Here is a 72,089-nt window from a genome sequence, read left to right on the forward strand (position 1 = left end):
TCTGGAATTTATAGGTAATACTACTTTAATATTTTTCAAGTGCCTATTACTGTTTTAACCAGAGCAAAGTCAAGTTTTCTTCTTGTTACATTGAACTATTCCTAAGAATAATAATACAATATGAAAAAAACCCCAGAATTTGAATACCCTGGATTTCTTAATGAACATGGCAGTTTAAAAAAAAAAAAAAATCAGTAATTTAAACATATAAAGCTTAACATTTCTTAATAATAAAAAAGCTGCTGAAGCACAGCACACGTATAGTTTAGCAGAGCTCATGGTTTTTGTTGAAACTCTTTCTAAACACAGTCTAGAGCCCCMATAAAAAGTCTCTGCCACATGCTGATGTGGAAATCAACAACCACAAGCCCAAATCGGGGAGAAACTATGAGCACAAACCACTGCATCTATATAAACTCTTCTACATAAGGAATTAAAGAAGCTAATGTAAAATATCAAAATATCAAAAGTGCACAGGTTTAACAATCAGATAAAAAAATGAGCATCTGCAATGAAATAAACTCCCCCATCTGAACATTTTTGTAGATCATAAATGAATATGGTGATCATTACTTTTGAAGTAGGTTTCTTCAGCACTTGTAAGGTTTCTTACTGCAGCAGCACTTATAAGTAAAGCTTGGTTGGTTTATAGCTTGAGACATACAGGAGAGTTACAGGTAGTAGAGAGGAAAAGGAGTTTGTTTTTTTTTAAGGTTAGGTAAGGTCAGGTCAGATCCATTCTCTGTGCAACGGGCTACCACTTTTAGCCACAGTGAGAGGCTAAGAATGCTGTTGCACTGTTGGAAAGGCCTTCTCCAGGGACTACTCTACAGCTGAAAATGGAAAAATAAAATAACATTAGAAAAAAAAACAGTACTTATTTCTAAATTAAAAAACTGACAACTGAATACAAGGTGCTGCAAAAGCTCCATAGCAGGTTAGTTGGCTGTTAGGRCAGGAGCGGCCGTTTGAGCCTGCGGATGCCTCCCAAGCCGACGAAACGGCGCTTGGCCGGGAAGCGAGAGCTCTGCAGGAAGAAGGTTTCTTACAAGTACTGAATAAAGCTTTGCTGTTCAAGCACAGGGCAACAGCAGTGAATGTGCAAGAGACTCAGTGAAGCTTTAGGGTCTTCCGAAACATGCAGGTCAATGTATCATGCAGGCCAATGCAGAGAACAGAAGCACTGGAAGAGCCTGCTGGCAGAGGTAGGCGACGGCTTAAGTTTCCCATGCGACATCCCAACCGCTGGAAGTGCAAAGAAAGACTTGCACCAAACACATGTTTCCAGAAAGTGTTAATCGGGAATTGCAAGCCTCAATCTTAGATATAGTCATTATCTAAACATACAAACAGCAGGACCAGGTCACCGTTGCTCGTTTCTTTCTATAACATTGTACTCAAAGAAGTCAAACTGTAATCTGGACAAGTCCAAAAAGCAGCCAGGCTTCTGTTTTTGTTTGTTTTTCTTTTAAGATCCACAGAAATGAAGATGGAAATGATTACTAAACCTGTTGTGCTAATAGCAAAATTGTTCATATTTGGAACTGAACAGGTGAGACTGGACTGAAAGTAACAGTCACTCTTCGATGACACTGAAATCTTTCTATAAAATTCCAGTTAATTCGAACAAAATCCTAACAATGAATTCAAATTCTTGAATTTACCTTTCTACCATTAGTATTTTGTGACAATACTGCTATCAGAGATATAGAAGTGGTGAAAATTGCATTAAAGCTCCCTGCCACAGCGGAAGCAAGATGGTAACTGTTTGTGTTGGCGCAAAAAAGGCTGCTTTTACAAGGTATTTCCGAATCACGCACGAAGCAGGAACGACAAGAATAAAGGCCTTTCGGAAGATTGTGCAGCAAACAAGAAAAAAGCAGGATTGAAAACTCTTAAAAGATGCCTTGTTTCTAAAACATCRAGCCTGCTACTCAGCAATATTAAAGCTCAAATTCAAGAAATTCAATGCCTTTTTTTAAATAATAATAATAATGGATGCCCAGAACCTAGCTGCTAAGGCCAGAGTTGTTTGTTGAACCCTCTCTCGCAGAGGCGTTTGGGCAATGTATCAGATTTAAATCACTGGGGTATTTTCCCCCTTCAATGCTGGGAAACGCAGGCCTGGCATTGGAGGGGCTCTGCCGCATTCCCAGCCCTGGAGTAAGGTCTCCACGATTCCATCAGTTTTCCTTCACGTCTCCGTGCGTGAATTTCTGGACTCCCGCCAACACCTGGGCGGCCAGAGCCCCGGGCGGGTTCCCTGCCAGGGCAAAGGGGCTGTGCTCCTTGCTGCCTCACGTCAGCCTCGGGAGAGCTCCCAGCTACGCGAGGATGTAGGGATTGCTGCTGGGAAGCTCTCCGGGCTCTCTCTGTTCCTGCAGGAAGGGGCAGCGAGGAGAGGCAGAGCTGCTGGCCGGGCAGCGCCGGCACCAGGCAGAGAACTGCGCGGCTCGCACTGCTCCCGGCGAGGCTGCGGGCAAACACAAGCGCTTGGCAGGGGCAAGTGAGCAGGGCTTTAACGGGAACCAAGCTTGAGGCCAGGCACTTGAAAACGGGTAACGGAAAAAAATAAATAAAAAAAACCGTGCCTTATTGTGCTCCACAAATTCTCCACAATTTTAGAAGCGGCGTTTTTCAATCCTGTGTGTTTATCACGTATATAGGCACCAATTATGAAGTACACTTTTGTATTATTGAATATATTGATATTAAGTGGCTAAAAAGGCCCCTAAAATTCAGTAGCAGAAAAAGGGTTGTTTGCTTGTTTTTAAAGATTAATACGTATACTAAGCTACTCCAGAAGTATTTATAAGCAGGATGATCTGGTTAAATTTCGTGTGCCTATAAGGTAGAGCCCTGCAAAACATGTGCTTGCATAAGCAATGCAATATCTTCTGTATATTAAAAAAAGAAAAATCAGAGCTCTTAAATACTAGCCTATAAAGATTAACACTGAAAGCGGAGAAAAACTGTTTTGTAGCTGACAATACTAGTCCATAGTGGCATTAATTCTACACAGATATGTTGTGTGGCTACAGTAATAAATGAAAAAGATTATTTTTGAAGTATTATGCTGTAAGGAGCAACAGAAATCATGAAGATCCTTTCAGAACATGATATTTTTCTMCAGCATAACTTCTCGAAGTGGAACTGTCTACCAGGTAGGATCCCAGTTCTCAAAAAATTAAGTTTTATATCAGATGGGGTAAATATTGCATATTTTTTAATATAAATGTGCAAGTTTTTTTCAGGCAAACCCCCTGAAAAGAGGAAAGCAGAGTGTAAATAATGTATCCTACCATGTTTTTCCAGCTTTTATAGTTTATAAAAGCTTTAGGACTTTGGTCAGTGGTGGTATGACGGCAAAATTTTAATATCTGCCGCAACAGGCAAATTAATTTTGGTTCCAGTTTTGAAATGCTCTGCATTTCTAAGACATACCTCTAATCTTAACATTTGCTTTTCACCACTTCTTAAGCCACACTAACAAGGGAGGTTTTCTGTTTGATTCTGCCTGTGAAAGCATTTATTGAAGTATGCCGCAACCCTGCAGAAAGGATCACATTTGTGCTATACAAACTACAGTTAGTAACACCAGATATAGCATGTCAGGTATACACCTTTAACACTTACCATAAATAGCTAAACCCATACACGTTAATTGTGGAAAAAGCTAATTCCTTTCCACTATTAACTTGTTAATAGCATCCCCGTACTTACGAATTAGTTACAGTTAAGACCACCATAATACAATTCGTATTACCTGGTTTAACAACATACTAATACAAGTCAACTCACCGCGACGTTAGATAGTGGGGATCTGCGCTGACCGTTACAGCATAAAATAAGATGCATAATACGTTTCTTCTACACACCTCTCCTAGTCACAGTAAATTTTATATTTCTCGCTACAAAACACCTGGTTATTAAGGACAGCACCTTCAGACCTGTCTCCACAGGACCGAATATGACTTACACTAGGGTTACTGCTCTTGGCTTTGGAGGCAGATTTTGTGCGCACCCGTTTGGACTGCTCGTGGTCCAGCTCCAGGTGCTCCAGGCGCTGGGTGAGGGCCAGTTTCTGCTGGATGGCCATGCGCAGCAGCGAGTTCAGCGTCTTCTTCTCGTCCTCGGCCGCCGCCAGCTGCCGCTGCATTTCATCCAGCTGCGTGACGTACTCGTCACACCTGCAACGACACGCGGCAGTCGTGAGCGATCCCGTGCCCGGCTCTCAGACAGGAAACCCTGTGTCTGGTGGGACGAGCACAGACAGTCCCACAGGTCTGCAGTTGTTGGCATATGCACCGTTGTAAGAAGGGACTTTGGCCAAACCTAGAGAAAAGCACAGTTAATTTGCACGAGGGCTCTTGCACCGGCACACTCAGCGCCGAGGTTCACACCTTTCCCATGTACACGATCAACAGCAGCCCTGGAAAATGAAGGTATGGAGGCTGGTATAAAAGTCCTCATGTCTAAAAAATAACACTATCCTCTAAAGCCGCCCGAGAACATCAGCTCCAAGCCCTAGGCTGAAAATGGAGCCAGAGAGGAGCTGTAGGAAGATCTGCAAAAGGACCCTTACTAACATGACCGYCATCTAAACTTCATACATTGTTATTTCAGACAGTCTCCAGTAAAAGATTTCCAGTGGTGACTAAACAGCCTTTTTAAAGGGAGGTGCCTTCATAATTTCACTTTAACCTACTCTGATTCCTTATAAGAAGTTATAATTAGTATTTTATTACTGTTTTGTCTACAGTAAGTGGCCATTATATAATTGTTTTCACTGTACAATTTAATTTTGAAACAATTAACAAAGGAATGGCGTGTCACGGAGCCTGTGGGGATGGTATGGCTGCCTGCAAGCTGCTTTATCTCCAGCCCTTTCCACAGAGCTTGGAAGCTACTTAACTTGCATAGTGCATCATGAGCTATTTTAAAAACTAAGATCTTGTGTAAATGCAAGTTTACTGTACATGAACATACTACACTTATAGGTAGAGAAATAAATTCTGATTGACACCTACAGATCTTTACAATGGCTGCATCTAATATCTGTAAAAATACAATGTAAAGCAAAAACAGAAGTCCCTTTTAATGTGAAACTGGAAAAGCCCCTGACTTTAAGGGAGATTTATCAGCATTAATCAGCATAAAACAGACTTGGGGATAGAGGTGGGACACAAAACTACATTCACAAGCAGATTCACCAGCTCTGCTGATAGGACCGGATATCAAAATTTGCTCCCCTGACTTCCAGTAGCAGAACTAGGTCTTCATCCTAATTATATCTGTTTGTGAGAGGAACACCTGTATATATATTTCTTTGAGATTATACAGCCCAGAAATATYCATATAAAGTCTGCATGGACTACATCTGCAGTGTAGCTTGGCACAGCATGTGGATTTGGGGGGTTTGGATTTGGGGCCACTATCGAGTAAATGCTTTCAGGTTTCTTTTGTTTTGCTTGGGACAGAGGAGAAGCTCCCAGGCCAGACGAACAGGGAACGAGCGGCCCTCACGGCCCTGCCCGCCCCGGCCAGCGCGAGGGAATCTGCCGCCCCACGAGGCCGTTCCTGGCCTTGTCCTGCATGGGATGAGGCGGGAAGAGAACAAGGCCAYGCACGGACTTCCCACGCAGTCATGTTCATGTTCCTAGTCCTCCTTGCTCAGCGTTTCTGCGATGAATCAAACACCTTTTGATCAAAGACAGTCACTTAACACCAAATCCGAGTGCTGGCTGCTAACACACTCAAATGCTTGTCAGCACCTAGCGGGCAATAAAGGACTTTGCAAGGGAGCTAAGCTATAATTAAAGGCCTAATCTTCACTCCAAAAGGTTATTGTAAAAGTCATTACCTCATCAAGCTCTCTGCCAGCATAAAGGCTTAAAACATCATATGACTCCCCTTAAAAATGACAAGGTATTCACCATTTTAAATATCTAAATTAGCATTTCCCATTTATGCTTCTTCCATTACAGCTCCAGCACAGGGAGTTTTTCCTTCCTCTTCAAGGATCCTTTGTTACCAGTAGCATTCCCACAGTAGCCACTTTTATTGCACCTCAATAACTATTTTCTCATCTGTATAACGGGAATGGGTTAAAATAAGAAGCATTACCTAGTGTGAACGCAGAGGGTGCACCCTGAACCTGCTTTCCGGGACTTTAAGTCACAGGAAAAGATACAGAAAACAACCAACCAACCCCCCCTTCCCCTGGCAGAGGGGCCCAGGARCGCTGCAGGCTGCAGAGCAGCATTTCACCCACACAGCAGTGCTCCCAGCTCCCAGGGATTCTCCCGGGAGCAGACACAGGCTGGGATTTGCCCCGCTTGCCTCCTGCTGTTGTCCAGCTCCCAATTCCATTTGCTCRAATAGAAAGGGCAGCCTCCCCGAGCACTGTGAGCAAGCACAGCCCCCGGAACCACCACGTCACCTCGACGCGTTACTGCGGGCGGCCCCAGCAGCTCGCTTGGGCTGACGTGTATTTCGCTGCTCTGCAGATGCAATGACACAACATCCTTCATTCTTATAATGCAGAGAAAATTCCCACCTGTATGTTACATGCAAAAGCATTAGAAAGGCAGAATACAAAATGTCTTTGTTTTAAAAACACCTTTGATACAAAAATAATCGAGTTTTTATGCCTTAAAAAACAGCATTAAGTTAGCATAAGTTTGCTGTGCATTTACACATTTATGTTTCTAAGTGGATACTGAACAGAAAGCTTTGATGTTGCTTCTTTCCTAATCACTGGTTATTAACAGCAACAAAAATAGGGGTTTACGTAAACATCAGCTAGATTAAAAGACAATACCAAAAAGCCACCAACAAGTACCTACACAGAGTGAAAAATACATCTGTGTGTGTKTGTGTGCGYATGTGTGTGCATGTAATATATATATCTCCTGTATGTTGATTATAATTATGAGAAATTAAAATGCCATCTGGAGCCAAGTAATCCTTTAAAACATGACAATGGGGTTATCTCCTTTTCCATAGCTGCAGACCACTACTTCCTACAGAAGTCTGTAYTGCCTTACTTCTGCATACTTCTTTTAAGCTTTAATGTGCAATATACTTTATAATAGCTACAGCTGAATTCACTATTGAACAAAGACTTGCACTAGAAATAAAAATGATGTGACCAATTGCACCTGGATATAACACTACTTCCTACCTCCTCTGTGATCTTCACATCTTGGTAATAAAGCTGCAGCTTCAGCCTGATGAACACRTGCTGCCTGGTCAAGCCTTTCCCCTCTGCCCCCCCGTTTACATTTAGCAGCACCCAAGCTGCCTATTAGTAAGTGCAAACCTGCTTGACAAAGTAGAACAAAAACAAATGTTCATTTTCTCTTGGCATTTTACAGGCAGAAGTGATTGCATCTTTCTGCTAGTGCAGAGAGAATTTACTAATGGAACACCAAAGCCCTGGACTGTAACACACTGGTACATAAATAGCTACTAGAGCCTAATTAAGCAGATAAATTCCACTTTCAGATTTTAATCTGGCCCAAGTGCTCTCGTCTGTTTGTATGTACAAGAGCAACATTCATGCGTTGACAAAGAAAAGCTGGACTTGAACAGCACAGTTAGTGCCTGCACTTCTCTGCAGTGTGCATGTAATGCAGCACTTGTCTTGGGAAGTTTTGATTTATTCCTTTGTCTCACAGCTTAATTTCAAGCTCAATGCTGTGAAAAACAATGCAACAGCCTCAACAGCACCCTATTACTGGGGGCTATGATCTGTGGTTTGCAAGCCTGCCTTTGTCTCCAGGCTCAGGTCCTGCAGTATTTTCATTCCTTATTAAGGATAGCTGAGAGTATTGTCAAATTAGTAGGATTAACCTACTTTAAGAAGGAAATTAGGTCAGTTACTATTTCCATGGCCAGCCTGTATTGTTACAACTTCTCTCGCATCCTACAAAACGGGAGGTTTCCTATGGAAAATACAGATCTGTATGCAACAGTGGGCTGCCTCCCAGAGCAGCACACATCAGCAGAGCAGGGTGAACACCCAGAGCACGTGTCTCTGCTGACACAAACCTGCTGGCCACAGAAGAAATCAGACTTGCTATRGGCTGTTATAAGGTGCTCCTTTATCAGGTTGTTTACAATGATTACTAAATAATTTGGGCTGTTAAATACTGATATTTGACTAGAACCTAAAAACCAGGCTGCTTGTAATTTCCAAGGATCTCCTCAGTGAACCCKAAGAACTTCCCAGTCTACCTTACCAAAGCAACGAATACTTGGAGGAAAGAGCTGCTGACAGCAGGGAGATGCATTCTGCCTGCAGCCAAGCTGCGAACCTTCCCTGACCAGAGAAGAAGTACGGATTTATCTGCAGAAATAACCTCACAGACAAACACACGAGCAACAACCCTGGGAACTGCACCCTCCCACCCACACCGACACAGGCAGCCCTGCTGCTGGCACAGGAGATCCTGCTCTTCCCACCCACGCGCCAGGAAGGATGCACTCTGCAGAGACCCTTCTCAGGGCCGGACAGTTGTTACCTTGTAGCAAACATTGCTCTCAGGGAAGAGAAGGTCGCAGCGTCTTCCTTGAGAGCCTTCAGCTCGTTGCGCAGCTTCATCATCGTCTCCGTCACCATGGCCTTCTCGTTCTCATACTTGCTTTTCAGGTTGGCAAGGGCGACCTCTGCAGTCTGGGGATCACCGGGGTGGAAAGGTGGAAAGGTCCCTGTTAGCGCAGCCCTTCGCACACCGAGCGCTCGGCTAAGGCATTTCCCGTGGCCATGCCCGTAAGGAAACGCTCACTTAGCCCCGGAATGCTGCACTTCTGCCCAATTGCTTGTGCAGATTAAATAAAAGGGCATTTTGAATACTGGAAAGAGATCAGATATACAGGGTTCCTACTCGCATTAACCAAGGAAATGACAGCAGTATTTACGGAGTTACAGAAAACACATTTAGTGGCACTTATCTCCAACTATTAGACACTTCATAATTCAACCCATAACATAAAAAAAAATCTGTTTACTAGCTCTATATTGATACATAATCAACAAAAGCTTTGACAGCTCTCTAGCCTTCAAAGAGCATTTTGTATACCTTCTATTTTGGAAAACTTTTATATGAAAATATGAGCAAAAAACCTCAAGTATCTAATTATTTCTTTTTCCTCTTCTCAAGACAGTTTCAGCTTGCATTACCTTCCRAGGAGACATCACGTAGCCACATGATGTTCTCATGACAGTTATTTAATCTACTGCATTGCTAACAGGTACTGAGTGGCACTGTCCAACCTCTGAGGAAAGATTTACTTTTGTTGCCTCTTCTATTAACCGTATTCTTATATCACACCCTCCTCTTGAGAAGGTTTATTTTAGTAAGCAATTTGAGAGAGGAGAGGATATACATTTAGGAACTACTTTAAGGGAAATTGTCAGAATTCTTTCAAGTAGGAAACAATCACTAGCTCTTCATTCTAGGTTTACTGCATTCAATATAATTTAAATAGATCCTAGACTGAAGCTAATATTAAACTCAAACAAAAAAATAATATGTGATAAACCAAAGCTAGCCAAAACCCTGGCATTCTGCTTCACAGTAGCACACCTCAGCTTCTCAGTCTTTTCAGATACCAGCAACAAAAAGCCTACTGAGTTCAGGGAATGGCAGTACATCCTCAAGGATAAGCTCTCACGACCTTCTTTCCTGTGACCGTAACTTTTATGCCTGTAGGACCCTGCTTACCTGTTTGTTGGCCTTTAGCACAGTCCTTAGAGTCGCTATCTGTTCTCTCTTGGTGCTTAGCAGGGACTTCAGCTTCAGAATTTCTTCCATGAGAGCTTCCTTGTCCTTGTCTACTACTGGTCCAAGTTCTTGGGTGGCAACGCGCTGTCTGGACAGCTCGGTTGTTCTGTCCACAGCAGCCTGTAGGTGTTTGATCTGGTCGCGTATTATAGCAATCAAGTTATAAATGTTCATTGGCTCCTTCCGAGGATCTGACACAGGAGATGGCAGAGATGACACTGGAGACGGGCTGGTGTCGCCGCTTCCACTCTCTGGCTTTCCTAGCTCTATAGATAACAGCCCCTTAGAAAGAAGAATAGGAGATTTTCTTCCCTTAGCTTCTGGGCTGCTGCGTCCTCCTTTACCTTCCTTGTAGTAATCCAGCATCACTCTGTTYGGAGTTTCATTGTTGCACATGCAGACGTGGTGATACAGATTGGCCAGTTCTTCACTGAAGGTGACCAGCTCATCTTGGGCCACACTGAGGCTGCCCTGTGTTTCTCCAGCAACATCACTGACTTTCTTCAGCTCCTTCTCCAGCCTGGCCACCTGTTCTCTGTCATGCCTACTGGATTTTTCTAAGGAGGTGATCTTCTCAGTGAGAGCTTGGCTGTCAGTCTCATATCTGCTCTTCTCCTCCTCATACTTAGACTCACACTCCTTGTATTTGGCCTTAAGGCTTTTAAGTTCTTCCTTCAGGTCAGTAATCTCTGCCACAGCCACTTTGTATTTGCACTCTAAGATCTCCGGCCCATTGATGTCAACTTCATAGTAGTCTCCATCTTCATGGCTGTCTCGATCCTTCTCGTTGTCAAGGGCAGAYTGGCGTTCCTTGCTGACCTGGAGCTTCTTCATGGCATTCAGGTTTTCTGTGAGCCTGCCAACTTTCTCATGCTGCTCTGAGAGGGCTCCGCGCGTATTCTCCAGCTGCTTCTGAGACTCCTGGAGTGTAGTTAACAAGTTCATCTTTTCTCTTTCCATCTGAAATGCACGAAAACAGACATCTATTTACAGGAAACAGTATTACATAATTGCCTTTATTTTATTGCAAGAAAAGCAAGCTAGCCACAGCCAAAATCCTTGTGGTTACAGAAACCTGATGATTTGCACATTATACAAAAAGATATTTTATTTACTCCCAAGCTATCTCAAACATAGTGTTCTTCCCCAAATCTGTCATTTCCATTCCCAAAATCATAGAATAACAGAATCCTTACGGTTGGAGGGGACCTTTAGAGATCAATTAATCCACAAAAGCTTTTACTTAAAAAGCTCATTTCTKTAATTATTGACAAGGTAATTTTAAAAGATTTCTAGGCAACATAACTATGCGCTTTCCTTCAAACTCTCGAACCTGCCAAAAACTTGTATATAACACAGAAATGCTTTACATTAAGAATGCATATTATTCAATTACTGAAAACAGATATTACATATCTATGATATATTTTCTCAGATACCATATGTGAAGAGGTTTAATTTCACTAAATAGGCTGCTCAACATAGAGTTAATTGTATGAACTACATTACTGCAGGAGCTTTCATCCCGCACAAGGTCTTCCATGGGTTTACAAAAAGAAACATTTTTGGAAGATGAAGATGTCTTGAATGGTTAGCATTTATGGAGAAAATACTTCAGCCATTGGTTGTGCTTCTTGCTGCCAATCACCTGATACRTAGGCACAACACTTACTGCAGAGAAAATGCCTTCTGACACTCCTCCAAATATAGGGCATGACTGACTTGTGTCTTCTTTGGATCAAGAGAGGTATGGATTTCCACTGACAAGAATTTAACATCCTCAAATTCTCTCAGAGAAATCCAGAGGTTCTACAAATATAGTTCAAACTGTACAGTGACCACATAAGGTGAGAAGCCTGAAATTCAGTCAGCTAGTTACTGCTTAGAAGCACCTAATTATTTTGGAAACACTTTTACCTGTACAAGCTGTTGTTTCAGTTTCTGGATTTCAGAAATATTTAATTCGCTCAGAAGATCTGAAACCAGACTTGGAGCTGGAGGGAAGCTTTCATTTTTCTTGGGGGTGGATGTATTATTCTTGCCGTTGCTAAGTTTGCTGAGGCAGTTCTGTTCGAATCCATTCATAATTTCATCATTATTGGGCTCTGTGACTTCATCGCTGAATTTCAGTCCATCCAAAGAGATGTTCAGGTGGCTGTTGTACATGGAGTCATTGATGTTCATGTAATGGGAGAGCTCCTTGCGAAGGTTGTTCTTCTGCTCGCGCTCCGTCTTCAGCGTCTCCAGGGCCTCCTCGAGCTGCCGTTCAGAGATCTCCTTCAGCCGTATGGCATCTTCCAGCTGGCTGTTGAGGAACTCTGTCTCCTCCTCGAGCCTTTTGATTTCATGTTTCAGACCTTCAAACTCCACCTGGGGATATACAAAGGGGAGAAAACTTGTAATGGAAATGTCTGCCTGCAAGGTACCAGTAATTATATTTTTTGTGTACATTTCCCCTAGCATGGCAAGAAGGACATTTTATTTTATTCGGTTCAAGAGCCTAATTTCTGTACTATGACTGTACACACTGCCTGCTTAATCCACTTTCAGAAAGAACAGGAACAAAATTTCTCAGGGAACTGGTAAATGAGATGATGTACTCCAGCTTAATTAAGGTAAATTGTGAGATGCAGTGTGTGATACAGAGGCACCACGAAACAGGCTTCCCAGCACATTATGCAAACTCCTTCTATGTTTGATTAACAAATCCCCTGACAAACCTTCCCACAAACTCAATCTCAGCATTTTCAAACCCTGGGATCCCAAAGCTATGCACTACTAGACTGCTATTAGAATATGCCARTGGGCTTAGAACTGTTGGGAGGCACTCAGAGGTAAAATCCTGCTTTTACACATTCAAAATAGAACTTTTCATTACTTTTGTTGCTATCATTTCATCTTGAAAAGGATGGAAATCAGATTTCATGCTGCAGGACCACGAGGCTGACTGYGTACTGTAAATTTCTTTAGCTATAAAATTGTCCTTTATACCCTCTGTATGCTGAAATTATGACCACCAACAATTAGCAGTGGGAAAGGTAATGAAAACTGCCTGGCCAACAGTCCAAGGAATTTCAGATGCTGCTATACACCAGCCTGGTAGTGCTGAGCAGCACCTGTTTTCTTTTAAAACCAAGAACCAATCATGTCGGGTCTGATTTGAAAGCTCTAAGCTGGGAAAATTTGACATTCTTCTGTTCATCTCAGTTGTTTTGTTGATAATAAAGTTCATCAAGCAAAATTATGACGAGGTAATAAAAACAAGAACCATCCATTTTTCACAAACAGTATTTGCTCTTGGTTCTAAATATACCCACTGAGTCCAAATATTTACGACTACAGCATATTTTCAAAGAATCCAGGCACACAAGAACAGTAGTCAATAAGCCAGGTAGCTCAAAAGATAACATCTGAGGTTAAGTTTGGCTTGCCTAGATTGGCAGCATTCTTGGATACAGTCAAGAGTGTGAACACAGCRCTGGGAACTTCCCAAGACAATGAATGAGGGCAGGGAAAAGAGGAAGGGAGGGCAAACAGAAGTCGGAAGCAGTTAACACATGGGTTAGAATCAACAATCTGCTACATCTTCCAACAGAGGGTGACGGCCCCTTCATCCCAGCCGCACGATGTCAGGGTATCCCAAGCATCATGATCAGGTGAGATCCATGGTCCAACTTGTAACTCCCTTTTGGGCAGGGATGCACAACACTGTAGCCAAAATAATACACGTTGACATGGAGGGATATAAAATATCCAGTATCCCACATGCCTCACTCGTAGGGCAGCTCTGTTTAGCTCCCTAAGAAAGAGATATGACTAAAAAAGAGCAAATTCTAACAAGCTTTTGTTATGTGCTCACAGATGGAAGTAAAATTCTTGTTTTCTTCAAGAGCTTTTTATTTCAGATATATCACAATATTTTCCCAATTGAGGATAGCATGGACTTGAGGAAGAAAAATAGCTAGACTCTGGTTGATAGATTAAATAACTGAATCAAGCTAAAGACCATGTCTAATCTAATTACCTCTGCAAATGATAACTCAGGGAAATTCTTGAGTTGTTCCAAAAATGCAGTTTTCTTTTCTAAGACTCTGAAGATAGCTGGAACTGTGCAATTAAATGTGACTTTTCAGAAGTGCAGTCACACAGGTCTGACAGCACAGAGCAACTATAACAGTGGTCCATGTTTTATGAAAGCAGCTAGAAGAGAGGAAGAGCACAGAACTGGAGAGGCAATGCAAGCACGAAGTGTCATTAAGAATAAATGTTGAGAATTACACCAGTCACAGACACTGTAGAAGAGGCAGGTACTGCAAAGGGCTCAAAAAAAACTAATGTAGCAAAGCCTAAAGATGCTACTTCCAACAAAGAACAAGAYGGGAACGAAAGGATGTGGAGGTCAAAACAGAAGCAATAAAGTTGCATGATCATGTGGGAACACAGTCAGAAAGGAGCAGGACATCAAGGACATCTCTTTGTGCTACAAGATGGGAGTTTCTAGTCTCAACAGAGCAGCAGTTGTTCAGACAAGACAAGCACGTGCTGCAGTACAGGAACTGATTGGTGCTACTACAGCCACGCTTGCTATTGAGAAAACTTGCCTGATTTTGCTTCAGGACAGACACTTGCTTCTGGAGACAGATGTTTTCCTCTTCGAGCTCCGTGTAGTCTTGCAGCAAACGTGCCTCTCTGAATTTATACTCCTTAATATCATCTCGCAGACGGGACCTTTGAATTTCCACATTCTGATTGACCTGGAAAAAAACAAACAAAACAGAATCATTAGTGCTTAGTCAGCTACAGTTACAATTTAATTCTAAAACTAATCAATTGGCTTCTATTCAAACAAACCTCCCCTCACCACCAAAATTAAATTAGGGAAACACAAGTCATTTACACAGTTAATTAGATTCTGTTTCCTTGTTTCCCTTGTGAATCCTCACTCTACCCTTGCCTCAAAGGAAAGCTAATGGGCAGGCAGGTAAAGCAACATTCATTCCAAAGTCTCCCTGTAAGCAACAGCAAAAATTCTCCAGATTGGGAGTCAGATGCCTAGTGCACTAACCTTTGAGTAAGAAAACCTTTTCACAAGAGAAAGACAATTCAAGTCACTTGCGACATTCATATTTGGATTTGCACATGCCTTTCCACAGAAGTTTTTATGCTCAAACACTGACAAAAATTGCAATAATTTGGGAATAATATTTAAATACATTTTTTTGGAGAAGAACATTGAGCTAAAACTCAAATGAAAGAAACACAAGATGACAGGTAGAAAGAAAGAGCATCTGCGGCAAGTTCAAAACTATTCCCTTAGAGCAAGATTTGTGCAAGACTTTAATATATACTTTTTTATTTAAATGTCATTAGTTTGAAATATATATGAAGTAAGATTTTCTTCAGCTCACTCATGAACATGCACAGACACTCGCACTACCGAGGCAGCGGGTACTCGGTTGCCTGAATGGCTCCCATAGGTTTATGGTGGGAGTGCAGGCCAGCTTGGATCTCACATCTTCTAAACACACAGGGAGAGTCACCCATAACCACAAGACCACTAAATTGAAACTATAGCTCTCGTACAACAGGAGGAGATTAAACTATAGCACTTTTGTCCTCACCTGTAGCAATAAAGACAAAAGCACAGTTTGCAAGCACGCCGAGAAGCTAAAATAACTATTACTGGCTAAAAGCAGATGCTACAGTGCAACACTGCAAGTGTTACTGTATGCCACGCTCCAAACATACAACATCTCTACTCATTCCTACAAAGCGCTTGCATTTCTCAACCACAGAAGCGTCTGGTCCAGAGTGTCAGTGTTGGGAGGCTCTGCCCCACCTCACCCCATAGGCATTTTTGCTTTGAGGTTATAGCACATCCCAGCAAACCAGGGTTTGGCCAAGTCTGCTTGCTCACCTCAAGTCTGCTGGCAGATTCATTAAGCTTCTGGCCGAAATAAGCCAAATTAGGCAGGGAGTCACTATTGAAACCAATAATGAAGCTTCAGAACCGGCTTTGGAACCAAAGCCCTTCGTCATCCAGGTAATAACACTAGGCTTGGATGGCCCTCAAGTCCACTAAGTGGCCATCCAAGCCTAGTGTTATTACCTGGATGACGACGTGGCTTCGGTTCCGAAGCTATTAAATTGGACTAAAGAGTCCAAAAGCATTTTTAACATCACTGAAGTTCAAAACACACTTTCATGTCTACGGGCCCATTCACACACAGCCCCGGTGCCACTCTGTCCTGGGCACGGAGGCCCAGACTGGCTGGCACAAACGCCCGTGGTAACTTCTTCTCCCCAGCCACACCAGGAGCAGCAGCGAGACCCCATTAGCTAATGGGAAAGAACTGTCGGGCTGTGTCTAGCGCAAGAAAAATCACTTTATTCCAGTGTGCACAGGAAGGCCAGATTTAAAAATAGCTGCCTTGTTTCCTGACCAAGGAAGGAAGATATAACCTAGATTTATTGGCTGCTTAGCAAGCTACACASTCACTTTGCTCTTGGCGTTTTACTGCCAAATAAATCTGCATGCTTGCAAGCTGCAGGGTTACATCGGGTCCTAGGCTATTGCACATAATTAACCAAATCGTTGGTTTGGGGGGTTTTGTTTGTTCATTTTTTTTTTGAGGAAAAGCAGTTACTGCCTCCTCCTTTATCAGATTTTTATATTATAAAAAAATCACATTTATATATTTAAAGGCAAACATACATTGTACATGTCCTCATACGTGCTTTTATAGTCAAGAACATTGGAAACTCAATGGGTAATTGAACCACAGATAAGTTTGAAACAAAATTCTCCTCTGATTTTAGGGATTTTTAATGCTTCAGTTATTCAGCTGTGAATTCTTCATTCCTCCTCCAGCCCAAGCAACAGAGCAGGAAAGAGTATGTACTTACATACAAAGTACATTTAGTGCCTCAAGCAATAAATACTTCCAGAAACTGCGATTGCAGAAGAGAAGATTCACAGAGGAGGCGGCAGGCGCTTTGGACGACGCACAGTGGAGCTGGGAGCAGCGGCGCCACCGCGTTCAGCCGCTGCCGGGGGACGGGCATGTGCGTGGGCAGGGAAATTAAAAACCATCATCCCTCAGACATCTCACTCAGCTCGAGCATGAAAACTGGGAAGGCTGTTCTGTGGAAACTCACCTAACTTATCTTCTTCAGCACTGCTTGGCAGGAGGCACTTCGGATGATTGTCTGAATTTTGTCTCTATTTCCGCAGCTGTTATTCCAGGAAAACATCCCCACAGTAAGCTATCTCACCCACACAAAACACTAGTGGCACAATTAGCTCAAGATTTGAACTGCGAAGCTCTACTACATCCAAAGTGTTAATTCATCTAACAAATTACAAGACAAACTATGAGCTGCTGATGCAATTTTAATTGTGCCTCCTTGTACATACAGCCTTTAGACACCTGAAGGAAAGGAGTTCTGCGGCAGAACAGCACGGAACTATAATTAAAGGCTGGAATGTAACATGCTCCTGGAAGGAATTTTTGCACAAGAAACCAAACTCCCTTCTCCCCTAGTTTTCAAATGCTGAACCCTTAAATAGTATTTTTTATTATAGATAGAGAAAATAAACATTTGAGAAGCAAAAGGTGGAAAGCTCCTTTAGGTGCAGCTGCTTGCTAGACTTCCCAAGGCTTGGGAAGCTGAAGGTTCCCAGGCACAATGGGGGTCACTCGGGAGCCCTCCGGAGCAGCAGCGGGGTCGGGGCCCAAAGGGAGGCCCCTCTGCCCTGGGCCACAGCAGAGAAGCTGCTTCCACCTCCCCCTTCCCAACACCTCTCCCATCTCTCTCCTTCCTCTCCCGTGAACACCGGCGTTCCCGGGTCCGCACAGCGCCCGCACACCCCTGGTGCCAGGTCCTGTGCGGAGCAGAGCCTGCACTCAGCAGGGACAGGGCGCACGGAGCAGGTCCCCATGGTCATCCACCCATCCCCTCAGCTTCCAACGTGGCCGCTGGAACTCAGCAGCCACTGAGTTACTTCCTAAATATTTACTATAGCTTTGATGCTTTTGTTCCCTCTGAGACACACATATCCAGATGTCTTGCACCTTGCACAGCAGAAGGGRATAATCCTTTAGACACAAGCAGTGCTTTTATTCTAACCATACCACCTGTGTCCTCTACTCCAAACAGCACGTGTGAAATTAAGAAAATAGTTCAGAGAAGTGGCAGCAAAAATGACATGCTCTCGGAGAAGCTCTATGGCACAAGTACAAACAAAAGAAATATTGCAAAAGAGAGCAGAAAAAAATCACCATTTGAATTAGTAGGGCTGTAATGTTTTCTAGGGTTACTTGCAAATACGTTTTTGGTGTCTTGTTCACACAAGCCCACTGGGAAAAAAAAAAAAAAACCTGAATCCCCATTATCCTAAATCTTATTGCTTAGACTCTGCTCTGTGCCCTTGCTGCAAGCCCTGGCGTGTCACGGGCTACCTCCTGAAAAGCTGCTAGACTTGATAAGTCTCAGTGTGACTGGCAAGTTTCACACCAACAAAGGAGTTCTGAGTTCAGTTAGAAGCTGGAATAAATAATGTTTCGCTACTTTTTAATGTTAAGGTTTAATTACATTTAATACTTTCTGGGGTCAGTGGGAAAACCAAGAGAGAGATGAACCCTACACAGCGGTAGCGCCACCCCTGTCACTTTTCTCCAGAGCAGAGGCGCCTGTGCCCGGGCAGGACGGAGGGAGCTCAGGAGAGCCCGGACACAGAGGGGACAGGCCAGGCTCTGAGAGGAGCTTCCTGCACAGAGCGCAGCGGTGACGCTGGGCACGCAGCACATGCAGCACGTGCAGCACATGCAGCTCGCGGCCTGTTTACTCTCCTGCCCAAAGCGGCACGAAGGCCACAGCAGCCGCTCAGCACCTCGTGTTCCTAAGGATCCCACCAGTTCTGCAGTGTCACTGGAGGCCRCTCAGCTGCACCTCTATAGACAGCAGTTCGGGTAGCAGAGGTGCCTCCTGCTTGGCCTCTTACCTGATCCCTCACATCCGAGCTCCCTCCAGAACAAAGCCACTTACAACACAGGCTTTTGTCTCAAATCCTCCCCAGCTGTGATTACTAGGGCGGTACCCTACCATTAAGTACTTGGTTCCAGATTTTTAATTGTAATTTGCAAATCATTAAATAAAAAGCTTTGTGAAGCTGTGACATTAAAGAAGAGAGAACAAAGAAATTGCAGTCACAGATTTCTTCTCTGCACAGTATTAGAGAGGCTTGAACCAAGACACAGTTACAACAGTGTATCCTGGGGCCATTTAGATCTCTTAATTTTTTTAAACAACAAAGTCTTGTTAAAATACCTACATTCAATTGCTTAATGCATTGCTTACTAACTATGCATTTCAAGATGTGATCCAACTTGGATTAGAGCTAACACCCTGGGCTGGCACCCCCTTGACTCCCACCTTTTAGCTGTGCACTCACGTGGGGCTTCCCTGTGAACTGCTAACYGGGAACCACGAGGGTCTGGGCTCCAGGGCAAGGCTGCAAAGCGGCAGCGCAGGGTCCTCCTGAACACGATCAGCAGCACAGTGGGAGYCAGGATCCTTACCCTCATGCCCGAAAGCCTAGCAGCAGCCAAGCCCCTGAGATCGGAGGATAACATTTTTCTAATTCATTCAAAACAGGTCATTTTAAAACTGGAACAAGTCAGTTGTTGCTCCTTTTTGGAGCAGCGATCCCACCATTCATAAAGTCATGCTTTATCAATGCAGAGCCATTGGGGGCTGCAGGGGTGTGGGGTGGGTCCGTCCCTGTGCTTCTCCAGGGCCGCCCGCTCTCCTGGCAGTGCTGGGTGACCAGGCCCCCACACCCCAATCCCGGCCACGCGCGGGAACCTGCACGGAAAAGGCTGACCCAAAGTTAATGATAATGCTACGAATGGCACAGTGCAACATTATTATTACAGTCTCCCCCTTCCTGCTCTGAATTGCTTGCTAAGAGCAGTTAAACTCCAGCTGCTTTTCAAATCTCAAATCCAAATGCTTGGCAGCTTTCCATGTCCTTCACTGCCACAAAGAAAACATTTAACCCTTCCAAGCCCCACCACAGCTTTCACAAAGCTCTCATCTTTTCCCTCCATGAAGGTTGGTGGAGTCAACTCTAACAGGGGTCCCTGGCACCCAGGGCATCAGCAAAGAGCCACTGCTGGAGCTTGCGCCGTCCCCCTCTGCTGCCACCTTCCACATCTCCCTCGGTGTCACCCGCAGAGGGGACATGAAACCTCCGCTGAAACAAGTGCTGCCATTCAAGCTGAATCAGAGAAGCCTGGACCGCACATCCCACACGCTACTTCCAAAGATTTGGAAGAAGTGACAGCACAAATATGCAGGGCAGGACGCACAGCTGGACAGGGGTTAGGAGAGTGGTACTATTTAAGTGAAGAGCGAGACATCTTTTCATTTCAGCTAAGCCCAGGTGCTGCCTCCTATGACCTCAAAGCCCAGAACTTCCTACAGGCCCAGGTTTAGGGACACCTGGCAACCTTCACAACCCCAGAGCAACCTCTCACACAACTCAACTGGTTTTCAAAAATATTTGCCTTAACTCACAGCCACAACTGGGATTCCTYCCTGAAAGCCCTGCAAAGCAGGGAGCAGTGGAGGGAGCGCAGGCTGGAGACACAGGGTCTGAGAGCAGGGCACCAGCACCCCCAGCCCCTGGACAGAGCTGCTCCACGGGCRGCGCAGCCCCGTGCACCGCATCAGAGCTGCGCCTGCCTGCGGCCTCGGCCAGCAGGTTTTGAAGAGTCTCGTTTTGCTTTTTGGGTGTTTTTTTTTCATTTTCAGTTGCTAAAAGTACAAGTGTCGGTTTCAGTTCCTCCAGGCCTCCCCCCGGGAGGAAGGCCAGGCAGGAAGGCAGCCGGGCGCAGAGCCGAGAGCCGCTGTGTGCAGGGGCTGCCGCCAGGGCCTCGCAGACACGCACAGAGACAGGAGGCAGCCCCGGGGCCCGAGCCCCACACCGGCTGGTCAGCTGCCTGCAAGAGGCACAGGGGGGTTCTAGCCAGCAATCGGCAAGACAGGGGAAACTGAGGAAAGCGAGAGGGAGGTTATCCAGAAACGGACCCACAGCTCTGTTTGCAGGGAGCCGCTGCTCCTCTGGAGGGCACCGCTGCTGCTGGAGGCCAGCCTCATCCAAGCCCAGCTCGCTTCGGGAAGGGGCAAACTCCCGGGAGCCGTGGCAGCCATGGGCAGGGCTCTTGCAACCGCTCGTGCCGCGCCGGGCCCTGGCGGCCGGGGAGGCTGCTCGGCCCGGCCGGCACCGCGGCAGCGCCGCGGGCAGGAGGCGCCCGGCACGCAGCGCCGCTTCCTTCCGCTCCGCGGGAATCCTCCCGGCCGCCCTTGCCAGCCCGTTTCCCGAGTAGTCCCTCTCGCCTTTAATCAAGCCAAACCATGTTTATAGTGTTCTCACAGACTGTTTTTTCCTAGCTTGCTGATAATTTCTAATGCTTTCTCCGTGGTAATTTTTTTAAAACATCCTTCTGGTAATTAGTGATAATTATGGACCAAAATTTTCCTACCTCAGTGATATAAGAGGGACTACACGTGCTGCGTGCCTGCCTGCAGCTGCTTCACTCTGCTGCCACGTCCCTTCCAAACCCACGGCAACTTGGCCTCTCCAGAAATGCCCACTAACCACATCTACTTTTAAACAGCTTTAAGTACAAGTTTCTGTTGTTAATTGAAGCCTACCTTCCTCTGCTAAAAGGTCTGCTGGAGGCTCGTTTATTTTCTTAYGCATATTTCCTGCTCTGATATTAAAGGTGTGTTTAAAGCCCCCATTAACCACTTCCATCAGTGACAATCTTATCAGGCATATTTAACATTAGCACACAGCAGCACCAGGCCAAGAAGCTTATGGGACTTGAGCACTAGATACCACAAACCTCTCAGACACAAAGTTAAAATAATTTACAGTTATATCCACAAAGCAGATGCTATCATGATTATCAAAGATTAGAAGCCTTCCATTGGCTTAATTTCTATGTAAAACATTAGATGAAAGYGTTGGCTAAATTTATACTCCCAGCACGAGTGGCCTATTTCCCAAGTCCTGCCCCTCCTGGGTGCTCGGAGCGCTTCGGTTGCGGTGTGCAATTCTGGAGACACAATCAGCTCACAACCACCAGCCTGGAGCTCCAGGCAATTTTAATAAAGCAAATCCCAAAGAGGGTACTTACCCAAATTAGCCATACCTACGATGCTGCTTTATACTCAGGCTAACGACACCTACAACCCCCCTTCATAACGAGCAGTGTTTGCTCACTTGGGCTCTCGGCGGCGCTGGGCAGAGCCTCGCGGCGCGACGGGAGGAGCGGGGGCCAGGGCAGGTGCTGCCCCAGCGCGCTCCTTCTGCGCGGGGCTGCACCCTAAAACCGGCCGTTTGGGTGAACGCTTCATCGGGCTCTAGCGCGGTTAGTGCTGCCGAACCAGGATCTCCCAGCACTCACTCCCATTCCAAAGGCATTGGTTTTTTTTCCTTTTAATTTATCAGCATCCTTTCCAACTAACGCCTCACCAACAACAGTGACTTGTACATGAAAAACATGAATTTTACATCTCTAGCATTTTCTTTTTTCTTCTCTCTCTTTAAATGAACTCGCTGCCTAACATTCACATTAAATCAGAGGCAGAGCCACTAGGAGAAAGGGACCAAGATAATGCGAAAAAAGAAGAAAAATAAGAAACAAGAAAGAGGGAGATCAACGGACACATCCTTAAGCATTACTGCTGCATCACAGGCTATTTCTGCCTCCTTTCACGCAGAGGAGCTGCAGGCTCCAGCAGCAGAGCAGGCGGCTCGGACGCTCCCTGGGCAGCTCACATTAGCTGCCCAGCAGCAGGAACGCTCTGATGAGTCAGGCCCATTACCTCACATACACGAGGTCTGAATTCCGACGCCTCCTTCCCCAGCCGAGCCTCAAGCAGCGTGTCCCAGCTAGCCTGTAGTTGCCACACAGCTGTGGGGACGCAGCCTCCGGACCTTTCAGGCAGTGACTACACCCTTTCTGGAAGCCTCCCCTGACCCCATTAGTGGCTCTCGCTCCTCCAGAGCTCTTCCCACAGCAGCAGAGGAAGCGCAAGCGCCCGAAGGAGAAGGAGCGGGAAGGACAAGGCTCCTGTCTGTTTCGTGAGGGTCTCTATTTTGGGGCAAACACTGAGACCACCCAAGTGGCAATGGCCAATTCTTGACCCATTTGTGGCCGTGCTGACACCACCAACCACGCTACTGGGTATCCCCACACTATCCAGGTGCTGCACTGAGACACTGTCTCTGCGCATGGTCACCACTTAGCTCTCACATCATCATCCTCCTCAGCTACACTCAAAAGCTCGATCCAAACCAGCTGTCGAGTCACAATTGCCGCCCTCGTCAATCCCTGCAGGAAGGGAGGCTGCAGGAGCGCGGTGGGAGAGACAGCGGGCAGCCCTCTCCAGGCAGGCCTGTGCGCTGCCGGCAGCAGCGCCCTGCTCTGCGCTCGTGGCCTCGGTGACCCGCAGCTCGCCGCTCCGCTCGCCCCTTTCCTTCCTCAGGGCAGCCCAGGCCGCTCCGCCGTGCCAGAGGTGGCACCTCAGAGGGAAGCGCTGGCTCCAAGCGAGTGGGAGCAGCAGGAGACACGGCTCCGGGGCGGCCAGGGACACCCGAGTGCCTGGGACTGCGGGAGCCAGCACCCCCGTGCACCTCACCCACAACAAGGGCAGAAGAGCAACACATTTTCATTAAAGTAGGCCAAATTATGTGCAAGAACACCGAAATACAGCCTGAGAAAGGAAAAAAAGGAAAAAAAAAAAAAAACATGTTAATACAGTAGCTAGGGCAACAAGAGCCTCGCACAGCTATGTCCAACACTACGGGCACATTCTCCAGCTCTTTGTGCCTCTGCCTGATCGATGTTYTGTCACAACTTGTGCCCTGAAAACCTCCTGTATGTGACTGGAAAATAAATCTTGGGATGCTGTCCCAAGTCAGTCTAGCAGCTGGAAATCTGCTAGGAGAAACCGCGGGTTTCATTCCCCCCCAGCACGTTCCAGTGCTGCTTTGAGGGATACGATACTATATGTGCTTCCCTTTTGTCAAAAAATACAGCAAACAAAAATAAAACAAAGCCCACACCCCACTGACCCAAACAAATCTTCCTTGGAAATATTGCCAAGGGCTGCCTGCTTTAATGGAAATCCTGCCAAGCACAGGCCAAACAAAGCAATCTCCCAGCTTCTGCAGCCTAGAATCACGCTGCTGCCAAGCGTGAGCAGTTTTCATTCAGCATGGGAGAAAAAAAAAAAAAACCTCTTTAATTAATGGCTTGCAAAGTTATTTCAAGCCACTCTTTTCCTGATTAGCGYGTTTCCAGTTTCTCTTTCAGTTGTGCATATTGATTTTTAAATCTGTTAAGAGAGGCAGGCTGTATACAAGAGACTTTTCCTCTCCACTGGTTATCGGGGTCAGAAACTCGGCAGGCTTAAGGGTCACAGCAAAGGGCACAGGGAGCCGCCGCGACTAAAGAACCAGCATCACTGCACGGAGCAATTTAATTATAGCAGACAATGCAGAGATGCCCCCAGCAAGCGTGCTGCCAGCTTCGCTCCCACACAATGYTCCGAATCTTAGCCCTAATGGAAACCTTGAAAACCTATTTGTAAAAAGACTCAACGTCTATGAAGCATCCATACTAGTCCCACTGCAAAACCTGACATCTGAAAATACTCAGTGTCTGTTGTGGACTTTTATGTCCCTGATTGGCAGCATTATTTCCCCTTTCAGCCCTGCCTCTCCAGGCAGCAGCCATTACAGGAAGAGAAACGCTGTTGACATCTGTGCCCCGAACGCGCCGCAACCGCAGCGCGTGCAGAGCTCATCAGCCGCGTGGCGCAGGCACCTCGTCACCTTCGAACCCCTGAAACAATGTGCAGCCCCGCAGACCACAGTACTTACTGTATAATAGCACGTATTCATATATGTATCACGTATACGTTACGTCCCGCATTTTTCTCCCTAATGCACCAAAACACATACTAAGCTACATTTTCTTCTACAGTTTAGCTAATCACAGCACCCTTCTGCTTCCCCAGGAAAGTACTACTCATTCATTTTCCAGCTTGTGCATACCTGGGCATGGCTACTAGATGACTGAATCCCCCCAAACCAGCCATCTATGATATCTGTTTTGGTGCCACAAAGATTCAGGAGAGATAAAAACAGATCAAAGAGAAGAAGCAATTAGCAATTTCTCCRGAGATCTCCTTGCAATGACTCTTCCAGGACACAGGAGCTGCTGAGCTGGCTAATGACAGCCGTTAAACTCATAATTGGTTGCCACCCTGTCAGCCCGTCRCAGCAGGCCCAACTTAGATAATTCAATAGAAGGCGTCAAAACTGCTTGCGTCTGCTGCAGGAACTCCAGGTGTACTAAATGTTACTCTTCTCCTTCCAAAAGCCACTCATCACTTTTATTTCTTCTCACAACACCCGCATGAAAGGAATGAGAGCGTCTCAAACGCTCAGTCTGGAATGCTCTTCCAGCTGACCAGCTCAAGGTCCGTCTCTCACACTGTGACCAGCACCACTGCTTCTGCAGCCCAGGAGGAGCTGCATTCAATTATCTCCTAGTTGCTAAAGAATTACCTTCCCCCCCCCCAAAAAAAAAGCTACAGTCACAGAATTATTCTGTATCCTATCAGCTAGCTACATAACCAACTGCTTATCATAGTCACCCACAGAGGAGCTTGTAAAAGTTTTCATTTTAGGCTTACAATCACTAAAAGCATTCAATTCCAACATGGATTTCCAGTTCTGGAAATCTTCAGCAGTGATTTCCATTCAAGTAACTAAAAACATCTTGCCCATGTCAGGAAGAGAGTTTTAATGGAAAAAAAAAAAAAAAAAAACTTTTTTTTTTGCAAAAATGTCTATTTTCCACAAGAAAACTGACATCACCCACTTCCCCTCCTGGTGGGTTGCTGAGCTCTCACTGGGAGCTCCCAGACAGAGTGACTTCCCTATCACGCAGAGGAGCCTACGTGTGACGAGGGCAGCTCTGCAATGGCAAAGTGCAGGAGAAACACCCCAGCRCCTCGCAGACTGGCTCAGCCTTACCTTGTGTAAAGCAACCTGCAGCTCCAAGGAAATAGGGTCAAGCAGTTGAAACATGACAGTATCTAAAAAGAAAATCATCTTCAACTACTGTGACTCACTGAGCTGGACTGAAATCCACCATTCAGCATGTTTTAGACTGCTCTTGGAATCCGCTACGGACTAATGCTGGGTTTGGGGTGGGGAGCTTTTCTTTCAAGCTCTTCTTAAAAGTTGGGAAATAAAGACAGGGTTGTATGTGCTTGCAGGAACTGGTTTGCTGGCTAAGCAGACCAGCATGGATCCACTCCAGGTCTGCTATCCCACAGTCGAGGCCCAAGGAATTAAAGAGTTAGACTGACTCACACCATCACCTGTCACAGCTTATCCACCAAATCTCCCCCTCAGTTATACCCTAAAGAGGCAGTTTTGAACCTCCTCTTTTCCACAAAGCTAACCTACRTTTTCCAGAAAGACTCATCTTAAGACTTTTCAGTGCCTCACAAATTTTTGCCACCAAATATTATCCACATAATGGCCACCTGGGTAACTTCCTTCTGGGAGGGAACAGCTACCTACCAAACTGGTGGATTATCTCAACTCCAAGAGACAAATACTCAATGCTTCAAAGGAAAATACATAAAATCTCAGATGGAATAACTGTGGAGTAACTGTTCACCATCTATGTTTTACAGCCTTTTAAAAATTTTACCTAGTCTATATTTTATCAATTGTTTGAACTCTTAAAAGCTATCTTTTCTGTAACATGCAGACTCTTGTTAAGCTAGAGATACTGTACCTAACTGCACTGTTCAAAATATTTTAAGCTAAGAGTCACATTCCTGCCAAATGACCTGGAACACAAGGCAGCACTGCTCCAGAATGAGTAGCTGTTTAACTCGCACAGGAAGCTTACCAGGAAGATCTCAGCCTTTAGCCATTGTGGTCCAGCACCTTGGTTCCATGGATGGAAGTGGCTGGACTCACTATATCYTTGAATTAGTTACATGCGGATATAACACTTGATTGAAGTCTCRGGGGACAAAACTCACCTTACCAGTTGCTAGTGATAAGCAGATACTGATCAAGCCCAGCATCTTCCTTAACGCCACACAGGCCAAGAATGTCTAATCACAATACGAGCTGTGATATGCACGGTCATCTTCCCTTACCTCTTTCAGCTCCTGGGCAACAGAATTAAGGCGCTCGTTTTCAGACTGGGTGTTGGCAAGGACGTTTCTCAGCTGCTTCAGTTCTGTCTGCAGCTCCATAACTTTCTTCATGTAGTACTCTTCCTTAGTAGCCGATTCCTGAATCAAGGTCTCCTCTCTGCTCTCTCCATCTGCTGCTACCTTCTTGTGGTTGGTATGGGCCTGCCCAAAAGCCTAGGAGAGTTAGAAAACAATTCTTATTAGTAAATGCAGATTTTTAAATTGAAATTATTTACCTCAATCAGACTTTTAGATGMTGCACAAAGGGTCAACACAGGCCTCTTGCAAGTCACATGAATCACCYAGACAGACATCCTACATGGGACACRCAGGTAGTGTCCATAAAAACCGCCTAGGAGGAAGCAACAAGCTACTGACTGGACAGTGCTGTTAAAGACAGACTGTGTTTTCAACACACAAACTGAGATGAACAGACATTTCTACAGGCACCTATTCCCTACAGGTGGTCAGATGTATTTCTGCAAAGCCCCAGTCACTGAAAGGGATTTCGCATTAGCGGCTCATCGCGGCACTCGGCCTGCACGCGCCTCCTCCTCCTCCCGATCCCGATCCCCATGAGGAGCGCAGGGCATTCCTGCTCCTCCCGGGAGGGGGCTCAGWGCCCATCGCAGCTCCTCACCCCTGCAGCCCCTCCGGCTGCACGCGCACAACTGCCTTCTGCAGCAGGGCATGCACCTTGTCTGACTYGATGTGCATCTTTTTACTATCTATTATTTCCTCCGTGTTTCTGGGRGTTCTCATGATGTTTCCAGCTCTGCCCAGGGATGCTTTCATTAGTGCCCTCCAATGCACAAGCAAGCGCTTGGACAGACACCCCACTGCTGGAGCATCCTTAAAGTGCCCTGCTGCACCTTCCACTAAKAGTTGTTCCAAAGCAAAAAATGCAACATTAAGTAGGCACCTACGCGTAAGGGAGTCTGCCTGGCAGATGGACTGAAGCCAACGAGATTAATGACTGCTACCTTTAAACGGAACGTGCAAGGCGGACGCGGCGCTCCCAGGGGCCACGGCAGCTCTCCAGGTGCCAGTGCCCACACAGCACATTCTCACTGCCAACACCGACACTGTGCATTAAGGCAAGTCAAGCACAGAGCAATAATACTCACTTAGTGATGTATTACGATTTTGATAACCATCTTTTGCTAATTCTTTAGAACTACACTGTCGACGCAGGGAAAAAAAATCTGCTTTGAACACAAGCAGTTTGCAGTATTTTATTGCTTCTCCATATCAGAGCAGAGGCATTAATGACATCGTGATATATATAAAATATACCAGAGGTGAAASAAGCCACAGAACAGACCAGCTTATGCTACTGTAAGAGGTACCCACATGCTGCTGCTATCAGATTGAATTTAGTTTCAGAGAAGCAAATCGGAGAAATAGAAGACAAATATCTATGGGAGAAATGCAGCCAGATTCACTGAGCRCACCCAAGGGAAATTACAAAGCGTCACGTTTCAGACGGAAGTTAAGCACCATCTGTGCGAGTCGCTGTCAAATGAGTTTCAACAAAGCAGCTTAAAGGCCTAATACCCAACATCTCCATAAATGTTAAAGGGGTAGCAAAAGAAGACCCTCTCAAACAAATGAACTCAAACTACATAAGAACTTCTCAAACATACTATCGTTTTGCATAAAGAATTAGTATCTATGTTTTGCAGACCTGTATTTTTTTGCATCTGTGACAAGGACGCTCGCCCAGCGGAGCGGCACCGTTTTCCTGCCAATATTGGGCCTATTGTAAATTCAGGCTACTCAAAGCCCCATCTGATCAGCCACCAAGCGTGATTCAGTCATGTAATTTAGTAATTCATTCAGGAATAAGTTATTCAGAGTAATGATTATATGCTTTTAAAACTTTAGATGCAGATGCTAAACCTCGGGCCTAACAACTGAAGAAAGAATTTCACCATTTGCTGCAGCCACTACTGAYAGGGAGGATTTGAACACAAAACCTGATATTCTGCATGAAACCAGGCATTTTTAATCCAATATCCTGCCTCCTACATCCTACAGATGCTTCAGAGAAAGGTGCGAAAAACCCCCAACCTTCCAGAAATGGTGACTGTCTTAAGCTTCAAAGCAAAGGCTTAATACAAGTTTRGAGGATCTATTAAAATTTAGTTATCCATGCAAAATATCCATTTGATTTTCTTGTCTTTATGTCCTTATTTGGCTTCAATAATACCCTACAGCAATAAATACCATGTCTTAAAACATATTCTAACACAACAATTTTCTTCTTTGTCAGCTTATGCTGTTGTCGTGTTTTATTAAATAAAAAAAAGAACATTTTTTGGTCTGTTGAGGTTAGAAGGACAAGCTAAGCGCGAGGCCGGCTCCCGCGCGCGGCCCTTCGCGGTGCCCAAGCAGGAGCAGGTTCTGCTCCCGGGGCCGGCTCCGTGCCCAGCCCCACGCGGCTGGCGGCACCGGCGCTGCACCTGAGCAGAGCAGCTCGGGCAGCAAGCCAGAATCCTGCTCGCAAGCGGCTCTCAAATGGGATCATGCAAGATTCATTCTGCTCCCTCTAAATGAAAATCCCCCATTTTTAAGCTTTCCTCCTAGCAACTTCACTTTGATTATCAGTATGTCTCATCAACATTAAACTAATCAGGGCATATTAATAAGCATCAGAAGATTAATTAGCACTAAAAGACACTCAGATTTCTGTTCTTGCTTCTGTAGTTTCAGCTTCTGGATTTAATTAGAAAATTTTAGCACCATTTCACCTCTTCATTTTTTCTGCTTATCAGACTCAAAATAAAAGACGCTTTCCAAGGCTTCACCAGGCCACAGGCACTATACAGCAGCAAATTCATCACAGCCATGACCATCTAAAATAATGAGAGCAAAGTGTAGGAGCACTGTCCAAGGGATGCCCGGAGAGCACAGACTTATTAAAGGAGGCGTTCAGGTCTCCTTGCACAAGGGGTCCCTGTGTTTTGCTTTCAGCGCCCGTGGCCGAGCRCTCGCTCGCGGGTCCCTCAGCGCCGCCAACAAGCAGCACTTTGAGCCGGGGCTCCGGGTGCGCGGGCAGGGCCCCGCTGGCAGGGCCGCCGCGTCGGCCCGGCTCGTGCCCAGCTGCAAGGGCTGCTCGCGGCGGCACCGCCAGGCACCGGCGCCACGAGAGCCTCCTGCAAGGGCCGCGGGAGCCGGCTCGGCTGCTTCGCAGGATCACGCGGGTCCCCTCAGCCGCTACAGGGGCATTCCGACAGGGATTTACAGGGAATYTTATTTTTATGGTCAAAACCACACTGGAGTGTGTATTTTGGATATGCTGGTTCAGCGCGCCAGGTCTGCAATGAGGAGGTTTGTAGCAGCTACATGAGAGACTAAGCTGGACTTAGGCCTAGGCACGGGCTACACAAGGCACGTCYGTCTGGGCAGCGGGAGCGCTGAGCGGAGCGGTGCCTAAAGCAGCGGCTGCAGGACCAACCTGCCCCTTGTTACTGATGCTCGTGGCCAGACGCCGGCCCTCCTGCAGACAGCTGCCAAGAGGCTGCACCCCCTCTCCCCTCCTAATAAATACTCCTGTGGCTTGAACCCCCCTCATGTCTCCCAAAACAAGGGAGGGACCTGGGGGATCAAACACAGGCCCAAGGAAAGTGGTTGAGACCTGTAAAGCAGCTGAGCACCCTCGGAGATACCCCACTTAAAATGGTCGGCATTTGACGTTGCAGACACGGGCGCTTGATTTCCAGTGTTTTCCAATTGTTTAATGGTTTTATGTAGGACACTCATGGAAGCGTGAAGCAAGAAGGCTTGCCACTCCAAAGGGATTGTGGCAGCAGAGAATTTGGCTCCAGGCGTGGAAACCACTGAAGCAGCTAAGCACCAGTTTGCTTCCAAGCCAGGGCGTGTGACAAGGTGTTGGCGTGGCGGCCGGAGCCGGGGGAGCAGGAATGCCCGGGCCGCAGCGSGAGCGGCGGGGGGGCAGCGGGCTCCTCCAGCGCCTCCCCGCGCACCCCGGCCCTGCGCCTCCTTGCGAGGGGTCCAGCCTCACGGCAGCTTCAGCCCCCTGCTCGCCAGCAAAGCCCAGACCGGAGCYTGCAGAGCAGCAGCAGCCTGTTGCCATCGGGAGCGCTTGGGCAGCACAGTCTAAGCAAGCACAGGCACAAGCAGCAGAGCRCCCTGCTTTCATTAAGCACTTTTTTTCTCTCAGCAACAAGTAGTAAGAATTCGAAGCTAACAGCTACAAATTACAACAGAAATTGCATAACAACTGTATTTGAAAGCAGAGACAGGAGGAAAAAACAAACAAACAAAACACCCTTAACCAGATAGTTTTGCAATGCAGAAGGGCACGAGCTGGAACAGAGAACTGCGAGGCGCAAGTTCACAGCTTGAAGGTGACACCAGGCACGGCCAGCCCTAGCTCTGTGCTAGGCAGAGCACAGATCAAAGAGGTGCTCACTGTGACTGGCTGCCTGTATTGCTCTGCTCATGCACCCGTACGCTGGCTGCAAGGGATTATATTGTATATAATGGGGCACTAAATAATAAAACACACTCTTGCAGAAGGCTTTTGGATTTCATACAAGGTATGAGACATAAGGTGTTTTGAMCTAGGTGCCTATGACAAGGGAGAGAAAATACAGTTTGGGTAACAAATTCATGCTCCAAGTCTCAGAGCCTCATAGACCTGCCTGCTGGCAGCAAGCACTGAATCTGGAAGGCAGCTCCTGCACCGGCCTCCTCTCAGACAAGCAGCCCTCGGCAAGGGGCAAGCAAAGTGCTAGGAGCCACACACGGCTGGGAGTCGAGAGGCTGCATTCTGCTCCCAATGGATTTGGCATGGGATCCTGGGGACAGCCACTTCGGCATCTGCTGCTCCACTTGTCCCATCTAGCACAAGGAAACAACACTCCCCATATCAAAAATCATCATATCCAAAGGCAGACAATGCCAGCTAGTCCAAAATGTATTTAACTCAAAAGGATTTAAACCATCAACACAGATGGACATACGACACCTCTGCCCTCCGTGTCTAGCAAAGGGCAGTGCTAATGGCCATCTCCTCACAAGCAGAAGCTACAGAACCAGCGTATTTATGTTACTCCACCCAGTACCAGAATGACAGAGCTATTATCCAAGGGACAGTACTTTTCATTCCCATTTGATCTTCTGTCCTTCTGCAGACAACATCACTATGATGCTCGTGTGACTCAGGGACAAGGCATTTTGCTATTTGTCAGCCTCCCCTAATTCCTCAGACAATTAACTTGACCAAACAATTTTCTGAGATGAAAAAGTAACCTTCCAAAGTGTAGGAGGGGCTTAGACAGGGCAACGAACACAGGATGAGCCCCACACCAAGGGCGACGCTGGCAGCCGCTGCACAGCCGCCAGCGCCCGCGAGGGAGAAGCTCTCATCAGAGCAGCACTGTCAGCTGGAAGCGCGAGATGGGACAGCAGCAGCCAAGGCCTGCACACCCACACATGCCCGTTTCTTCCCTTTAACCTTTTCACAAAGGAACGCACAGGAAAACAAGGCATGAACGTTGCTCATTTCACTCCTGTTCAACCGAAAGCCACGTTGTTTRTGTGTCCCTCACAGCTCTGGTAAGCCCTCCAAGGGGTGCATTTCCCCCTGTTTTTCCCATGTGAGCATCCAGCAATACATGGTGCTGAAATGTCAAGCAGGAGGGGCAGTCTTTAATAAATGCCACGCTGCCCTTTTCTCTGGAGTGCAACGCTGTTTCATGAAGCTAATTGCACTCAGCAGATGAGGCAACATGAGGCATTAACCCCTGCCTTTACAGAAGGGCTCCAAGGCTGGAGTTGCTTGTTACAGCCACGTTGCTGTGTACAACACAGTTCCCTCACGGGAAGGCTCTCCTAGGCTCACGTTCCAGGTGTTTCCTTTCCAACTGTTCAGACACCAGCTGGAGGCTTTGCTTCTTCCACGAGGACTGGATTAATGTGCTGGAGAACAGCGCCTGCCCTACCCAAGGTGCCAGGGAACAAAGCCAGGCCTGTCCATACTCCCTGCTGCCTGCCCTGCCTTCCAGGAGCGACCGGAGTTGAAAGTCGAGGCCCTCAGTCACAGGACATTTCATGCTTCCCCTCCCCTCCTTGCAGCGCGGCGCCCTGCGAACCCCAGGGTGGCTGCAGCGCGGCTGCTGCCGAGCAGCGTTCATGTCCCCTAACATCATCTGTGTCACAACCACTGTTGTGGTCCCGCCACTGTCCTGCCCRAGGGGCAGGAACCACGGCCAGCACCGCTGCCCCCACCACGTGCCGCGTGTGTCCTGCCATGCTGCTGTGCCCACACCGCCAGGACACCCTTTGGCTATCCCTGCACAACTTCTGCAAGGAGAGCACAGTAAGGAGAGAGGGGAAGGGAAAAAAGAGGTCTTGGTCCTAAGCGTAACTGTATTTAACCTYGAAAGTTGGGAGGAGTTATCTCGGCTGACAAAGCAAGGGACCCAGCAAGGGCCTCCCCTCGCCATTCATTTCTCACCATTACCGAAGCCCTCACAGCTTCCACAGGTTTGGGAACAGGCTATGTCTCCCACATTCAAATAGCCCCAGGATTTAATGCAAAATTGAGCTAAGTGAGCAAGGACAGAGTCACAAACACCAGCTCCCCTTTGATGTGGAACCTCTGGGGAGGTAACGAGGCCTTTCACAGCAACACACCCTTGCCCACAGCCCCTGACCACCACACATGGGTCACCAGCCTCATCTTCCAAGGCGTCCAGCACTCTGGGAAATGGATCCTGGCCCTGCRGTGCTCTCAGCTTTTGTTGAGCTAGTGTTTCACAGGTTCTTTGGCAAAAGCCCCATTAATACCCAAAATAATTCTATGGAAAGAATTCTATGGAAAGAGTGTTTACTCTTTCCATAAAATACTGTGGGTTTGGGCTGGCAGCGCCCGGACCTTGGGGTGCAGTGAGGCCGTGCAGAGCACAGCACTGCTACCTCCCGGGGGTAGYGAGGAAACCACGGGGCACTGCAGACCATCGGGGCCCACATTCCTGACATACTCCCATAAAGGCTGCAGAATGCCCATCAATACAGAGGATTAACTTAACAACTGTAAGCTCCTGCAGAAATATTAGGAATTTTTCTATAGCATTAGTGTAAAAATAGAACAGTAGATACAACACCACCTCATTCTCACACTAGCAGGATTAGTGATTAAGAATGAACCCAACCCACTTATGCAACCACTGTTTAATTGCAGAGTATTAAATGGTCGGCTAAGAATTTAGTCTGCTATGGGGGTTCTGTTCTCAGCCAGGTCTGAGAAATTAGACTTGACCTCTCRCTCACCCGCTCTGTCCCAACCCAGCACTTGCAATTAGAGAACTGAGAGGACTATTGTTTTAACCAGRCAACAAGTTTGAGCATTTTGAGACGAGAAGATGTGGCTTCCACTCACTTGTTAATCCTAAGCAATAAAAGGACCACCCACCAACACCATATCCAGCATGCAAAGCCTCCCTCCCTTCTCTTCAGTACCAAGGCTCAATGCGCAGTGCAAGGCTTTATTCCGGATGTGTGATCTTTATCTATACCGCTAAGTTGTACATGGGCAGGAAATTCTGCAGCACCACTCATCCCAGGTTTCTTTTTTCTTTGATTCAGCAGTGGATGGGAACGAGCATCTCATTGTGTGAGGAATCTTCCTGACTAAGAACAGTCCCCGCCTGCTGAGTGGCCACCACCCACTCAAAACAAGAGCCAGCAAATTGCATCGTGCAAAATAAGCTCACTGCAAAGATGGTTACCTCACCGCTTGTTCCACAGGATAGCGGCTTCCTCTAGTGCAGAGGAATAGATGTCTTGGAGAACAGCGAACAAGCCCTGGTGCACAGGGAGTCAGACAGTTGCATAAAAACAACCTGAGAGCCCCGCTGGTCATTTACCTCTTGCTTGCAGCCTGAGCGCTCGCGCCGGCCGGCAGTGCCCGCGCGGCGGCCGTCAGCGCTGCCCCGCGCCACGGCGCCCACGAGCTCTGCTCACACAGCAGCACCCAGCAGCCCTGCACACAGCCCCAGGGCTGCTGAAGGAACCGTGAGCCCGACACAGGCCTTCGAACCCACAAAGAGCTGCCCCTGCAGCCGGGCAGGCCGTGCCAGGCCCAGCTATCCCGGCACTTCTCTGTGCCCGTCTGAGGGCTCCTAAATCCCATCCACTGACGTTAGTCATCAGCTGCAAAGCAAACACCTCTTCTGCTCAGAGAGCTAAATATTTGCCAGATTTCTCACGCTTTGAGCACATTCCTCCTCTTTTTCCACTTGGCAAGCAAATTCTATTTCCAAAGCCCGGCCTTCACAATTCCATGGCCTACRTTGGCATCTGCAATGCATTTCAGAGACAGCCTATTTCAGCAGTTAGAGACCATCTCTATTATGAAGGGAGAGATTCCCACTTGCTTTTATGCCGCTAGGCCATTCCTGACATATCTGAAAGTAAAAGCTTATTCCACAAATTTCACCCTGCCACCATTTCACATCYTTTTCTTCCACAGAAGCATTTACCACCTTCCCAGGTGCTGTTGCCCAAGCAAGGATGTGTTCTCAGGTGCTSACTGAGCTTGCACACAGATGTCAGGCTTTCAAACAAGGTCTGTGATAAAGATCTCCAGAGCTGGTGCTCAGTAACAGGAGGTTACACAATTCTTACTCTCACACAGGGTTCCACAAACTACCCAGCCTCCCAACACCAGGCTAATCTACTCTAACACCAGTTACTTGAATTACAACAGTCCTAAGCAATTGTGCAAATTTTTAGAGAATTATTTAGATAACACTAAGGTTTCTATTATGTTAATAGAACCAACATTACATTCAAGACATCCTTTTATTGCCTTGCCATAAGGGTCTGGCCCTTCATGCAATGTCACCAAAAGGCAAGTACAGAACTCGGCACGAAGCCAGAGCAAAAAGGCATCAATCACCATCACCTCCTTGACTTTCGTTAATAAAACCTGAGGATTTTTTTTTTTTTTTTTTTTAAAGCACAGATAGTCTGTCTTTACTTTCTGCAGATGCCTAGGGAATACTCAGGCCACACACTAACCAGCTGCACCACAGTAGGAGACGGGCACGTTCCCCYTGCTTACTGAGCAGCTCCAAAGTTTCCCAGAGCAATGTGAGGTCCATAGAGGTCAACCACTGACAAATACCAGCCTTGCCAACTCTGCCATAATTCCAGCTTAAAAATACATCTTTAGAACAAAGTCTTTCTTGTTCCCACTGCTTTCACTTACAGCAATGTAAGGGGAAGACAGTAAAGATTTAGATGTCAGAGAAGATACGTAGCCTTCTTCACTGTTTATTAGGCACAGTTAGATCYTGTTCATAGCACAGATAGAAACAAGCAGTCCATACATTTGAAATCTTTTCCAGACTTGCAAACAAGCTGGTCTGGTACTGATTTCTTGCCCCTTCATGGCAGCATTGTTGGGTTTAGTAAGAAGACTTAAGGATTCCAGGGTAGTCCCACTCACTGCAGATGTTAGTTCTTTCCACAGTCAGTAGTATTCTCATTTTTATTTTAATCAGGACAGTTTGCATCCCCAGCTCTTACTGATTTTAATAAGCTTCATGCATTGCTTTTAATTACAAAAAGTTACAGCTCATGGTCTGTRAAGGCAGAGGTCCTGATGCTATAAGTTACAGATCCTCACTGAAAGCATTGATTCTGTGGTACTTCGCACTCTTCTAGCCCTGCAAGGCCTTCGCTTTTAATATTTGGAGAGTTCTGATTTAAGGTTGAAAGAGCCTCAAATCACTTGGCTTTATAGGTTATTGAAGCTCCTTCGATCGACTCATTTTTCTTTACTTAGTTCCAAATTTAACATGGGAAAAACAGTAAGTCCTATGAATTTCCAACGTCACTATTATCCCCAATACTCAGGGCTTGCTTTCTTGTGGCTTTCATCTCATCCAAAACACATTTACCGCTGTGAGCACAAAGRAACCTTYYTAGCGTGAGAGCAGAGCCGGGCAGYGGGAAGTGCCCGACAGGGATGTCGCCCGGGCCGGGCTGCCCTCGCGGGCCTGCCGCGAGCGAGCACGGCGCCCAGCGCCTCCGCACGGCCTCCATACGGCCTCCATACGGCCTCCTGCGCTGCTCCCTCCTGACAGCGCAACCAAGTGGCATCCATCCAAACGGATTAGCGAGCAGCTTTCACGTCCTAGTGTATCCCATGCGTTCCACCTGAGCTGAAAGGGCACGAGGTTGCTGAGAACAGCAGCAGGTCAGAGGAAGAACGGCAGCGCGGGGGAGCAATGAAGCAGCCCCAGCGGGGCGGCTCAGCGCACGGAAACACCCTGCAGACAGACAGGGCGAGCACAACGGGGAGAAAGAAGAATTCACCAGCAGGTAGTGCTGCTACCTGCAGCACTAAATAAAAATAACGTGCCGTTCAAGAGCATCGATGAGGACTCTTGACAAAACAGCTCCCCTTTGGTCACCATGGCTAGTAGCTCACATGAGACTTGAGGAGAGACAGAGCCCCTTCCTTCACTTGGTAGGTGTCCAGAATGACCCATGGTCCTGCAGCCTGKGGACGAACAGGCAGAGGACAGACTGCTGAACTGTTTCTCGATCAAGTGAGACACGGTCTGAGCCTCTGCCTCAGAGCCAAGACGACTGCAAGCCTCGCCATGCCTTTGAGGCTCCAACGGAGCAGCCGAAAACGCATCATTTTCATACAGACAGCTTCTCGGAAAGCTTGAAAACGGAAGTATCTTGAGAAACCTACAGATGATCTGTACACACGGTCCAGCATCAACTTCAAAAGACTTCAGCTGAAGTGCAATAAAAACAAAACAAGCCAAAAATAATGAAAAAAAAATCAAAAACCCCACCACACAACCCAAAAAGCTTCAGAAAAGCAGTCAGTCAGTAGCATTCTTGCCAGTGATTAAATAGAAAGGGAGCAAAGAGCCAAGGAAAAGCTGTTCTTCAGATTGCAGTTTAGTTSTTCGCTGTAACAAGCGTCAGAAGTATTTTAAACACAAGACCAAACAATGAGAGGACAAGAGCCTACTGACTATTTCCAGTAATGCCAAGGGCTTTCTTTGGTTAAAGAAAAATACTGTTAAGAATAGAAAGAACTCAAGTTGACTTTAAATTGCTGGCTGACCTGGGAAGCACCTTGAAAGAAACTGAAAAGCAAACAAAGAGATCACAGAGGAAGCACGCCCATCAAGCTGGAACAGCACGGCGAGGTCACAGGAGACAGGGCAACCCAAATAACACAGGTTATTACTCTATTCCAAAGCTCCAGACATTCAGAAATAGCAGCAAGTAAATTAAGTCTCAATTTTGGGGTCTTTGAAAGCCAACTGTAGTTGGAGCTCCTAAAATAACTACATGCAGATGTATTTCACCAGCTAAGTCAAAAGAAAAAAAGTATTTCATAAAGAATTAATTTATAAGGGGAATTCACACATACACCTAATGTAAATTCTCTCCCTCCCCCCAAACGAATTTGAAAATAATTACATGTTCTTCATCATTTTAGCAGATAAGAACCTCATTTTTGCTGCCTGGCACCACAGGTAATTGTTTCCACTTGCAAATTTGGGCAGGCAGCAGCACTTAGGCAGATTTGGCATGATTTTACATCTGCTTTATAAAAGTGTGCGAAACTGGTTTGCATGAACGAAAGTACACATGGCCAAGAAGATAAACTCCATCACAAACTCAAATAGCAGGCACTAAATAGATTATTAAATATAATAACCCCGTACACAGAACAGATAGCCACATACAGAGAAGCCAATAAAAGAGAGGATTAAGTTCAGAACATCTCTTTTTAACCAGTATTAGTTAAGTAAAGATGAAAATCTTGTTTTGAAGTCAAGAGGAAATGTTCTCCTTCCCCGGGTGACTCTGCTTTTATTTTGGGTGCTCGTGAGCTCCTCGCGGGGACGGGAGCCTGCCCCGCTTCCTGCCCCAGCCCCGCACAGAGCTGCAGGAAGCCCCGGGCCCTGGTTACATCCCGGGCAGTGCAGGCTCTCACAGGCTTGTATACCCGCTGAAAGGAAACAAATGTCATTATCAACTCAAAAATTGCGTGCAGGAAACTCTGGTTTCTATTCTGGATGTGTGAGGGGACTTCGATTTTTAACTGCTGCGGGGACTGATGCAAAGGCCAGCAGTTTCACCACCTCCTCAGCTGGGGGGGATTTGTTTTTAAATACAGGGGATTTTAGGAGATAAAAGCCCTAAAAGAATTTTAGCACAGCTTTGGCTGCACTCTGCTCACTGAGGTGCAAATTGCATTCTGAAAACTTGCACAGAAGGCAGCTCCTTATCGGTTCTGAGCTTAAGGTTAGTAAGAACAGAATGCAGGTTTCACAGCTATTAATTATCCTGCAAACACCTCTATGRAGGCTGTGCTGCCCAAGGGCCGTTGTCCTAGGGGCGTTCCAGGGTGGAAGGCACCCGGCAGCAGGGCAGCAAGGAGCCCGACTCGCACTGCGGGAGAGCTGGGTATGGAGGGAGCCGCGGGGCCCCGGGGCTCAGCGCACACCGGGGAAGGTCCCAAACAGCCCTGGGATTTGCAGCCGAACTACAGACATTTATATATCTGCCCGGGAGTTTCGGGTCCCTTTGCTGGTATCATTACCCCTAATCAATTATTCCCTAAGGAGTTTTTCTATATTAGTATGAAATAAAAGCAAACTTCTGGCATGTCCAAGGATGATTTGAGCACCAATTTGTGCCCCTATATTTGGTGTCTTCCCGCCATTCCCCTTATTACTCCACTGCTTTTGCTCACTTCAGAATCCTTAAGCATACACGTGTTCAGTCTCAATCTTCTGACTGCCTACTTCACCTAAATACCAACCTACTAGGCATAATAACCTACTATTAAGAGGTGACCAATTAAAAGGCTGTTCTCTCTGTGTCAAATTAGTTGAGTATCATGTCTATTAATCCAGATCAACAGTCCCAAAAGAGAGGTCAAAAGTTAACTCCCCTCTTCACCGATTCATGTTGTAATATTTTCTGTCAGATGAGAACAACTTAAATAGTAATTTTAGGCAGTTGTCTTAATTTAAGAAAAAAAATAGAACACAAAAACAAGCAAGACATAAATAAGTAAACACTACGCAAAGAGCCAACAAAATCGCATGCTGCCACAAGGACTGTTGTCCTGGGCACATGTCTGTGCAGCCTGTGTGGGCCCCGGGCACAGAGCCCCAGGAAAAGGGGGCTCCAAAACACCCCACCTCCCACTGATCCCAAGGGATCATCAAGTCCTTCACAGAGCAGTATCAGTTCCCAAGTCTCCAATCAAAAGTAACRTGAGCAAATTGCAATTAATTTATTCGCTTCTCTGCCTCCATCGGGGATTTTGCGTAGGATCTATACAGAGAGAGCAAAAAGTTGGCGAGCTCCCTGGGCCGCCGCGCTGCTCAGAGCATTGTTGTTCCACCAGGCTGGACACTGTCCCAAACAATAAGCTGTTTTTAGAAAACCAGGGATTCATCCTCTTATGTGGCATGAGGGAGGGATTTAGCCTTAATTTAGCACCATTTAGAAAAGATTACCCTTTAATTGCAATAGGAGCTGGCAGATATGGGCAGCAATGAAAAAGCCTTTATCCAGCAAATCTGTCCACGACCAGCAACAGCTACAGAGAAGCACTGAGGGGGAAGAGCCCAGTGCCACCAGCGCACACAGCCATCCCACGCRCCTCAGTGCCCGCTCTCCTGGGCCCACCTTGCAGCTTTAGGGCCCAGGCAAAACGCTGTTATCAGCGTTGATTCCCATGCGGGTCCCCAAGGGGAAGCTCAGAAGCCGCATCCCCGCGACAGGCGGCCTTGCAGGAGCGCCGCGGCCGGAGCGCCGCCAGCCAGCGGCTCGCAGAGACACGAGCCTCACCTGGGTGCTTTGCACACAGCGGGAAAAACCCCACTGTGCACAGGGAGCAGTGTGGTTTTAGACTCACCGCTAGGCTGGAGTGGCACCTGCGAGGTACCAAACAAGCTTGTCCCAAATTTCTGAACACTGGATGAGCAAATGCAATTGGACAAGTTGTGTTTACAAAGGGACATTTCACTTGCTCTCTACTTCCAAAGCGAGTTCCAAAGGCTGCATCGATTTGACACAGACACCGAGTCTTTGCCTACTCTTTATATCTCTGACAATCTTTTCCAAGTAAAAACTTGGCTTTAAGTCTCATTTAACAGAGACACAGTAGGAAAAAAAAATCCAATCTGATCACTTGGACATCTCCCAACAGCTCTGTTCCCTTGTACATCCATGTCTACTGATGAGCAGGCCATACTTTCTTACAAAACCCAACTTTGTAGCCCTGCACCAAATGCTAATACAGGACTAACTCAACACAGTGCTACACACCAAATACAGGAGCCCAGGACAAGACAAATACTTTCATCATTCATCACATTCAATGGAGATGACCTATCTGTRGAACAGAACAATGAAAATAAAATCAGAAAATGCATTTCTTGTGAAGCACACATAGAAATACAATGTCAACCTTAATACCACTTAAAGCCTACTGTGAGCAAACACAGGACAGGACCCAGTTGAAGAGATGCCTATCCACAGCTCCCTGGACAAAGAGGTGTCTCAGCAGACCACAGGGTCAATAAACCCCCTTTGACACCAGTTCTCAGAGCTCCCAGAGCCAAGAACTCAGAGCTCAACACGAGCCTGAGGGCTTCATGGGCACTGAAAGCCTCCATAGATGAGCAAAACTCTGCACATTGCCCAGCTGCAGCCCGACCCATGGTGGGATGTGAGAGGAATGAATGTCCTGCTATGTTCCCTACATACCAGAACAATGGGAAGGTCAGGGGGAACATCACAAGCAATTTTGATATTAACAGGCTTTGTGTCACACTAAAAATGTCCATTTGCTTTAGTCCCTGTAACTCATTTATATTTTAGGCATCTGGCCACACAGGCTAAGTTAGAACAACTGGCTACAAAAACTCCATTTTTATTCAAAGCACACATACCTACAGATGTCAGTAACATAAAACGCTGAATGTCTTGGTGTGTTCCTGATACTTGATTCAGTGACAGATAAATGCCAAGCAAGCTCAGTATGCACCACAGTTGTTAAATAGAGATGTTTCTCTCCCTGGCTTCCTTCCATAGATAAAATTGATCGATCAGTAGGGGTTAGTGGGTTCCTCACACATGATGCTGTCCACAAAACTACGATCTTGTCTGTTGCCTAATGTGTCCCTGGGGCAATAATGACACATTTCAATGGGAAGGATTTTCTCCAAGCTTCCAGTCCAGCCGTGCCGCCAACTCTCTACTCCAGCAGCCTGGATATACCCAGGCTATATCCCAGCCCTCAGAGACCACTTTAGTTTCCTAAAAATCCCAGAATCAGAGGGAAGGACACGCAAACCGAGATCCATGCTTCCCGCTGATTGCGCTGACCGCAGGCAGCCCCAGATGGGCTGTGTGTCTCCAAGGCCCCGCTGAGCCAGCGGGCTGGGGAACCACGGCTCACCCAGGCAGGATTAACCCRGGCTACAGCAGCAGAACGTGGTATCTGCCACTGCAGAACCCCCCRGGGCTTGGTGAACCCGCTAGAGACAGGCATAATTCTCATGACACYGACCGTTGTTGGAGTTAAATAGCAGCCTGCAGGGATAAAGGGTAATACAGTGCACATAAGGGTAGGGCAGGGAGCTTTAAATTCCATGAAAATAAAAAGGGTTACTAGCATCCCTGCAAAACCCAACTGCAGGAATAAAGCAGAGCCTGCCAAAGGCCAGACACTTCTGATAAATGCAGACCCATCTCTGCATTCCTTTCCTAAGAGGTAAGGCCAGAAGTCACAGCAGTCTGCATACCACTGGCCCTCCTGAAATCCAGTCCAGCAACTAACATATCTCACATACTCCATTTGCTTAAATCTAGACTCAGCTACTAAATCCTCCAGCAAGTATTCACTGTCTAAAAATAGAGGGCGGGAAAAAACTTAAAAGGAGGAGTCCAGACTTGAGCACTGCATCCTAATCTGGGGCAGATTCCAAAGCTCAGCGGGCAGCGGCTCAGCAGAACCGCTGGCTCTGAGGGGACCTTCACGGATCACCCAGCCTGGCACCCTGCTCAGGGCTGGGTGATCAGGTGCTCAGGACATCCTCTGATCTCTGGACCATCTCCAAAGCTGGAAGCTTCACATCCTCTTTAAGCAAAGGAAACATAATAAGGAAATCATTTATATGTAGTGTATTGATTTTGTGGTTAATTACATGTGTGCCTTCAGTTTTTATAGACTGCTCTGTAGCAATGTAAATACAACGGAGTCTGGAGCTGAACAACTCCACTGCTGGAATCGTTTCAAGTGACTTGAAATATGTGCCCTTAAACGTTTCCATGGCTGCTGAGGGATCTCTGRACGAAGTCAAATATGAGCAGTTTGAAAACATCCCAAATGCAGCTACAATTGAGCCAGTTGAGCACAAGCAGCCTCCTTTCCCAGGGATTACCCTGGATATTTTGGCTTCAGCCCACCTCAAAACAGCATCTGAATTGGTGCTGCTGTAGAGAGCATGGACAGCAGTCACAACCACAGAAAAGCACTACCTGCCCTTGAAATAAAAGCTACAAGAACTGCCTGTTGTGGCATTCCATGGGGCTGAAACAAAGCCATTAAGAGTGCCGGTGAGAAGTGCCAAGTGCGACACTGCAGACCCTCCCAGGGCACCCAGAATTGCCCAGCAAACACACACGCCAAGTTGCTACTGTGCAGTTTAAGTAACGGGCACCTCCGCGGCGGGTCCCACACGGAGAGCCCGACAGCGGGTGACAACSCGCAGCCTGCCAAGGGCCACCCACTTCCCACAGGCCAAACCAGCGCTCGAGCGAGGAGGGGCTCGAGCCCCTGAGCATCAGGCAACGACCCTGCTCTGCAATCACCTCCCGCTCTCGGCCACTGCCGAGCTTAGCTACCTTGCAGAGATGGCTGCTCTTGGAAGTTGGCCACTATTTGAAGATAATGGAGACAGCAGAGCCACTACGTGGTCTAGAYGTGACTTATCCTTGGACAGGACAGCGCTGCTTCCCTGCTAGCTGTGCTCGAGATGTAGTTGACCTGGCCAAGGCATGACCGGCTTGTCCATGTGGCCCTGCTATAACACAGCAAATAGAGAAATTATAATTTCACAGTTATTAATACGTGATATTACACCTGCAATATAAACAAGGTCTGCTCACACAACTCAAAGAGCAGTTACCCACAGTAACTGCTAACGTCCCAAGGAAAGCACAATGGGCTGTAATACAGTGCTGAGCACTAATCTTACATTTAAGATGTGTAAGATATTTAAATGTATTGTTTTACTCTAAAACTTCCTTCTTGAAGACCATTAARTAAAAAATTTAGCCTTAATCTGTAGAATAAAATGTCTTGCCCTCTTGTTTTCAGTATTTCAGACACTAAGAATTAAATCTCTCTCCTTGTTTTTTGCCTTATGAGTTTTATGCAAGTGACTCAGGCCTTTGGAACGTTAGAGAACGCTCCAACACAGCAAGACTACGCACAGAACAGAGCTAAGGACTGAGGGAACCTCCAACTCCAACAATACAACGGAAAATTGTTATGAAAAGGCAAAACAAAACAAAGCAGCTTATAAAAGTTATATAAACTGCTCTATCTGCTCYTCAGCTTCGGTTATTTCACAATCAACAACAACGCTAAAGCCTCAGAGGGTTAGAAAGGAACATATGACCCCAAAAGAACCAGAGAAGRAGGAGCTGGTCCGGGTTTGCTGGGCCAAGAAGCTGCAGTTTCTCCTTGCCAGGAAGGGGCTCAGATCAGTCAGGCTCCCACCACGTCACCCAGCTCCCAGGACCTCCACACCTTGGAGATTTCCCTTCCCTTTCAAGTCCAGTAACACTAAAACACATGGGTACAAAACCTTACAACACAGAAGGACAAGCAGGAAAGCGGGTGCRAGGGGGTAGACCTTCTTTTATCTTAAGAACTGGAAGAAATTGCAAGGCGGACCTCGATTTCCCAAAGGACACTTACTAAGCGAGGAGACTGAGTGCAGCAAGTGGAACATACTGAGAGAAACTTTGTAGGTCTWCTCTTAATGCTAGCAATAGCTAGCTATCTATGGGCATATCTAACACAGGAAATAAGGAACAAAAAATACAACTAGCTGCCTTCCACTGTAAGATATTCAATATACAATTATACTTTAATAGGTTTCAGTGAAATTTTAAAGATCTATATTGTGTTGGTTTTGTGTCATGAGAAAAACTGTTTTCCATGATTAGATTTGATGTATTCAGAGAGATTTCTTAATGCATGTTACCAAGGTCACACTAAATCAGCCAAGCCCATGCACACAACATGTAACTGCCTGCACTGTAGCAGGAACRCAATAGCGTGCACTAATGCACTGTGTTTGAGGGAACTGGATTAAAAATTGCATAAATAAGTTTCACTTRGAAAAATAATTTCTGGAATGTCAGGATGTACTTCATTTTTGGTGAATACAATAAGAATTAGCGACTCAATTTCTATAAAAAAAGAAGCCGAAGAAACTATTTTTAATAAAGTCCAGTAGGAAAACAAAATCTAAAATACCTTTCTTCCAGTTTATCCTTGCAAATTTAATTCAAGAACCTTAATATCCTCATTGATATTAAGGAAACTTTGGAATCTGCTGCTACAAGAGAACAGTTTTAAAGCTAAGTTAGAAGAGAAATGAGCTCCAGGTTTGGGCCATCTCCCGAAAGGGGGGCGTTCACCACCCTTCCAACTGGTTTAGATTTTCAACAGCTGTGTTCACAAAACAGCCATTCCCATTTCCTGCCTGTAAAACATTCCCGACTCGTTGGAAATAAGAGGAGGGAGGAGGAGAGGGAAAACAAAACAAATGCAAAACACAACAACATACAAGGAAAACCAAACCCCAGAGCGCGCCACATGTGCCGCCCGGCCAGGCGYGTGTCCGAGGGGCTCTCCGGAGTGCAATTCCCAGCAAGCGCTAGCACTAATTCTGCTGCCGCAAAGAGGTAGTTGCCATCCTGGACATGAGATTTCAGGAACTCTCTGTATTCCTCACTAGACTTCTCTGCTGGTTTTGGAAGAGCTGTGACTAAGGGTCCTTGAAAGCTGAAGCCCTAACGCACATGAAACTCAAAGCAGCCACAGAACCAGGAGCATCGTTTTGTGCGTGTTATTTGTTTAGATTAGGGGCTTCAGAGTATAAACATGAATGTCCTGAGCTTAGCTGCTCACTTAGCACTCTGTACACCCAAATACAAGATCTCTAATAGTCATGATACAGTTTGGAGTTATTTGGCATTTAAAATCCAACTGCTGAAGTCAAGGAATTCTTTTTGGGGAGGAAAATGTGGTGGGAGTTCAATTACTTCCTAGCATTTGTGGTTGCAAGGAGGAAGCAAATCAACCTCTCATTTTCTTCCATCTCTATCTTCACTCTAAAAAGTTGCAGTCATGACTCTCTTATAGGCACAATTCCCCATTTTTTTCTTTGTTCTTTTTTGACATTCAAGACCAGTGATATCTCAGTACATATAAAGCCAATGTTTTGGCTAGGAAAGCTTCCTGGCAGGCTAAAAATGCAGCTTCCKCTCTCTAGCACAGCTTTCCTAGGAAAGTAAGAGCACAGACCTCTATGGCCAGTACTGGTCTGGCACATGTCAGAACAGAAGCCCCTGATGTTTCCTGCAGCCTCCTCCCCAGTCGCCCCCCATCCCCACCCGGCTCTTCTCCGATCAAACTGTCACAGCTCCCGCAGAAGCCCTGGATGCTCCTGTCACAACCAAGCGCCCAGAAATCCGGGAGGTTTATTAGCTAGGACAAGCAAACTGCAAACCCTGCACTCAATGGCACTCACATGAGCTTTGCAGCTGGCTTTTCAGTGGCCTCCTACCCACCTGAAATGAATCTGATCATAAAAAAAGCCAAGAGGAAAGAGGTTTCTATATCCCAGCACAAGCAGAGTGAAAATTTCTTAAGTGTTTTAAGATTATTATGAATTATGAATTATTAAGATTATTATGAATTAAATGATTAATCAACACAAAAATAATCTGAGAGGTTTGGATTTTAAAAGAAAATTCTTATTATAAGTACGGAAGGAGAGAAATCAGGAGGCGACGCTAAAAATCCTGTAATGTATTGGCTGCTGCTGCTCTCTCCCGTGCCCGTCTTCTGCCTCCTGGTCAGTGAGGGACCTCCACACACCCACGCAGGCCGCCACGCCGAATTACCCTTCCTCAGCAAAGGGATTTTCCAATTTAACAAAATTTTCTGGTTTTCATGCACGTGAAGTTAACTCATTTACACTATTTAAATGCAGATTTAGGATAGCTACGCAGTGCACTAAAGATTTCACTTTCACATTAGACTTACTTGTTCTGTACACATAAGACAGATTCTTACATGACAGGACTCATTCATCTCGAAACCCCAGCAGCCATTGAAAGGGCAAAACAACCATCCCTGTTGTTGGGAAAGAGCCCATCGCACTGGCTGGAGAAGGCTGCACCAGGCATTCATTTCAGAGCACAAAGCTCATCGTGCTGTTGGAAAGGGTCAGCTCAGCGCCTTTTTCTGCGGCACACGGCCAGCACAAAGCCTCCTCAAGGGTATTGATGCCGCAGAAGGTGGACAAAGGCCGGCGTTTTCTTATACACTTCGTCACACTAAATATGTTGCTGTACTCAAAATGCAAATTCTTATTTCAACAAACTGCCTACCAGGCAGCTGGAGGACGTGGGAGAGTATCCCGGTCCTGGTGACAGAATGAAAACCATTACCAAACAKGTAAGTGGAGGGTTTGCAGTAAGGACTGTTTACGATTGAAGCTACATGAGGTAGAGAGGGTTGATTTCTATTTTTTTAAGTCACATGGCAGGGAAAGGTATTGGACCRGGGGAGTGGGGCAAGTGTCTCAAGTCAGTCCCCACTGTTACTGAGGATAGAGTTATTAAATGAATATAAATCAAGAGGAGAAGAAAGTTTGAAGAATGAAGAACTTGTTCTTAGAAAACARCTAAGAAAGCAAACCCCATTCCTCACTTCAAAAAGAGAATATCTGCGTTAAAATTGATTACCCGCTTTTAATGGTTGGGAATATTTGTTTTTARCCATTTCCTGGTTAAAAGCAAATGYTTTATGAACACATGAACCTGAACCAAATGGAATTGCTTGCACAGCTGCAAACCCTCAGCCACATCAACGCAGCGCTGAGATATGCTGGCTTAAACTGCGCAAAGAAAAGTTGAAGTCAGGAATACTGCTAAATGATTCCCATGAAATCAAAGATGAAAATATATTTAGAGGAGTGAGCTCTGGCAAAGCCATTTTTCTTTTTACAGTACGTACCCGGGCTGTGGGCACACGCTACATGAGCTTTCCCTCTGCTGCTCGCTGTCGCTTGGGAGCGGACAGCCCTTCCTACGAGAGGCGATGGGGAGGGCAGAGCGCCCTCTCCCAGTGGTGCAGAGCCACGGAATAACCGCAGTGCCGGTCGGAAGCGCCCCAGCCGAGCCGTGCTCCCTGCACTACCCCRGGCCGGGAGGCTGCGCGGCCGTGCACCGGCCAGGGCATGCGGCCCCGCCACCGTCACCACCACGGGTCCCCGGGCACAACCGGGGCTGCAGGAAACCCTCCTGCTCCACAGCCACGTGCTCCCTCAGCCCCCAAACAAACACCACCCCTCGAGGCTTTGAGAGCACAAAGGATTTTGACCTTGAAGGGGGCCTAGGATCTGGTGTAACGAGTTTTCTGTGTGCAGGAAGCGATAAACCCATTTGGCTTTGGCAGTGCCAAGGGCAGCACAGTCCGTACGTCGCTGGTCAGCTCGCATTGATAATGGAGAAATCAGCTCCTTGAGCCACCAAGTCAATACCCTTCTCAGCAGAGAAGCAGAACTCGTTCTGCTCCCCAGAGCYCGTTCCGTTCCACACTTGAGAGTCTGGATGGAAACATCGCTGCCCAATGCCGGGCACCTCAACTTCGTTTGGGTCCAAAACCCCAGGTTAGACAAAAGTCCAGAGCCCCAGAGCAGGCACAGGCACCTCCCTGCTAGGGACCATCTAGGCACCGCAGCTCCCTCCTTCCCCAGGGTGCTGCTGACAGACATTTGTGCCCTGTTCACAAGGCAGCTCACAGGCTCCAGCGGGCCCTTCCGCCGCCTCCTGCCTACAGGGCCAGCCTGTAACAAGTGCAGCTGCACATGATGGATTTCAGGTGGAGAAGGCAAAACTGGARAAAGGGGAATGGAAGTAAGAGGGAAGAAAAGAGCCAGAGGCAAGGGAAAGAATATTAAAAATTCACAATTTCACACCCATTRGACTTGAAGTTTCAGCTCTTCTCAGAAATGGAGGCTCCTCCGCTCATTAGGATGGCAGTTTATTTATGTCACTTCCCCTCTGCTAAGGTTTTGGGATCGGATTTCAAGCCCACGTTATATTCCTCTGTTGCTCGGTTACCAGGCCTGAACAAACAATTCCCTGCAGCCTGCCAAGAGCCGGGAGAGCAGAAACGAGTGCCTGGAGGATGAATCACCCTCTGGAAGTCATCTCACGGCCCCACACTGCTACAGATTAGTCACAACCCCAGCTACAGTAGAGAGAAAGAGGAAATGGCGAATCCATTAACTCTGCTGCAGCACACGGACCTGCTCGCTGCTACTCTCCTCTATGCACCATCCTCCTAGGAAAAACATGCACTTTTCCAGATCAGTAGAACTTTTTTTCCAGATTAGAAAAAAACACCACCAAATTCAAATGAATAATTTGAGTATTAACACCCCTGAAACTGCAGTTTGTGCCAGCAGATTTGTCCATTGCAGGTTTGAAGCGTAACTGGAAATGAGTGACATGGAGCGATCGTCACAGCAGTCACAAGAAAGCCCCCGTGCAACGAGCACGGGTGAACGTCGGGTGGAAACTTGCAGGTTTGGGGCAGGACACGCAGCTTGGGGATACACGAACCCACAGCAAGAACTGAAGCGTGGCCCAGCAGGAGCTCCCCAGGGTCCCTGCAGCCTCCCCAGGAGGTGCCCGTGGAAGGGCCCGGCTGCAGCCGCGCGACGGGGCCTTGGCAGGAGCCGCTCGCGTGGCCAAGAAGGCCCGCCAGGGTCCAGCAGCCRGAGCTCCGGGCTCAAGGCAGAGCCTCAAGGGGCTCGGGGCCGGCGCAGAGCCCCGCGGCCCGGCTGCCGTGCTCCGGGGCAGCCTGGCTGCTCCTCRGCGTGCAGACAACGGGACCCTGTGCGCACGGCGCAGGCTGCAGACCGCGCAGCCTGACCCCGGCTCTGCCRAGGTGCCGGTTCCACAGTGGAGCTGCGGCAGCACCAGCCTGCAGTGCCCCTCTCACCCCCCGTTTGCAGGGCCCTACACTCCTGCCAGGTGGTACCTGCACAGCCACACGTGGTGTTTGCGACCCGAATCAGGGGCAGGGAACTGACCTAGTTTAAACGACTGAGTGGAAAGTTTGGCTGGGCTCCAGGCGCAGTTCGGAGCGCCCTTCGGCAGGCACGGCGAGCACAGCACTGCCACCTGCACGGGGACAGGACAYGCAGAGCAGGGCTGCCAAATCCCAGTGCCCGGCCATCCCGAGGTCAGGCCAGCCTGGAAAACGGGAAACAAGCTCCCTAGGGCTTGCCCCACAGCCGGTGACAGACCTCAAGCTGGGATGGACACAAACAAGCACCACAAAACACAAGCTCAAAACCAAAAGCCACCCGAGTTGCCCAGGACACAGCTCTCAGAGGAGACTGCATTGACTTAAAGGAAACCTCTGCTCTGCAATTTGCTTTTTTAATAACTGAATTGCACTCTAAGGTACTTACTAACCACCCAAATATTTACTGAAATTCCACATATAACATATAGTGAATTTTATTGTGAGGGAAAAAACACAAGACGAAGATTTGGCAATTTTATGAGAAGAATCCCAAATCATACCTCCCTCAAAGCACATTACTCCTGATCTTTCAGAAGAGCAATCCAAGGAACACTCAGGAACTCTCTCAGGTTTCTATTTTTAGTACAATAGGAAAAACTGCARTGATTGAATTTTCAGGCTTTGCTTTCTTCAAAGTAAGGATATGCAAGAAAAGTACTTTTTCAAAAAAAACAGCAGCAAGTGCACATCCCACTGAAAATAAAATCAGATTAAAATTAAGCTGCTGTATTCTTAAAGTAAAACAAAACATTTTTCTTACACACCCTTCCCTTTCCTCTTCAGGCACGGGATGTAGATGTAATCTCACTTGCCAGCGAGGTTCTTCCCTTTATGCTTCCACTAGCAACCTATATTCTATCTGAATATTCAGAGGAACTTGCAGAGGTCTCTATAAGGCCTTCGGGATATTATTACTGATCATAACTATTTACTGTGATTAGATGGGAAGACCTAGTCAAGCAAGCACTGACCTACAGGCACAGAGGATTTAACTAACCCTTCTCTACCACTGACTTGTTTTGTGGCTATTCTCTGTGCAGAGTTCTCTTCTCCATGCCCTAATGTCCCTACACAAAATGAACACGACAGCATGTAAAACACTTTGGAAGTAGGTAGATTCCGCAAGGAAATTCACTGCTATTCCAATAAGTAGCCTGTGTGTCTGTGTACAATGCACACATCTTTCTCCCMACAGGAATGGGGATGATTTCCTTTTCACTTCTGATGCACACTGACAAAATGTTAAAACAGTCTGGATCAATATAGCAAATTAACTTGTGAATAGATAGGTAGGAGAATTACCCAAGGCAAACCTCCTGCCGGGATGGCAGATGCAGTGCCCTGCACTTCAGCACTGTATSCACACGCTCGCCACAAGGTCTCTGCGCCGGCCCGCACCTCTGCGCCCTGGGTGCCCCACTTCACCCGAGCGAGAAATGGGGCTGCCCAAGCTTTCACATKAACTTACAAGACCTATCCAGGAATTCTCCGTACAGTTCATGTCACAATAAAATCAATGCATGAGGAGCCTTAAAGATAAAAAGCAGAAACTAGAGCCATTGCCACCCTACAGAGCAATTAACTGTTGCACACAAGCTGTTCCTTTCTTTGCAAGCATTTCATGGTTGTTAGCAAAGCATATTTCATGTTACCTAAGGACTTGTTCTCCTTTTTTCCTTTGTCTCTTCCCTTCAAAAAAAAAAAAAAAAAACAAAACAAAACAAAAAAAAAAAAAAAACTCAATGTTCAATACTTTGCAGTAGTTTGGTCATCACATGTGCACCCAGACACACAGTTATCTCTAAAACCTTCTCACTGTGTGCCAGGTTTTATAAACCGAGTGCCTTTGATGCTTCAAGATGCTGAATGAAAGGGAAAAAATAGGAGAATTAAAAAGAAAAGAATTAAAAAGACTGCAGTGCAGATAAATTTAATGGAGAATGGGAAAAAAAAAGAAAGCAGCAGCCACTACTTTTATCATCTCTTTTCTCTGTTTTCTCAAATGTTTTTTTCCTTTTTCTTCTTTAAAATCCATATACAAAGAAGGCTTTGGCATTAGTTGTGATTTACTGACACATACTTTAAGGAAAGGCACTCTCTCCTCACRTAGTTTTACATTAGTGCAAAAATAAATAATTCATAATACGATCAAGCCCATGTTTTCAGAGGGGTTTAAAATATGAGTCTTCCACCACCAATGCCACCTGAACAGCTAATCGGAAAGCAGTTTTGAACAGCAGCCAACGTCATATCTGCACTAACAGCTCCCTGGAAATCTAACTGACATCTCAAATGCACCTCAGAAGTGCTGAGTAAAGCAGATAACCCCTTTCTCGAGCTGCCATGCCAAGCCGCATTCTTCCAAAATCATCAAGGACGTCAATAACTGAATCCCCAGACAGCCACTTTTGTAGGAGACATCAAGGAGATGATCCTACATATCCTGCCCTTAAGTATAGAAGGGCTAACTTGATCATGTAGCCCTATAATTTATATGGTAGCTCTGTTGCAGACAGCTGCTTCAGAATGACTTCCTAGCTGAAAGCAGCCTACAAAGACACCTCATTACTTCAAATGCAAGAAGATACACATAAATATACCTATATGTATATGTATATGTATAACATTATGTATTTCACTGCAAGAAAGCCAGTAACTTACAAGGGAAAAAAAAAATGTTTCTGTTTTGACTMTAATATTTAACAAACAAATAGGATTCATTTTACAAAAGCAAGAGTGTGATGAAAACAACAACTTCATCTACCTGCAACTCAAACTTAAATCTTTACTTCTTCCAAATGAAATGATAGAGAAGCACAGACCACTGTAAGGACCCAAGCCATTGGTGACCATACCAGAGGACAAACCCAGCAAGGAGCCCGCAGTTCTCACAGACCCTGAGGAGAGGTTGACGTGAAGCCTCAGTGCGAGGACTGGAAGACCCGAACTGCAAACACGAGGTGCACGGAGACACCTCTACAGACCAGGGCGCAGCTCTGAGGACGTCGGCCGCTCACTGAACTGTGGGGGTTAAGGCCATGGGATCCTAACACAGCCTTTGGAGACAGGTGCCTTGGAATCAGACAAAAAGCTCTTGACACTGCAACAGCTGTAGCAGAAAAGCCCTCGTTGCAACAAAGAATCAATACAACCAACTATCAATGCATCTTTCCATGCTCAGAGCCCATCCTGTAGGAATGGGCCATGAGAGAGGCCATGTTTCATTATAACATGAAACAAATTTAAGGATATCCACGCTTAACACAGCTGCCAGCAGGACAGGAGACTTGGCTATTTGCTTGCACAGCATTCAGCACAAAGCGAGAGTTAAAAGCCTGAAACTGCTTCAAAAGCTCAGATATAGTCAAATTAAGCAGCAAGAGATGCCCCTTTTCGAAACAGATATTCCACCACCRATTCCATTACAAACTTTAGCAACCCAAGGTGGAATTCTTTCCAACTGGAGCTTGACATGTGGCAAGTCTTGTATGCAAAACACAAGTTGTGTCTTCTAGATGTGCCTGGGAAAAGCAAGGGTTGCATGAACTGCAAGGAAGATCAGTCCCTGYGAGAACATGCTTCACACATCTGCTAAAGGTTTAGCAGATCTAACCAAGAGCAGATCCATCCACAGCATCCCAAACACACCAGAGGAGCAGCGTTTTCCCTGGGAAGGCTCAAGGGCACAGTCCTCACGCTGTTCCCAGAATTTCCTGCCTCCCAGGTTCTGACTTCATCACCACAGGACATGGACAGACACAAAGCAAATCCTTCAGATTAACAAAAGCAAACACGAGTGAATCAGTACTGCTCCTACCCTTTTCATTTTTCAGTCTCTCTCTGAGGAGAGGCTGCATTCTAGGGAAGGCTTCTGCACCTGAAGGACAAAGCCTGCAGCGCCCAGGSACCCGCAGCGGGGCCGGGACCAGCAGCGCCGCCTCCTCTCCCACCTCAGCACTCGTCCAGTCAGACCGGGCCAGTCCCGCCACCCGAGGCAGCCCCGTTCCCCCATCCCACACAGCGAGGAGCCTTAAAGATGTTTCTTTCCCTTAAGCTCCCACTCTGTGACTATCTCCTCCTTTCCAAGCTGTCCTCTAACACCTTCACTGATATTTCTATTGTTGTGAGTCAGTTTCAAGTGGCTTTAGTTTCACAGGCACATCAAATTAAATTGCATTTAGTTAATAAGGGTACAGCTATTTAATTCAAATAATTAACTTCTTTTGGTTAWGCTGGTTTAACATAATAAAAGCAGAAAGGCTCCATTTACCAGTGCAGAAGACACGCAGCATGCAGGAAGYGAGGAGGCTCCTGGGCTTGGGTGAAACCTTACCAAGCCCCTGGGGAGAGTTTATTTGCCTCGGGAAATGGATCCAGCGTGAACAGCACCACAAAGCCCCAAATCTATTTCGAATTGAAATGAACCACCCAAACACCCCCCGACACAGCTCACACTGGTTGGGTTCATCCACACCCGTCCACATCGGGAGCCAAGGCRGATCTTTTACAACATGGCAAGGCCTCGGGCTGCTCAAAAATCAGCACAGGGCTCTCCCGCATGGAAACAGGCACCAAAATAGCTGTGGGCACAAGCAGATGAGCACGGTCTGGTGGGATGTGCTATTCTATGCATGGCAGGGGATCAGCTACTCCATCATCACCACAGCTGACACCAGCCTGGATATCCTGGCATTGTTAGTGTCACCCTGTGCATCAGCTCTTCCCAAGGAAGCTCTTTCCCAGCAATCCAGACGGGATCTCCCAGGAGAAGGGCTTCTGCACCCGTGGACCCAGCAAGCAGCATCCCCGCGGCAGAGCTCGCGCTGCCGGCTCGTTACCCGGGATGGGAGCCCTCCCTCGGAGGGGCAGGGGCTCGCTCCGGAGCCAAGCTCTGCCAGGCGCGCCGCTCCGCTCCGCTCCGCTGCGCGCGGGGCAGCTCCGCGGGCCGCGCGCGGCCCGCCGCCCCGCGGGGCTCCCCGGGCCCAGGGCCGCCCTCCGCGGTGCCACCCCGCGGCCGCGCCGCCGCCGGCAGCACGGGGCCTGCCGGGACCCCCCGCGCTCACCTCCTTGAGCTGCTCCATCTCGGTGCGGATGGTCTCGTACTCCAGCTCCAGCTCCTCGTACTGCTGCTTCAGCTGCTGCTTCTCCTCCAGCACGGCCAGCCCGTACTCCGCCGCCTGGATCTTCTCGCGGGTGGTCTCGCCCAGCTCCTGGAAGAGCCGCTTGATCTCGCCGCGCAGCCACTCGGGCTCGGACTCCATCACCAGCTTGGCGTACTCCTCCTCCTCCATGGCCAGCGACATGTCGGCGGCGGCCGGGCCACGGCGGGCGGGCGGCCGCGCACCAAGGGCGAACGTGGAGCGCGGCTGCTGCGCTCAGAACGCCCGCAGCCCGCGGGCGGCCATGGCGCGTCCTCGGCCAGCAGAGCCCGCGCTGCCCGGCGCTGCGCAGCCCCGAGCGGCGCCGCGGTGCTCAGCGACGGGCTCCGCGCGGCGCCCCCCGCGCCGCCGCCGCCGCTGCGAGACGCGCCGCGAGCGCCCAGCGCAGGGAGAGCATTCAAAAGCAACGGCCGGGCGCCCGCCGCGCGGCACGCTGGGGCGGCGAGTCCGCGCGCGCCGCTGCCCCACGCGCCACCCGCCCGCTGGACTACAACTCCCACAATGCCCCGCGAGCAGCGGCGGCGCCCAGAAGGGGGGGAGCCGGCGGGCGGCGGCCGCGCCCCGCGGGGAGAGGGGGCGGAGAGCGGCCCCTGGCGCCGGTTGGAGGCGGTTGAGCGGCCGCGGTGCCGCGGTGCCGGCAGCCCGCAACGCGCCCGCCCGCCGCCCGGGAAGGGGCTCCCGCGCTCCGGGAGCGTTGGGGGCCGCGCGCAGCTCCCTCGCGGCCGCCTCCTCGCGGCCCCGTGGCGCTGCCCCCGGCGCGGGGCACGCAGGCGGGAAGGGGAGGCCTAGGTTACGTCCCCGCCCGCTGCGCCCACAAGCGTTTGTAACGAATTAAAGGAGAGCCGTGGCTCCCAGGCACAAGGGTAAAGGCAGGAGGGTGCCAAGATTTAGGTCAGTTACAGCAAACCAAGCGAAGGGCAGGTTCCCACGGGCATCGGAACGTGGGAACGTGCATCTCGGCCTTGCAGCCGAGACCCTGATCCGGGAAGGCRTTTAAAGCACACTCACAGCCCCGTCACACAGCGCCGCTGAAGTGCTCTGCTTATGAGGCTACATGTGCGCTTAATGCCTTGGGAATGAGCGCGGCCTGCGTGAGCTCCAGTCTGTGAGTGCTGGGACTCGCATGTGGGCAATAAAGCACATCAGTGAGCAAAACAACTGCACTGAATGTATTCGAGAGCTACATTTTAAAGCTGTATAAACAGGCAGCAGATAACAGTTACTTCACAATTGCAGTAACCACTATATTGCTGTGATTGCAGCCTTAAGAATCCCACAAGCTAAATATAATCTTGAAGGGCCTGGTGTGTCAGCCACAGTATCAAAAAATAAACCTTGTTCAGCAGAAGCAAGACTATAATAAAAATAAATAAATAAATAAGTAACCGACCCACCAGCCCACATACCCCCCAGCTTCTAGCTCCCGGCTGATGAGGCCTCCAGGATGGTCGAAGCCAGGCGGCTTCTGAGGCAGCTGCCTGTAAAGAGGCGGCTGCTTCTCAAGGAGAACTAATGGCACTAATGTGTGTGGCTGACTTGGGATACAGGAGTCCTTTCCTTCTCCTAGACAGGACAGTGCAATAGGCCACACCAACATGGAAAGAATGAGCTATTAAAAGTCTTGTTTCAGCCCCCTATGATTGACATCCACACTGAATTCAAGTGTAAAATCAAAAACTCTGAATATCTGACTTGTTTCCAGTGCTTCAGAGCTCCAGGGTGGTTGCCATTCTGAGCAGTTTTCCATCTATTAATCTGGAGCAGAATAACTGCTTTTCCCAGCATCGTCGTGAGGATAAACACATTTGCAGCACTGGATGTCCATATATCACAGAACAGGCCTGATGCAAACACTGAAGAGCAATGTTGCAGGAAATCTGATTGGCATAAATAAATGTGAGACAGTAATAGCTAAACAATCCTTACCGCACTGCTTGAAAAGGAGTTGCTAATCTGGTGGGGAAATGTGATCAGCTGCTGGTATGTGTTATGCCATTGTGAAGGTATGATGGCAAACAGCACAAGCAGGCACAGAAATCAGGATAATCACTTCTCCACCATGGGGAGAACTCATATCCAAAACATGCTGTGGGCTGAAAGAGCCAAACGCCTCTCTCAAATCACTGAAAGTCATAAGCAGCTCCACTAATGTCGGGGTGAATGTGGTGTTGCTTTTTACCAGTGCTTGACCTTCTGTCTGCACGAGAACTTGTCCAACTTGCTGCTTCATCCGCTTTCAGTGCRGCAAACACAGCTCAGAATTTCTTCCAGTGTCGGAAATAATGGTAATGAACTAGCAAACAGATGCCAAGCACAATAAAAGCAATTATGTTTGAGCACCCTGTGAGCTCTAGAACATAAAGCACCATCTTTGCTTGTAGCTGCAGGTCGTTTCAAGCTACTTTCAACCTCTGCCTGTGTTAATCTGCCCTGTCTTGACACACATTTAAACATATCCCTTTAACAAGCCTTTTAATGTCTGAATTTTCTTAGTCATGAGGCTGCCTTGGCCAGTTAGTGTCAGGGCTCTGGCCCTGTTGGCAGTTCCAGTGCCTCATGTGCAGGGCCACGTTTTTCCCACGAGCACTGACAAAACACTTGAGCAAGGGCCTGAGTCTAAGAAGTAACAACTGAACGTGCTAATGAAACTGTTTTAGCTTTTCACTTCCCAAATTGCTCAAGAAAGATCTTTGCACGAACAGGGCASCAGTTGTGGTCCCCCTGGCCCAGCAAGGACTGGAGGGAGGAGAGGGCCTGGCTGGGCAGRTGCCACCCCAGCTGCATCCTCGGCTTTCCACCTTCCAGCACAAGCCTCGGGCTCCCGCTCYTCTTTTTTTTTTTYCCCCTGCCTTTTTTTTTTTCCCTTCCAAAGAATGTGCTACATTGGCAAATTCTAGTATTACACCCCAAGGGGATCTGTTAAAACCTGAATAGGTATTTCGTAACGAATTTTGCAGATTTGGGCCTGGATGCAAAAAGATGCCTCTGACAGTGTCCTCAACAGGAGGAGGTGCATCCGATGAAGAACGAAAGAAAAAGGACAGAGAGGACCACAAGATGAGATGTCATTTAGGTTCCCTTAACGTCAGTGAAGTTTCCTTAAAGTGACTACTAACCCCCAACTCAGGTGTGTTGGGGAGATAACGAGGTGCAGCCTACGCGCTGGGGAGCCCATGAAACGCGTCTCGAGGAGGACACGAATGAGATTCCCCTTCCTCAGGGCAGCTGAGCATCCCCCTCAGCCCCACCTGCCGCCCCATGGGCGAGGCGGAGGGCCCCATGTGCTCCATGTACCTTCCTGCTCTGCCAGGAACAAGCGGGGCACGGAGGGGGATTTTCCCCCCCAGACACTTCCTCGCTGCCCTGGCAAGGATCCTGCTTGCACTTCATGCCCTTGCACGTGCAAGGGAAACTGTCTCCTTTTAAATCATCTTTGCACAGCCAGTCAAGAGGCAGTAAATAGGCTGCCATTACCCCAGTGCTTTGGATGGGGGTAAACACACCTTTATTTGGATTTAAACCAAACCTGCCTCCTTTTACATAAATCATCTAGACACGTGTTTAAACTACAGCAAAACAAAGGCCCGCACAGTGGGGCGAACCAGAATAACCAAGCGGATCACTGCATTGCTATTTCTCTCTCTATTTTCATCTTCCCTTTCCATTATAACTCAAAAGGGTCTCACGTGCCAGCATTCACATACAGGGAAATAACCCACAATGTAACACGTGTTTAGGCAGGGGAAAGTGTCACTTTTCTGCATACAAAGATAAGCGACTGAGAAAAGAACCTGACATATTTCCTCTCTTCTGCTAAGCTCTGCCCAGCATTGGGGGAGCTGCCGTCACTCGGCTGTTATGAGAGCAGGAATTCCCCTGGAGGCAGCTGAACTGCTCCTGATTTATACGGCCTGGGCGAGCTCAGTGGATTGGAGTTTCAGCCCTGCAGAGGCCACGTGTATAGCTGAGGGCATGTGGTGACTCCGGCGCCTTGAGCAAATCGCCAAAGATCCCCCACGACAYGATGTTGTTCCAGGACACGGTACCTCGTTTTTGCTACAGAATTCATCTGGGAAAAACAGCTAGGAAACATTTCTAGAGTCAGGTGTTTCCTCAGCRTTGGACTGTCTTCCTGGGCACAGTATAAAATAGAGCCTGTGCCCCCATCATGGAGCCACAGCGAGGCACACGGCAACTGTGGGAGCTCCGCGAGGTGTGAAGAGGTTGCTCTTCCTGCTCCAGGAACTCTCTTGTTTGAAGCACATGGTCCTCAGTGCCAATTTTCTGTATCAGATTAAAGAAAAAAAACAGTGAAATTAATTCTATTAATTAAAAAAAGCTGTTTATCTAAATAAGACACATTAAGTCTGAGTTCATTGTTATTTTCCCTTAGTGTGYTAACTGCCAATTACAAGATCATGAGGTTTAAGCAGAAAGAAAAAAGTCGGAAGGCTGGTGAAAACACCCAGGCTGGGAGCAAAGCAAAGGGATTTCGCTTTGGGAAGTGGGAGCAGCTTTGGCGGGGGCATGCAGGGGACTGCACCACACACAGCCAGGGCGACCAGACCACAGCTTGCCGGTCCCGGAGACCAAAGGGAAACCGGCTGCAACGCAAAACCTGGCCTGCGATGAAACCAGGCACTGGTTTTAGCACTGAACTACTGGGATAGGGACAGGCAATACTATTTTGGAAGCAAATATTATATATAATTCATATCTGCTGTAATGGCCGTATTAATTACTAATAACTTGAATTTATATGGAACTTTTKCAATAGGAATGAAAATGCTTTATTGAAGCAAAATTTATCACTATAGCCCATTTTAGCTCCTGGTAACACTAAGGCAGGGCTAGATTTTAACTCTTGGAAATATTACTGTGTGGACTTAAGACTGCAACAACAGGTTTGTATTTTATACACCCATTTAAGAAAACAGTAGATTTACACCTCAGTCTTTGTCTCTTACTGCCTGCCCTTTGCTCCAGCCTTCAGCTCAAGCTGCCTTTCCAGAGCTGATTAAAAACACCTGTTCTCAAAAAAAGCCCTCCTCTCCACCCAAAACCAAAGGCAGCCAATGCCAAGCAACCGCAAAAATCTCAGGCACATAAAAAGGGATCTCTCTGCAGTGTCCATGTGGGCAGTGGTTTCACTGGCCATCAAAAACTCACAATTACAGCCTAAGGAAATGCCTCTCTGCCCAGTTCAGAGGCCCCATGGGTGGGTTCAGAGAAACAAGGAAATAAAGCACCAAGTTAATTGTGCCTCGTTAAATGAAACCATTTAAACTAGAAGACTTTTATGGGGCCCTTTTTGTTGCTGCAGCAGTTTTATATGTCTGAATTATTTTCCAAAGCAGCCCCTGTGTACATACCATCACCCCCGGGTGTGCTGGTGCAGGGGCAGGCCCTGTGCTGGTGCAGGGGGGCTCGGYTTCTGGCCTCACTCACACTCGGCACGTGAGAGCTCCGGACACCAGCGACACTCCCGGGCAACACCAAGACTCAGGTCCCTTCCACAGAGAAATACTGTTCTTAAAGAGCGAGCCTACATTTACACTGGGAAAGAAAACAGATATGCACTATTCTTAAAAACATATGCTTTTTGAGATTTAGACTTTTCTTTTTGCCCTGTGTCAAGAAATAYTGCAGTCCAGCCACGACATGAGCCCCATCTCTTGTTATCAGGGAAGACTAGTAGAGGAGGGGAAGAGGTGCAAGCCAAATTTGAAGCCACATCAAGGAAGCAAACCCACATGAGGTAATGTCATTCAATACCCAGCACAAACAAAAGATATGTTAATAGCCCTATTCTTGACTGGGACACCTTCTATTCTTATAGGTGCTAATGAATGCAAATTAGATGATAATTATAGCCCATTATTACAATGAGAAGGTCACTGATGAAGTGCTACTGTAAATAAAACCYGTATACTGCCTTGGATGCCAAGGACGTAATCAGCACTCTCCTGATCATGTTCAGTATACCTGCCATACCAATACCCAGATCTACCCCAGATCTATCAGTAATTACACCCGAAAAAGACTGGACATTGCTAGGCTAGTTCAGTGCAACTAGCTGCAGTGTTGCCTGCTTTAACCAGTCGTGGCTATTGGGTTTTGGAGAAGAGCACTGATCAGTATTTTACCCCTACACTTTGCTTCTTGCCCATCTTTCTTAACTCTCTGTGCTCCCCTGTCCTCCCTGCTCAGCTCAGGGTGCAGGAAAGCGGGTGCCCACCAAATGCACAACCTCTTTGTCCCTGCATGCACAGCCCCCAGTTACAACATTTCTAAATCCACTGGTCTCCTCCTTTCTCCGTAACCACTGAAAATGTTAAAATCCTGTTGCTTTAGGCCTTTCACAAATGTGCGAATAGCTTCTCATTGCTATCTGAAGACAGTATCATGGAGAGAAGAATAAACTATACATTTTTCTTGGCCACCTGATTAGGTAAAGCTGTGCAACTTTTTAATCTGGCAATAAATGGTTAGCATAATTCAATCAAAGCAAATCAATATTTAGAAAAACTAAATAAACTCTCAGGGACTGTCAAGTTGGGTTTTAAGTATGTTTTTAGGAATAAGAAGATAGAAGCTAAGCCCAAGGAAAGCAGAGTTTTGACTAGAAGCATCTRTCTCAAAATGCAGTACTGATTAGGCAAACCACAGGGCAATTTCTGCAAACAGTAATTCAGCTGAACATCAAAGCCCTTACTCACATGAGGGAAATTCCTCCGCTAAGTGTCTGCAGGCCCGTGCTTCTCGGCAGGAGCCAGCACGGCTGCAGCAGCGATTTAAATGGCTCTTTACCTGTTATTAACCCAGCGTGGAAGGGGACACTGTCCTCTTGCTTCAGGGACGATAAAATTTGACTTGATTCCTGCTTTCAAAGAACATGTCCCTCATCCTTTGTACAGAGCTGGCGAGAGCGGAGTCCGGCCCGACCCAGTTAGTAACACTGGCTCACGCGGAGCCCCGGGAGCCTGGGCAGCAGAGCAGGAAGATTTCAGAAGCAGAGGAAGAAACGGGGCCCCGCTCAGCACCTTTTGCAGCCTCCCCCTCAAGGCACAACTCAAAAAGCCATTAATGGTCCAGAGAGTTTTCCCTTATTCGAAGCGTGTTTATTGCCTCTCTTTCCCCGGAGAGAAAGAGCGCCCAGCTGGGGAACGGGAGGCTGCTAATGGAGCAGCCGGAGCTGAGCGCCTTTCCTGCCGGCAGCGCAGGGGAAGGAGGCGGTGGCCAGCACGGGCCCTGCAGCAACTGCTGCTTGTCCTCCTGCTTCCTTCGGGGTAGCCCTCCACGCAGCCACACGAGGCAGGTAAAGCAAGGCACATGTAATTTCCCATCCTTGTTCTGCACAGCTCCTTTCCAGCAGAAGAAAGGCAGGATATCCCCTGATTGATTTTCATGTGGATATTGCTATTATCCCTGACACCGTGGCATAAACAAAGTACACAAAAGCAAGTGATCAAGTGGCAGTAGAGGAARGAATAAGGAGAATGGATTTCCCACGGAAGTCTAGGAAGGTGAGGAAAAGTCAGGAGGCTTCCTGCTTCCTAACAAGCATTTACAAGAAATTAATTAGGTATCTTGAGCTCCTGACCTAACTTACAAGATGCTGACCGTAAGGTGGCAATTTGCCTTTATCTCTAAGGAGCATTTCCCTTTAGGATAGGGCTGAGATTGAACTATGACCTTCTCCACCCTTGGAACTAAAGTCATTCTGATGAAAATCCTGCAAGATGAGGGTGGAGGAATCATTTCACAGACTGATCGATTAAAAAACACAAAACTCTTGCCTTTGATCCCTGAAGTTARAATAAAACATACAGTAGGAACATAAACTGTACTTAATACATGGTCCTAACCCCTAGCATATGCCAGCAATCTCCACAAACAAAATGTTTGCGAGGTGAAGGATCTCGTTTTACAGCTTCTGAAAGCAAGCCAGGCTCTGCACAGCACCCRGGCCAGCTAGAGAGCCCCGTGTCAGACCCGCCAAGCCAGGGACRAGCTCACACAGAAGGAAAACTTGCACTTTCCTCTGAACGTGAATAAAATAAACAGCAAAAGGAAAAGAACACTTCCCACAGCTTTTACTCACGATTCTGCAGCAGGCTCTGGCTACAGTTTAATTTCTCAATTTGAAGAACTAAGGTGAGAGAGAGAACTAAGAAAGGGGGACAATCAGAAAGCCAAGATTTGCGAGGGACCCCTGCAGAAACATAATGAGACTTCGTGCCTCGGCCGCCTCGTTCCCCCGCTCCAGGAGACTTCACTAAATTATTTACATTCTCTGTAAATTAAGAACRAGTGGAACCAGCATGTTTGGAGAAAGGGATGCCGGCGTTGCCCTTTCTGCCTCTGCTGCTCCTGGCAGATACGCTGCGCTCGCAGTGAGCGCGGGGCAGAGACACTCGCYGTGTTGAATTTCCCCTGCATGCAGSTTTCTTAGACCCTTCCTGGCGCTGCTCACCCTGCCCTTCTCCCGGCTAAGAGCTGTCCAGCAAACCTGGACAAGGCCGGACGCCAGCTTGGGATCAAACACCTGCAGCTGAACGCAGCCTCTTGACCCCAGTGCTGCCACCGGAGCCCCGAGTTCGGTTCCCACCCGCATTCTTCCTCCTGCACAACCGCATTCCTCATCTTCCCAGTTCAAACAGGACTGCCATTGAAATAGTACCCGCCTCCCCGAGTCCAGGATGGTGGGAAAATAAATCCCAACTACGCAACGAGGGACAGCCAAAGTCACAGAGGACAAAACCTGGCGAACTGCAAGTCTCCTGGGACGACCCGTGGTGGCAGAGGAAGGGCAGGGAGACGCGAGGCGCCCAGCAGCCCTGCGGGATGGCGAGTGGCAGCATTGCCAGCCGCGGCTCGGCCGCCCGCGCGGGGGAGCAGCAGCTGCTCGTGTCACACCAGCRGGCCTGGGCACGTGTTCAAGTGCCAGACAAGTCCAAGAAAGAGGAAGATTTTATGTATGCAAAGCGTCAAACAAATTCTTCCCTTTCCATTTAGCATCATTGATTTAAGAGGCTTTCAGCTGCCTTCTTGAAAACACGAGGAGCTGCAGCACAGTRTGTGCACAGCACAGCGAGCTGCAGCCAGCCCCGCAGGGCCCCGCGCTCCCCGCCGGCCGCAGGCGCGGAAGGCCGGCACGACCAGGCCCGAGCGGGGCGCAGGCATCACCCACACACAAGGAAAAGCAGTTGCTCCGAGCATGGAGCTTTTCTGGGAGGATTATGCAAAATAACTGGAGTGTGGGAATGTGGAGGTGCTAGGAGAGCGTTCAGCGGAAGGATCAAGGCCTTTTTGAAGACGAGAAAGCAGAGAGGGAATCAAGAGAGCACCGGGCAGAGGCTGGCGGAGCCACAGACCCCACACGGGCCAGGGGCAGCAGCAAGGCGCGTGCAGGGAGCGCCTCGCCAGCCCCCTCCGACGCTCCCGGCCCGCTTCCCGCACGGCAGGGATCGGGAAACACTTCCATCTAGCGGACAGTCCCTCGGAGAGGCTTCCTGGGAATGCACGGCCTGCAGGCTGCCTCCAGCTTGGCATGATTTTATAAAAGACGCAGTTAAAACTGGCATCCAGTTCCTGCTCTCCTCCTATACCTGCCGGGTATCAGCTCGCGTGGAAGAGCAGCACTGCCTGCATGGGCATCCAAACTGAGGACCAGGAGCTCCGGGTTCCCAACAATAAAATACCTCGTAACATCACACTCACATATTTCATCCAGGCACTCCTGGGTGAAACTTAGGGCAAAGAGGTTTAAGTGGGTTTTAAAACTACACAAATCATTTCCAAACTGCGTTCCAGTTCCATCCAAGCTATCTTAAATCAACAACTGGGTTAAAGCAGGTTAGATTTTACAGGCTGAGTAAAAACAGATTTAAAAATCCTTTACATTATTTTGTGTATATATATTCTGAATCACGATTTTTCAAAGTGATGAAAATTAGTCTTGCAAAAGAGGAAAAAAAAAAAAAAAAAAAAAAAGGAAGTATTGGGTCACCTTGGAAATACCCAACTTTTGTTCTGTTCTGAGAAGGAAATCTCCCTTCTTGTCATACATCCACCATGGTAAATCCCTAAGAAACAATCTGACACCTTCAACACATTTAATACAGGTTGCAAGTATAAGCTCTTTTCCTATTTATCATAGCTGGGAGGATTCATTTTAATTTTTAACAAACTATTGCTGAAATAACACATATCTCTCCCCTTCTATCTCACACCCCGGTATTTAGGACATTTAGGAGGAAACAGCCCCYGCCCAAGCAAGTGGTCCGAGGGGCAGTGTCCGCCAGGCGCCCACCTCTCCAGCCTCCCYGCTTCCCAAGGAGCCACCTCTCCAGCCCTGTCGCTTCCCAAAGCGTCCGAGCCCGCAGCTGGCGCAGGGCAATGACCGCCCGTGTGCCAGGAAGGCTCGGGAGCGAAGGGCTGAACCAGCCGGTGACCTAGCCCAAGGCTCGGGTTACTCAGGCGCTGAGGAGAGCTGATCGGATCCCAGCCTTGCTGCCCCCTCACCCAAGGGCATCTCCGCAGGGCCGGCACCCAGCAGCTCCRGCGCTTCCAGCGCTGCCATTTTACCGCTCCTCTTTCCTAGCAGACAGGCAACCATTTGCTTTTCATCAGCACATGAAAGGCAGAGCATTCACGGAAAGGAAAAGCTGCTTCCCAGAGAAACATTGCAGCCCTTGGGGAAAGCTACTGCCAGGACTGCAGGAGCAGGAGTGACTGCGGCAGCCAGCCCACCAGCAGCCCCACAGAAAGGTGTCAAGCTCGTCAGCATAAGCAAATGCCTGGAACCAGCCACTGGAAAGCAGGATGACAAGGGCTCCCGCTACCTCTCCCTGCTCCCGGCTGGTCGGGACAGGTAATTCGGCTGCTGTGGATGAACTTCCAAAATCCAGGCCAGCATTAACCATGTTCTGATGATCTGCAGAAATTGGGGTGTAATTGACAGGTTACAGGCTGCTGTGCCTCTTATAAAATACATGTCTTGGTTGCAAAGCATCAGGGTTTTCTATATGTTCAAGTGCATGAGCAGGGGACAGAAAACCTGTAGCTGTTGCAGAGGTATTGCCTCTCTGGGGTTAATTAGGCATTAGCAACCGGGGCACAGCACACATTTTCTGGGGATTAATGACCATCTGGGAGAAACTGATGGCCTAGGAAACCCTGGTTATTAGTCTTCAGGACTCATCCTTTCTCAAGGTCATTAGTACAGTTACCGGATAGGGCTGGATCAGAATCCAAATGGCAGCTCAAATGGCTCCCTTGGTGCCTGGAAAAGGTCTGTGCCTGGCTCTGTGGTTTGTGGTTTCCAGCCACCTGCTGATAAACTGATACTGGGGAGAGGATCTCAGTGGTGTTCAGAGATGATGGGTTGAATGAAGGGCAAACTTCACAAATTAGGTAGATTTCAATCTGCTCACTTTGCAACATCCATTATTTTAATTTACCTATAAAGTTTCTTCTCTAAAGCTCCTGGCCGCTCTGTTGGTGTCAGTCCCCAGACACACCAACATCTCAGTGGCTCTGCACTGTACCTGCCATACCAGACACAAGAGATGTTTCACAACTAGGAGAGGAAATTGCAGAATAATCCACTGAAAAGTGGAGGTTTCCCAATCTGTTAACTTGCTATGAAATTAGAGGGTTTATAATCTTCACTATTTGTATACACACGTATATCCTCGTGTATGAAGTGTTCTTGTTACCTGCAGAGGTCTCGTTGTTCCCTGCCTTGCAGAACTGGAAATTACTTTGCCACAGAGCTGTGGCTTCCCAAGAGAGGCGACACGGTACAGCTGCTGCTTTCAAAAGAGTTTGACAGCTACAAACATCTCCACATTTTGACTACGTTGAACTCTCAATAAAGGAAAATGAAGTTGTTCCATCTCCTTTCTGAAGTTACTACTTCTTTCCCTCCCATATGCATATGGGATACCTACAAATCACTTTCCTTATCCATCTGTGCAAGTCTTGCACGCATTTGGTAGCAGCCAGCAGAAGTTTTCATGGGGCAACAYAGTCTGAGCTCAGGTCTGTCCCCATGTACCTGTCTGCATACAACTTGCTAACATGTGTGGTCCATCACTGTCCTTCCAATCTGCACCAAGAAGCRGTCACTGGATGAAGGTCACCTGGCACCAAGTGCCCAGTTCACACAACCTTGTATCGCTCCAGGTCCTCTCTATTCTTGAARTTATTTCCATTTGGTGTCTCTATCTCCTTCCTCAGCTCATGAGGACTTCCACTAGAGGACACCAGCCGAGCATACAGATAGACAGAACAAAATGATGGTGCTCTCTGCTCCTGAACTCCTCTTGCTGTTTCAGGCTGCCCCAAGCGAGTTCTGGATGTGCTTATGGGGCAGATGAGTTCTTCCAGCTGCTCTTCCTTTCCTGATGGAGATTAGGCTTCTTTTCCTTCTTTCTATAATGGAATTAGCAGAAGTGAGTATGTTTCGGCTTTTCAGATGCTTTAGTTCATTCTGCTCACTGTATTGACAGGAACACTCAGCTCATCCCAGCAGGACTCTCCAGAGATTACTTGCTTTTTACCCCATTACTTTATGTCCCTTTATCTGCCTCCAGTTARGCAATTTTTCAAGAATTTACAAAAATCAGAGGAAGTGTTGGTATTTCTTTGTCTGCTATCTTCTATTTTTCTATTCAGGATTTTACTTCAGTGATTCAACTTGCCTGCATTCCAAGCAGACAGGTGAAGACTGTTCATTATTGGTGGTCATTATTGAGCAAACTTCATCAACACCGCACAGTAGAAGTTCTCAAATAGTAAATCTTCTGTGAAGACCTTTAACCAAATCTGCTGTTGACCAATTGCAGCTAAGGAAGATCCAGTTTAGAGCAGTGTTTCTTTTCTTCCCAACCTCTGCAATGGCCAGAGTTGARGATCAGAGCAGTTAATAGAAGAGCCTTGGGGAACAGCACAAGTGTTTCACAGGAAACTTTTCTGGGTCACCTAGTCTTTCTGCCCAACAAGATAGCTGCAAAATGCCTCTTCTTACCCCAGTGAGGTAGCTGCAGGAACAGACACGAAGATGACAGTCTCTGAAGTCTGCAGCTGAGTTCCTGACTTGGTTAAYTATCTGTTAAGAAACTAGACAGTTGCTATCGTGGCTGTCAGTAGTTGACCCCATTGACTCCATTTACTTTTCCATTTTCCATTCATTATCCATTAACTTTTGCCACAATTTACATGTATAGATTGAACAAAATTTCCATTCAATGCAAATGTTGAACAAACCTTTTCCATAGTAATGGAGAACAAATGGTTGTATGGCAGTATGAAAAACAATAAGGAACCCTATTTTCTTAGCTTAATTTCTTCTGTCCAAGTTACRAACAGCTGGAAAGTGCAACTATTTTTATAGTCCATTTTTGGCTGATCAAAAACTAGCAATTTCACAGAGAAAAAACCAACCTGCTGCTGCTGCTCAGCCTCGCTGCTCAACCCCTGCTCTCACCAGCACCACGAGCCCAGGAGAGCTGCCCTGAGCCCTTCCATTTTTATATATAGAGAAATATGTGATACATGTGTGTACACACACACACACACACACACACACAGAGCTGCCAGCTCTCTTGTGTAGTTATTCCCCTATGTAAACCAGACATTTGAAGCAGTGCTGCCTGTCTCCACTAAGCGCTCCAGTCACCCAGGAAATCCTGTGGTCCATGCTCTTAAGAGTTTTTGTTAACAGTTAATCTGGGTGTTTGGCATATGTCCATAGGGCCATTTAAGTATTGTCTGCTGGAACGTATAGTGTATGTCCTAAAACCCTTAAAGGCTTAACCAAAACCCTTTGTGCTTATGCTCCATTTCCCCGAGAGGCTGAACACAAATAGCATTGTTGTGTTATCGATTATAAATCCACTAATCCCAATAATTTCCTGTGCGTGTCCCCAGCACCCCATCGCCGTCGCACGTAGACAGCGAGCCCCACAGGCACGCGCCGTGCCAAACTCCCTCAGGGATCTTACCAGCCCGGAGAGCTATGTCTAACTCGAGAAAATCCAGGAACACAAAGAATGGAGCAGGAAAAAAAAAAAGGTGGAGGAAGAAAAGGGCAAAACAGGAGTCAGAGGAGCCGTGGGTGGGATTTCCGAAAGCCACGGGGTGATCGTGGGACAAGGGGCATCTCCTCGGACCAGATATGGCAAATTCAGCTAGTGCCCCTCTGGAGGCTGCTTTCTACGGCCCTTCATTCTCGTGCAATTGGACTGGGGGACAATTTAAAGAACAGGGTTGCAGGCATCCACACGCTGGCCCAGGTCTCCGCTCGCCGCCTGCTCAAGGCTCCCCGGGGTTGGATCTTGCCAGGTGGGAACGTGGTGCAGGTCTCACTCCCTGGTTCACCCTGTACCCGCCCTGCAAAGGAAGAGGCTGCAGCTCCCTGGGTGTCAGGCAGGTGCTTAGCTGCAGTTAAGGCAGTACTTTGGGGACAGAAAAGGCTATTTGAGTCTTGCTATTTGAGCAAGAAGTACCTATCCAGGATGGAGCCTGTGCCTCTGCAAATGCTTTTTCAAAGGCACCTAAAAACAACAGATATTTGAAAACTGCAGACCTTTTCCTTGCATTTAGCTTGGGCACACTGCCTCCTGAACCTTAACAAAACTGCAAGAGAGAAGCATTAAGCATTATTTGCTGAACGTACTTTAGTCAAATAATGTGTCTTTCCCCTTTATCTCAGGCTGTTCCCCTGAAGCAGAAGAAATTGAGGGTGAATACACCCTGCTGCAGCAGCAGATCTCCACTGCAGGACCACACTGCACTGGCTTTAACTGCACATAACTGCACACCTGCTTTCACACAGCACTGCACAGGAACAGCACTGTTCCACAAGCTGCCTTCAGTTTCTGTCTTTGGAGGGCAGCTATTCCTGACCAAACTGATCAGAAGGCAATTTTAGCTGGATGAGTGTCACTTCAGCCCTCTTAAAGCCTATGCTTCTGACTCATCAGTTGAAATTTGATCAACTTGACCTTTTCCAGACCTAAAATGCAGCAGTGCACCAAAAAAACCCACAACTAAGGCATGTAGAAAAGAGAACAAGTGACAGATTATTGCATTGACTTGTATTATAGCAGTTGGAAGACAAAAGGAAGTCTACTGAAGCCAAACCAGCCGTTTACGGGCACTGTGCCACCCCGCTGGGTACTTGCAGAGGGGCTCCCAGCTGCATGTGCTGCTCCAGCACCAGCTGTCTCGGCCTCTTTCCTCAGGTCTCACCTAACACCACTCAAAGAGCAGCGAGGGGGTGTCTGAGCTTGGGTTACGGCCCTGCTGGTGCAACATGTGCCACCTTCGGGAATAGAAATGAACAGACAAGTCCATTGGCAACCTCAGCATCTAAAACCGGCGATCAATTACAACCCAAGCTCCCATAGTCCCTCTATAACTGGGGGATCAATAACCAGGTAGGGCACAAGCAGCATAACACCCAACAGTATGTGCAAACAGGGCCACTGAGGCCTGCAACATCAACCTTCAGAAGGCCAAGTCAGAGGTTATCAGAGCATCTTAGCAAGGCATGAGGTCCCTGTCAAACAGGTAAAGCCCAACACAGGAAGCCTTTAACAAACCTGAAGCCAAGAGCCACTTCCCAGCTCTAATACACAGATCTCACCAGCACATTTTCCTGATGGATGCTAGATGACAGACACTGCAAATGACCAGCTACCAGGGGACAAACACCCCCTACATATTCCCCACACACACAGGTGCACTCTCATACAGGTGTCTTCCCTGCAGGAGATTCATCCAAACAGTTGCACCTCTTGCAGAGGAATTCCCAAGGCAGCAGACTGCCCGTGAAAGGCTTTCTCAGGCCTCCCTTTCCAGGGAGACCTGCACAGGGCTCCCAGTCAACCCTTGATTAGTGCAGCACAGCCCACTTCCTACTTAAGGACGCAAAAACATAAGAGGCTTGTTTTTATTTTTAGTCAGTGACTCATTCTCATCTCACAGCCATTTCAAAAGGCACAGAAAGAAACTGCTCAGACGCCTCCTTTTGGGGTTTTCAAAACCATAAATAAATGGTATGGATTCATCACACTGATTCTAACTTAGCCTTACTCTGGTTCAGTTTTGCTGAAATTGGTCTTCAACTACATTTCAAACACCCTCAGAGCCTCTATGCCCTTTCCTTTTAGTCTTTGGAGTCAGCTTGTTCATCTCTCTGGAAAGAGCTCAAGTCCTTGGGCATGGCAGCCCCGTTACAGCACTGGCTGCAGTTCACAATCATTTTCCTCATGCAAATCATTTGCAGCGGATTGCAATATCTACATGCAATGCCCTGATAATATATCACACAGAGTATCATGGGTACCGCCTGGGGCTGATAAAAGGGAA

General features: G+C 47.5%; 1 protein-coding gene and 1 long non-coding RNA gene across 2 annotated transcripts in view; both read right to left on the minus strand.

Moving 5' to 3' along the window:
- Positions 1-3,734: 3,734 nt before the first annotated feature.
- On the minus strand, positions 3,735-55,850 carry BICD2 (BICD cargo adaptor 2). The gene is made up of 7 exons (XM_026046005.1): positions 55,611-55,850; positions 27,063-27,275; positions 14,393-14,545; positions 11,709-12,161; positions 9,732-10,751; positions 8,529-8,680; positions 3,735-4,190 (listed from the first exon to the last, which is right to left on the minus strand). Exons 1-7 carry the CDS (start codon positions 55,848-55,850, stop codon positions 3,884-3,886), a joined length of 2,538 nt encoding a protein of 845 aa, XP_025901790.1. The 3' UTR covers positions 3,735-3,883.
- A 3,484-nt stretch (positions 55,851-59,334) lies between these two features.
- Positions 59,335-72,089, minus strand: part of LOC112953083 — a 15,049-nt gene continuing 2,294 nt past the window's right edge. The window contains exons 2-3 of the long non-coding RNA XR_003250517.1: positions 61,079-61,262; positions 59,335-59,990 (exon numbers count right to left, since the gene is read on the minus strand). This is a non-coding gene — a long non-coding RNA (uncharacterized LOC112953083). The remainder of the gene's footprint in view (positions 59,991-61,078; positions 61,263-72,089) is intronic.

The sequence above is a fragment of the Nothoprocta perdicaria genome, unplaced genomic scaffold, assembly GCF_003342845.1.
Source record: "Nothoprocta perdicaria isolate Ctin4 unplaced genomic scaffold, notPer1 scaffold_42, whole genome shotgun sequence".
Lineage (NCBI taxonomy): Eukaryota > Metazoa > Chordata > Aves > Tinamiformes > Tinamidae > Nothoprocta > Nothoprocta perdicaria.